Raw genomic sequence first — 72,089 nt, 5'->3', positions numbered from 1 at the left:
ACCGCAATTCTTGATAATAACAATAAGTTGTTCCCGAATCCAGAAGCAACAAAGTGGTTACGCCTTGATCAGTTGATTCTCTTAGATGCCCCCTCTCACAAGTCATTAATTGTGAGGCGTCGCATGATGCATGGAAAGTTCTTCAAATTTTGTAGGGTTAACATACAAGAGATCGTGTTTAACAGATGCATGGAGAGCTTCAAACTCTCACAAAAGGCTCTTCATCTATGAAAGATTATCTACACAAGGCCAAGTCGTTAGCCCTTTCTCTTTGTGGTGTTAGAAAGCCTATGGATGATAATGAATTCATCAATTGCATTCTTCATGGCCTGGGGTTAGAGTTTGATCCCATAGTGCCAGCTATTAATGCAAGAATTTAATTGGTAAGCTCAAAGACTTTGAGTTACATATTTCTTCTGTTGCTCACAACAATTCTTCTGATGTTGCTTTGTATACCAACTGTATCACTAGATCAAAATCAAATGGAAATAAATCCAACCGTGGGAGAGGCTCCAATTATCATGTAAAAGGTTATCGTGGAAGTCCACGGTCTCTGGATCGCACGTCTACTAGTCATGCTCATCAACCCTCTAACCGTGCAACAATGACAGAAACCCAACCCATAGTGGTTGAACCTCTCACATTACCTACTTTCGGTGTGGTGGTCCAAACCACAAAACTGATGCATGCATTGCCATGGATGAAGAGGTAGATCAGTGCCAAGCCTTCCTTACTATCCAAGTTGGTGACACCGTAGATGAACCATGGTTCCCAGATACCGGTGCAAATCATCACATCGTTCCAACTACAGAATCTCAAGATATAAATCCTACAATGCCACTAATATGGTAATGGTTGGCAATGGGTCTAATCTTTCCATTTTTGGCAATGCAACCTTTACAATTCCTAATACATCCATGAAGTTGAAAAATACTTTGATTGTGCCATCTTTACAAAAAAAGCTTCTTATAATTTCAAAGTTCACAACTGATTATAACTGTTGTCTCATATTTTATCCTTGGGGCTTTTTAATCAAGGACCTGCAGACAAGACAAGTGTTGTTTAAGGGGCTCGTGAATGATGGCTTATACCCTTTGTCCTCCTCTCACTCTATTGCATCTCCAATGGTTCTTGTGACTAATAAAGTGTCCAGTAACACATGGCATGCTCGACTCGACCACCTTAATATTAGAACTCTCCATACTTTGCTTCCTTGATTATCTATTTCAAATAAACAAGTGGATTTTTGTGAAAGTTGCGTCTTAGGGAAATCTTCCAAATTGCCCTTTCAAACTAGTAGTACCCATGTTCCAATATTTCTTCACACATTTCACACTGATGTGTAGGGCCATGCTCCCTTTACCTCATATGATGGGTATCGATTTTATCTTATCATTATTGATGAATTTTCATGATATATCTGGTTCTTTCCTTTGGCATGAAAATATGATGTTATTTCCATTGTTCCAGGTTTTCTCAAGATGGTAGAAACTCAATTTAATACTCTGTGTCAAAGTCATTCAAAGTGATAGTGGTGGAGAATTTTTCAATCATAAATTAAAGAATTATTTTGCATCTCACAGTATTGTCCATAAAATGTCTTGTCCTGGCACTCCCGAGCAAAATGATCTAGTTGAACAGTGTTATCGCCATATAGTTGAGATTGCTCTCGATCCCATGACCCATTCTTCTATTCCCACAAAATTTTAGACTTCAGTTTTTCTCATTAATCGATTGCCCATTCCTGTTCTCAAGGGTAACACTCCATATCAATTGGTCTTTTACTCTCCTCCAACTTACAAGTGTTTAGATGCACATGTTACCCGCTTCTCAATCTTTTTGGTCAGTCCAAACTTCAATTTAAATATACTCCATATATCTTTCTAGGTTACACATCACAATACAAGGGGTATAATTGCTTAGATTTGGTCACCGGCTATATTTATATCTTAAGACATGTGGTATTTAATGAAGTTCAATTTCATTTTTTTAAGAAGGTCCCTACCTCTGCCAAACCACAATGGTTTACAGTTCAACCACTACCCACAACTCTCATGAAAAGGGACGTCTTCCCCTTCAGGGCCTCTCCCCTTTAACAGGCATATTGTTAGAATATAATTTCTTAATATTATTATTATTTTGAGATTTGAAAAAGTTGAATTGTTTATTTTATTTTACGTGAGAGTTTAAAAAAATTGTAATAATGAGATGAGATGATTTGTGTAATCAAATGGTGTAAGAATTTTATTTAAATTCTATGTCTCTTACATCCATCTTAATAGAGTTTGGAATAGCTCAAAACTTATCAGTTAATAGATGAGTTATAATGGAATAAAAAAACTCTTAAGAGATAAGATTAAAATTCTATATTTCTAATTATAGTCAGACATAAGATCTGAGATTTCTTGATGGTCAGAAATCTATAAATAGGACTGAGAGGTTCAAGGGTTCTCCCCTACAACATCAGAATGCCTTTCGCCATCTGAGACACTTAAGAGGCAAAGTTGCTAGGATGATCTTTCCCTCATAACTAGATCTAATTCTTCATCAAACTGATAGAGAAATGTACGTGTTTATTTATTATTGTTTATTATTGTGGATCATATAAATCAAAAATCCAATTATTAAAGTTCATATTAAAATATTTAACATGTGGCATCAGAGCGTTAGGTTATAAATTTTATGATCTCGATAAAATATTGCACATGCCGTATATCACTTTGATATTTCTTTTCGGTCGTGAAAGATAAAAACATAGATTGCTTTGTACTGATATTATACATAAATTGCTATGCCATACATATACATAAAATTATAATTTTGATTCTGCACATGTAATATTATCGCATTGATATTCATGAACCGTATATAAAATATATGTATATATATGTGTGTGTGTGTGAAATTGCATATGTGAATTTATGTGTATTTATGCATTTGCTCCCAATTTTATGAACTCTAAACTGTATTTGAGATTGGAAATCGAATGGTGTTGCACGTAGTTTTCCTCAGGTTTCATTGGGATATATATTAAAAAAAAGGAAGGAGGTGTGTTTGGTGCTGGGAGGACGTCGAGAACCTCCTTCGCGACACCATTATGATGGCGGCATAGAGGGCTTCAAAGCCCAGTGGCCGCATCGTTTGATTTAGTAAATTACAAAAAAAGAAAAATGGAGAGGAGGTGGACCTCGGTGGTGGTAGAGGCTGGGGATGCCATGCCATCTTCTAGTCATCGGCGAGGACCACCGTTGAGATGCCATGGCAGGTTGAAGGTGTTGAGGACTTGAGGTATTGTTTTGTGTAATAAACATTGAGGGAAGAAGGAAAGAAACTCGGATAAGGAGTAGCGCTTTTGAGGAAGTAAAAGAAAAGCTTAGTTGTTTAGGGTTTTTTCTTTTTTTCCTTCTAATAAACTGAAGGTATGGATTGTGGGCTGTGGACTTCGACTCAGTCTATTATGTTAAACTGGTTTATGCTAAGGTTTCACTGTTTGACCTGTGGGTAGACTGGGCTTGGCCCAATAGAAGAAGAAAAAAAGGTCCCGCAGGGGGGGGGGAGAGAAGGGAACGGGCCTAAATAGTAGGCTCGACCCAAGTTAGTTGACCATTTATTTAAACTAGGTTTCATCCCGGTTTGCTGAACCAGTCCAGTTTAGACCTGAATTGGTCAAATTAAAATATTATTATTATTTATTTATTTATTAAAAAAATATGAATTTATTTTATTTTATATACATGTAATTATTGTTATTTATTTGTATGAAAATTTTATTATTGTTAAATTTATAAGCATGTTATTATTGTTAAATACATGTATTAAATTTTATTAAATGTTATATACATGTTATTATTGTTAAATGCATGTGTTAAATTTTATTAAATGTAATATGCATGCTATCATTACATACATAAATCTTTATATACATGTATGAATTGGTTCTTATTATCATGTTATATATAATTGTTTATCCAATATGGATAAGTGATTTATATCAAAATTAAAGAAAAACTTGGTTGCCAAAGGTATAAGATTTTCTTAAATTTTGGTGAAAAATCATTAAATTCCATAGTAATGTGGACAATTTTGTGTGTCAAAATCTACTCTCAAAGGACAATATTGATGACACTACTAGTTCATCTATCAAATTAAGGTTGGAGTGAACATTTTGTGTGTCAAGATCTACTCTCAAATGAGAGTTTTGATGACACTACTAGTTCATTCATAAAAAAAAAAAAGTTTGAGAGAACAATTTGTATGTCAGAATTTACTCTCAAAGGAGAATTTTGATGATACATCTAGTTCATCTACATAATTTAATATTGGTTAGAACACTTTATGTATTAAGATCTACTCTCAAAGGAGAGTCTTGATGACACTACCAGTTCATCCATAATTATTTAAATTTTGATTATGGTTCATAAGTGTATAACTCAAAGCAATATGTGACAAATATTTCTTGCAGTAAACGTATCGACATCATTACATTCACAAACTTCATCAACTTCTGTTTTGAATGGCTATAATTTTTTTGAGTGGGTTGAGCGAGTCAGATTCACCTTAGTGGTCTTTAACCTAGACTCATCCCTTACAAGTCCAAAACCACCACCCCTAACTGAGGATAGTAACAAAAATGAGAAATAGTCATTTAAACAGTAAGAGAGATCAAACAGGCTGAGTCTAATGTTCATAAAAATGACAATAGCTAAAAATATTAAAAATTCACTCCCTAGTGTTGAGGATGCCCAAAAGTCTTTTAAAAATGTTGAGGAGAGATTTAAGTCTGTAGATAAGTCTTTTAGCAGAAACACTAATGGCTAGACTTACCACCATGAAATATGATGGAGCCAAAAGAATGCAAGAGCATATATTTGAAATGACAAATGTAATTGCCAGATTACAAACCCTGGAAATGAAAGTAGATGAGTCATTCATTGTTCAGTTTACTCTGAACTCATTGCCACCTTAGTATGATCCATTCTAGATGCATTATAATTCTATTAAAGATAAATAGAATGTGAATGAGCTAGCAAGTATGGTAGTTCAAGAGGAAGAAGATTGAAACAACAAGGGCATTACTCTACTAATTTTGTGACCAAAGAAGTTGGAAAGAAAAAACATCATTATGGTAAAAAGAAACGAATTGGACCACCAAAAGGAAATGAGTCTGGAAAAGTTAATCAAGTTCAATATAGTAGTATCAAATGCTACTAGTGTGGGAAACATGGACACATGAAATCTGAGTGTCAAAAACGTAAGGCTTCGTTTGAAAAGAAGGGTAAGCCTCTTGCCTTTGTATGTTTTGAATCAAACCTTGTAGATGTTCCTACTAATTCTTGATGGCTAGAATCAAGTCCTAATGTTCATATTTCTAAAACCATATAGGGATACTTTACAAGCCAAACACCAAGCCCCAGTGAGCGATTCATTTTTATGTAAAATGAGAATAAGGCTGAAGTTTTGGCCATAGGAAATTTTTGTTTAGTTTTGAGTATTGATCATTGTTTAGACCTTCATAACATAGTTTTTGTGCCTTTTGTGAGGCGTAATTTAATTTTCCTTTCTAGATTGGACACTGATGGTTATTCTTTTTCATTTCATAATGGTAGTTTCAATTTATTCAGAAACTCTTTATCTATTGGTTCTGAGTTTCTTTCCGATGGTCTTTATCGACTTTGTCTCGATAATACATTTGTTCATAATACCAATACTCATAACTATGAAATGTGTATTGGAACTAAAAGAAACATGATGAATGAACATTCTTATGACTTATGACATAAAAGATTGAGGCACATCTCCAAAGAAAGGTTAGAGAGATTAGTAAAAGAAGAAATACTTCTGCATTTAAATTTTACTAATCTTGAAATATGTGTGGATTGTATTAAAAGAAAACAAACCAAACATACTAAGAAAGGTGCCACAAGAAGTAAAGAGCTTCTTGAAATAATTTACATAGATATATGTAGACCATTCTCCACTGAATGTTTTGGTGGAGAAAAGTATTTTATCACCTTTATAGATGATGCTTCATGGTTTGGATATATCTATATGCAATATGAGAAATCTCAAGCTGTTTCAGTACTTTAGGTATTTCTCATAGACGTGGAAAGGCAATTAGATAGAAATGTGAAAATTATCAGATCGGATCAAGGTGGAGAATATTATGAAAAGTATGACGAATCGGGTCATAACCCTGGCCCATTTGCCAAACTTCTTGAACATCGTGGTATTGTTGCATAGTACACGATGCCAAGGATGCCACAACATAATGATGTTGCTAAAAGATGTAATCGGACTATATTGGATATGGTCAGAAGTATGGTAAGCAATTCTACTTTACTCAAGTCATTGTGGGGTGAAGCTATTAAGACGACAACATATATCTTAAACTGAGTTCCTAGTAAGTCAGTTTTAAAAACTCATTTCGAGCTATGGACTGGTAGGACACCAAGTTTAAGACACATGTATGTTTGAGATTGCCTAGTAGAAGTGAGACTTTACAATCCACATGAAAGGAAATTGGATCCTAGAACAGTAAGTGAGTATTTTGTTGGCTACCCAGAGAGATCCAAAGGGTATAGGTTTTACTGTCCTAATCACAGTACGAGAATAAAGGAAACAGAAAGTGGGAAAATAGAACCTAGATATGTAATCATTGAGGAAGTACGAGTAGATGTCCCTATACCTACACCCTTAAAAAAGATAATGGTTCCTCTAATTGATCATCACAATGATACATTGGAACAAGGAAATGATCACCCATCTCAAAATGATAATACCACTGATGAACCAAGTTCGAAGTCACAAGAACAGATAGTCTTATGCAGATTTCAAAGAGATCGGAGACCTACTATTTCAGCGAACTATGTGGTATATCTCCAGGAATCTGAATTTGACATTGGGACAAGTGAAGATCTACTAACATTTTCACAAGCCATAGAGAGAAGTGATTCTAGTAAATAGATTGATGCCATGAAAGAAAAGTTGAAATCCATGAATCAAAATCAAATTTGGGATCTCTTTGAGTTGCCTGAAGGGTGTAAAAGAGTTGGGGTAAATGGGTCTTTAAGACCAAATGTGACTCAAAAGGTAACGTCAAACGACATAAGGATAGACTTGTTGCTAAGGGTTTCACTCAGAAAGAAGTCATTGATTACAAAGAGACTCCAGTATCTAAAAATGACTCTTTCAAGATCATTATGGCATTGGTGGCTCATTACGATTTAGAGTTACATCAAATGGATGTAAAAACGACATCTTTAAATGGAAGTTTGGATGAAGTGGTCTACATGGAGTAACCAGAGGGCTACTCAGAAAAGAGCAAAGATCACTTAGTATATAGGCTTAAGAAGTAAATATACGGGCTTAAACAAATTTCCCGACAATGGTACTTAAAGTTCAATGATACCATTACTGCCTTTGGATGTAAAGAAAACATTGTTGATAGATATATATACCTAAAGGTCAGTGGGAGTAAGTTCATATTTTTGATCTTGTATGTTGATGATATCTTGTTGACTAGTAGTGATCTTGGCTTACTTTATGAAACGAAGGGTTTTTTATCTAAGAACTTTGAAATGAAAGATATGGGCGAGACATCCTTTGTAATTGGAATTGAAATCATCCGAGATAGAAAACACTGACTATTGGGATTGTTTCAGAAAAGTTACATAGAGAGAGTTCTTGAGAGATTTGGCATGAAAAGTTACTCATCACTTGATACTCCGATATCAAAAGGTGATAAGGTTTGCCTATCACAATGTCCTAAAACTGAGTGGGAGCGTAAAGAGATGGCAAAAATTCCCTATGCTTCGGTTGTCGGGAGCTTGATATATGCACAGATTTGCACGAGACCAGATATTAGTTTTGTAGTTGGCATGCTTAGGCGTTACTAGAGTAACCCAGGGATGTCTCACTGGAAAGCAGTAAAGAGGGTATTGTGATATCTACAAGGAATTAAGGATTACCAGTTTACCTTTAGGAGAACTGACAACTTAGATGTAACTGGATACTCAGACTCTGATTTTGCCGGTTGCTCTGATAGTAGGAAATCTACTTCAGGTTATGTTTTCCTGTTGGTCGGTGGAGTGATTTCATGGAAAAGTCTGAAGCAAACTATCATTGCTTCATCAACAATAGAGGCTGAGTTTGTGGCGTGCTTTAAAGCCGTAGTGCATGGTTTATGTTTAAGGAACTTTATTTTAGGGATTGGAGTTGTCAACTCTATAGCTAGGCCATTGAGAATTTATTATAATAATTTATCTGCAGTATTTTTCTCCAAAAATGATAAGTATTCTAAGGGTACTAAACACATGGAACTCAAATACCTAAGTGTCAAGGAGGAAGTACAGAAACAAACAGTGTCCATAGAACATATCAGTAATACGCTTATGATAACAGACCCATTAACGAAGGGTCTAGTAGCAAAGCAGTTTAAAGAGCATGTTGAAAGAATGAGTCTTATGATGTAAACAGTTATTGAGCTCGTAGATATTTTTATTTTATTTTGGACACTTAATGATATCTATTATGATTATTTTGTTTTTGTTTTCTTGTCTTTTCACTTATTTGTACATTGAATAGTTTGGAATAATGATTACAAGATAATGTCTGCAACAGACATGAATTGGAACCAAGGCATTACAGTATTAGTTTTAATTATCCCAATTAAAGATCATGTTAAATTAGCTACTGGTATTGTGATACATAAAAGAGAATTTATTGGTTATAAAACAGAGGACTGTTATGACTTGCATTGATAGGTGATTTAACATTGATATTACGAAACTCATGTAATATATTTTGAATTATGAAAGTTTCAGAAAATGAATTTATACAGTATGGTTAATTTTCTGTAATAAACCCATGAATGGAAAATATTATTTTATAGGCGGATGAGCCAAGTGGAAGAATATAAGAATTTTATTTAAATTCTAAATCCCACACACCCATCTTAATAGAGTTTGGAATAGTTCAAAACTTATCAGTTAATAGAAAAGTTATAATGGGATAAGAAAACTCCTAAGAGATAAGATTAAAACTCTATATCTCTAATTATAATCAGATACAAAATCTAAGATTTCTTGATGGTCAGAAATCTATAAATAGGATTAAGGGATTCAAGAATTCTCACCTACAACATCAGAGTGCCTTTTGCCATCATGAGACATTTAAGAGGCAAAATTGCTATGGTAATCCTTCCCTCATAGCCGATCTAATTCTTTATCAAAATGATGGAGAAATGTACATATTTATTTATTATTGTTTATTATTGTGAATCATAAAAATCAAAGATCCAATTATTAAAATTCATGTTAAAATATTTAACAAATGATGCCTAAATGGATATTCTCCACTATTTCATCGAAGTATATGCTAAGTTTTTTTCCTCATTATGTTTGGACCATTGATAATAGAGAGATGATAATTGTAGTTTCAGAATGTATAAATTTCGCATATTCTATTTAAAAAAAATGAGCAAATCTAGAACTCACATTAAAATTTTATTTTTTAATTGTGAATCTTGTTCTTTTTCAAATAAAGTACGTAAAACTTACACGCTTTAAAACTACATCTAGTATTACCCTTAATAATATCATTATCTTTTATACTAAGCTACAAAATGGGGTCAGTTCTCTTATTTTCAATTTTACTCTAATTTATAGGAAAAAAAAAATTACATTTGACACTAAAGTTATCACTTCCAAACTACCATTTCTTTAAGATCTTTGCACGCTATCTATTTCTCATGGGAGATGCTACGTCTCACATCGAGATGTGCAATTCTTTTCTTTTTTTGTATTTTTTCATATATTTTCTAATCCTCTTAAATATTTTTTTAAAAAAATTATAAAATTATTAAAAAATACTTCTTTAATCATTATATATATATATAAACAACTGAGACCCTCTCTCAAGATCCATTCTCGATAAGAATAGCTTTTTCATTTTTCATTTATCTTATCCATAGAAACTATAACTTATGTTTTAAATTTGGAGAGCTAAATAAAAACAGTTTAATAATTAGATTAATTAGCCCCATATTCCCATCAACTATTTGTTTGAAAGTTGTGAGTTTGTGGCTTTGCAGCTTTTGCTTAGGGCTGAGCACCGATTCAACTGGAGTCGGATTTGACCTCCTCCGACTCCGACTCTGACTTTGTCGGAGGCCGAATCCGACCTCCGACTCCGACTCCGCTTACACCCCACTCCGCTCCAACTCCGACTCCGACATGTCAGAGCGGAGTCGGAGTTGGGCTTTTTGTTGGACTTTTTTATTGGGCTTTTTTTTTTTACCTAATTAACATTCAATTTTACAGTTTGCAACTCAAATCGGATTTGGGCTTCTATATCAATTTTTTTTAAAAATATAATTTGAGATTTCTAATTTATCTAACCAAAATTATTACATTAGAAAATAAAACTAAATTCAAATGTGCAACCAAAATTAAAAACTAAATTAAAACTAAATACACACATTAAAATTACATAACCAAAATTACAACCTAAAATTAAAAATACATAACCAAAATTAAAAATACATAACCAAAATTAAAACCTAAAATTAAAAATAAATAACCAAAGGTCCAAAATTACAACCTAAAATTAAAAATACATAACCAAAATTAAAACTTAAAATTACAAATACATAACCAAAGGTCCAAAATTAAAACATAAAATTAAAAATACATAACCAAAATTAAAACCTAAAATTAAAAATACATAACCAAAGGTCCAAAAACTGTCATTTTTCAACTTGTGCCTGAAAAAAAAGAGCAAAATTAGTAAAGAAATAAGATACCATATAAATTTATAAAAATAAAGAAAGCAAAATTGAAATAAGATACCAGAAACAAGATTGTCCATCCTCTTCACGAAGTATGCTGGCCATAGAATTGGCTAATTCTGCATTAAGATGCTAAAGTATAGGAAATTAATATTACAAAATGTTAAAATCAACTCATATAACAACTTAAAAAATTTTTCTAATACATTACCTGAGTCTAGCTTATAGCTCTCTGCATCATCAATGGCTTCAGAATAATTTTGACTCAAGCATATGGGAGTAGACTTCAACCAATTTTGCGAGCACACGAGAGCTTCTACAGTTTTAGAAGCCAAAGAGCTCCTAAACGGATCCAGGACACGGCCTCCTGTACTAAATGCTGACTCAGATGCAACGGTGGTGATAGGAATGGCCAAGATATCTCTTGCCATTAGAGCAAGAACTGGATACTTGGTGGAGTTGACTTTCCACCAAATTAAAATATCGAAACTCCCCGTAGGAATCTCAATGTTCTCCAACAAATACCGCTCTAACTCGGACTTACAATCCATCAAGGATGCTGTATGCTCTTTATGGAACTCCCTCAAAAAATCCAAGGGATCATAATCTGTAACAATACTACTACTCCCCATTGATGCACTAGCTTCACCGCTTTGAGTTTTGTTAGCACAAGTTACGCACCCACCACTAAACTCTACATATGCCTCATACAAATATTCCATATCCCTCTTGAGGAGTGCAACAAATTCCTCACCCTTCTCCTCACCCAATGTTTTCTTGAACCAATATGCTTAAGTAACCAATTTGAACCGTGGATCAAGAATAGCAGCAATAAACAACAACCGATTTATTTTTTCAAGATCACCCCAATACTTATTATACTTTGTCTTCATTCTGAAAGCCATTGAACTCAAACATCGATTACTATTGTCACAAAAATTATTCAAGTGTTTATGAATGGCAATAAGCTCTTGGACATAATTATTTGATGTGACATATAGTGTACCAGAAATGCGCAATGTAACACCATAAAATATTTGAAGAAACTTCGAAAAGTTTCTTATAGTCTCCCAATCATCCGGCCCAGGAGCTCCTAGACCCTTTCTCCCAAGTCCATCCTCAGACAAATAAACTCATGAGTATGGATCTTCATCAAGCAAAAGTTGGAAGGCTTTTTGATATTTCTCAGCCACGTCCAATATAAGAAAAGTCAAATTCCATCTAGTAGGTACGTCAAGAGTCAAAAAACTAGAGCATTGAACTTTTGATCTATCAACACAAGACTTGAAAGTGGCAAGTCTTTGGGGAGAAGACTTCACATACTTGATCAAATTTCGGACCCTTACAATTGATTCATCAACATCTTTCAAACCTTCACTCACAATAAGGTTTAAAATGTGTGTCGTACACCTCATGTGAATAAACTCGTGAGTTGCAATACAATCCGCACTTCCTATTTCCCTTGTTCTCAACCAATCAATAGCGGAGTCGTTAGAGGTAGCATTATCCACTGTAATTGTGAGGATTTTGTCAATGCCCCAATCAAGCATACACTCCTCCAACTCCCTCCCAATCGTTGCCCCCTTATGGTCACTAATCCGAACAAATGAAATGATCCGCTTATGCAACTTCCAATTATTATCAATAAAGTGAGCGGTCATACACATGTAATTAATATTTTGGATAGAAGTCTAAGTGTCGGTAGTCAGGCATACTCTAAGTTTGGTGGTCAAAAACATTTTTTTCAAACTATCATTCTCTCTCAAGAATACCCTCATGCAGTCACGCATTACGGTAAATCGAGAAGGAATAGGAAACCTTAGATCAAGGGCTTTAACAAATTCCCGAAACCCTTCTCCCTCAACACACCTAAATGTTAGCTCATCCACTATCACCATCCTAGCAAGGGTAGCTCGGATTTTTTTCTCATTATATTTGGCCATCCCTAAGGTCTTCTCCCCTTCCTCTCCTTCACTTCTTGCTTCCGGGACCAAGAAAGTTTGACTCTTGTCCAATTTACTCTTACGGTTTTTGGGGCAAAGTTGGATGTGTGTTTTCATGGCCGAAGTGCCTTGCCTTTTGGGATGGCATTTCCATTGCCTATGACAATGGTTACAAGTAGCTATAGGCTCTTCGGGATCACAATCGGGCACTCTTGTGAAGTGGGACCATACCTCAGACTTATTCTTAGGATTTCTACTACCAGGTGGAGGGCGAGGGGTAGAATGAAAGGCACTAGGAGTGCCTACCGAAGAGCCTATTGGTCCGCTAGACTCATCAACTATTGGAATGGGAATATCAATCGGTTGTTATGGGGGTGGAATGCTAGGACAAGATGCACCTGTGGATGTAGGAGTGTTTGTGCCTTCCATATCCATGATTTAATAACTAGAACTGTAGAACACAACAAAATAAGATAAACATAAACAAAATAAATTCATGAACTAATGTAAAGATTACTCAAGTAAATCAACCAAAATATGCCACCAACGAAAATATGCTTTATTTAGTGGACATAGACTATAGTAGCTAGCCGGATTCACCTATGGCTTTAAAATACAAAAATATTCAGAAAAAAATGAACCTTGAAAGCCCTTAATGTTAAATTCTAGAGCTTATATCTGGAGGAGTGTTGGTCCGTTGGATAAGTAATTATAAGGTGCTAATAAATATTGTGATTTCACTGCGATGTGTGAAAGGTAATGATTTACAATTTGAGATTTAAGTTTCTTCTAATGAATATTAGCAATGCCGATGTAATTTGGTTAAAAAGCTTAAGAAATTGAGCTTTAATCCCTTAATATTATTCTATATATTCATGTAATTATTACTGTCATCTAACAAACTAATTATTAATTAATCCTTTATCTTGATTTTTTTAGCCGAAAGGAATCCAAAGCATGTATTAGCCGGCCTCACGATAGGAAATAAAAGAGAGAGTGAAATCAAAAATCAACAACCAAGCAACAAATCAACAATCAACAACCAAACCCATAGCATTTAAAAGAGAAATAAAAAATAAATCAACCAATATCCATGAATAAAACCCATATCCATGAATAAAATACTAGAGAGAGAGAGAGAGAGAAGAGATACCGGAGAAGCCGTCGGAGTCTGGAGCTGCACGGTTTCGTGGTGGTTGAGGGCGTCGAAGGCTGGGGCTGAGGGAGTCTGCAGCTGCTGGGGTTGTTGAAGGCTGGGAGCCTGGGCACCGTTTCTAACTTTCTGGACTTGGAGTATAAACCCTAAGTAACTAAGTTACTTTATTTCCGTATCGGGGGGGGGGGGGGGGGTTTTGGTTTTTTTTTTTTTTTTAAACTCTAAAAACCGGTCTTAACTTCTTAATACTTCAGCCCTTTTGGTATTTTCGGCCCCTTTTAGTTTTTTTTTAACTCTAAAAACCGGTCTTAATAGTTAATACTTTATACTTCATCCCCTTTTGGTATTTTCGGCCCCTTTTGTTGTTTTTTTTTTTTTAAACTCTAAATCAAATAATAATTTTGTTTTAATACTATATATATTAACTAATATAACTATACTATTATATATAATATAACTATATATATATATTATATAAGTATAGTTAATTAGTAAGTTAATATATAACTATATATATTATAGTATATATATGATATATAGTATATATAGTAACTTATATAGTAACTTATATATAATTAGTAATGTAAATTAACTATATAATAAGTTAATATATAACTATATATATTATAGTATATAAGTATAACTATATATATTATAGTATATATATTATATATAGTATATATAGTAACTTATATTAAATTAGTAATATAAAATATAAAATAAGCTATAGTAACTTATATAGTAACTGATATATAATTAGTAATGTAAATTAACTATATAAGGTATAGTTATATATTATATGTAAATATATATGATTAATGTATAAAAAATAAATAGTATAGTAACTATATATTATATAAGCCCTTAATATATATAGTAATAGTATATATATAATCTATAATTATATATAATATAACTATATATTATATATTAACTTATAGTAAACTACTAATGTAAATTGTAAAATATAAAATAAGCTATAGTAACTTATATAGTAACTATATAGTCTACATTAACTTATATTAAATTAGTAATATAAAATATAAAATAAGCTATAGTAACTTATATAGTAACTTATATATAATTAGTAATGTAAATTAACTATATAAGGTATAGTTATATATTATATGTAAATATATATGATTAATGTATAAAAAATAAATAGTATAGTAACTATATATTATATAAGCCCTTAATATATATAGTAATAGTATATATATAATCTATAATTATATATAATATAACTATATATATTATATATTAACTTATAGTAAACTAGTAATGTAAATTGTAAAATATAAAATAAGCTATAGTAACTTATATAGTAACTATATAGTCTACATTAACTTATATTAAATTAGTAATATAAAATATAAAATAAGCTATAGTAACTTATATAGTAACTTATAGTAAATTAGTAATGTCAATTAACTATATAAGGTATAGTTATATAAAACATATAAATATATATGAGTAATGCATAAAAAATACATAGTATAGTAACTATATACTATATAAGCCCTTAATATAAATAGTATATATATAACTATATATTATATATAATATAACTATATATTATATATTGACTTATAGTAAACTAGTAATGTAAAATATAAAATAAGCTATAGTAACTTATATAGTAACTTATAGTAACTTATATAGTAACTTATATAGTAACTTATAGTAACTTATAGTTAACTTATACCAAAATTAAAAATACATAACCAATAACTTATAGAGTTATAGTAAATTAGTAATGTAAATTAACTATATAAGGTATAGTAATTAGTAACTTATAGTGTAACTAATAACTATATTAACTTATAGTAACTTATAGTAAATTAGTAATGTAAATTAACTTATACTAACTATATTAACTTATATTATTCATTATAATGTTTATACATTATTATTTATTATATGTTAATATATTGATAACACATATTTTTATAAAATATGCACAATATCGGAGTTAGAGTCGGAGTAGCAGTCGGATTGGAATTCCGAGTCGGAGTCGGAGTAGAAGTCGGAGTCGGAGTCGGATTAGAAGTCGGAGTCGGAGTCGGAGTCGGAGTCGGATGATTTATCGGAGTCGGAGTCGGTGTGTCGGAGTCAGATCGGAGCGGAGTCAGGACAGCTCCACCTCCGACTCCGACTCCGACTCCGACTTCCAGGGGGGAAAAAACTCCGACTCCGACTCCGACTTGTCGGAGTCAGAGCGGAGTTGGAGCCGGAGTCGGATTTTCGGATTTCTGCTCAGCCTTACTTTTGCTTATTATTATTATTATTATTATTATTATTATTATTATTTTCTCCTATTTAAGATAGCTCGCTCGATTTCGTGTATTTGTGGTTTTCTATGTGCTTACCTAGAAAATAAATGGTTCAAGTTTTATTGTTTCACCCACATAGGTTAGGAATATGAGTAGAAGACAATATTGCAAACATTAAAATTGATAAGTTATTTACATAAAGTATATATATATACACATTAGGTCAGATCAACGTGCAAATCACATTGACCGAGTTGGGTGAGACAAAATTTTTAATAAAAAAATACGATTTTTTACAAAAAAAAAATTAATTAATGCATAATTTAATGCAAAAAAAGAGTAAATTTTATGAAATATTTTTAGATATTAATAAGTTAGTAAAGTATAATATCTTTCAATAGGTACATTCTGGTTGGATGTCACAATAGTTAATTTATGCCTATAGTTAAATTATATCTTAGTTTAAAATCAAATATGTAATATTATATATATACCTTCAGGTACTATATACGTTCGGATTATTTTTTTCCTCTCGTCTTCTTTTTCTGGTCTGTTTGTTTATTTTTTTCTTTTTCTTTTTACAAATGTAAATGGATATTATATAGAGATAAAATGTTATAAAGTAGGAAAATTGTTTACTAACGTGTAAGTAACCTTTTTTTTTCCTTTTTTTCTTTTTTTAATTTTCTTTTGGGATATGAGAACTATTTTAGTAATATCATTAGCTAGCAAAGCTTTTTATTGAGTTCAAAAGTTGTCGCACTCTTGCATAGCACAAGTCTTTGCCTAGCTCGATAAGAAAATCGTGCAACCCGATGACCCAAAAGAAATAGAGAGAAGGTTACTCGCTGATGGAGAGAGAAAGAGAAATTAGAGAAATGACAGAGAGCAGAGTTTTTTATTGGTTTAAAAATAAAAGCAATTCAATGGCAAAAACGTAACTACATAACAAAAATAAGAAAATTACTACTCATGTGGGATATATACTTATTATAATAGAATAAATTTGTTCTTTTATCATATACTAATATGGATATGTATTATTATTTTTTCCAGTGTATTTAAGCGGGGGCAGATTTTGGAACTTCCGTGCGGTCTTGCTTCTCTTAAGCCACAAGCTATGTTTGATAAAAAAAGACCCCTTTACAAAAATCTCAAGGCATTCCTAGACCCTATCCTTGACCCATCAATTCCCGTACTCGACTGTTGTGTAACTTCATATCCTCTTTTTATTTAGAGTAATGCTAGCTAGGAACATACTCTAAATATCTAAGTACCGCACAAACTTTTTATAAAAAGATAGGTCTTACAAAGGAAAAAAGAAAAGAAAAGAGTTTTTTTAATTATTTATATTTTTTTAAAGACATATTATTATTATTATTATTTTAATCTGTCTGAGCAATACAATTCATGATAAAAGCATCGATATGATATTAATTAATTGGTTAAAAATTTTCATTCTTTGCAATTACATTTTTGTACTCATCTTCTGCACTTATAGACTCGTGGATTTATATTTTTGTGTTTTTTTTTTCTTTTTGGGCCAAAGACTTATGGATATTTGCTTTCTGGTTATTGGGCTAACGATGATGGTGCTTGCAAAAAGAGGGAATGGCTTTTGCTCCAGGGAGGCTCCTGCGATAACCAACTCTCTTGTTCGTGAGATGAGTTCATACTCTATTTACTTCCTTTTACTTACCATACTATTTTAACTCACCATTCTCATCCCTTTATTTCACAACTACTTTCTCAATGGATATGGACAATCTGATCAATCAAACTGAAGCTCTACCTTGGGAGGATCTTTGTTTTTCGCCTGAGCAAGAATCTGTAAGTGAAAACAAAAATTTAGCTCTTATTGGAAGAATCGTCGCTACTAGACCTCTAAACAAGATTGCTCTTCATGCTTCTTTTAAGACAGCTTGGAAATTTGTGGGTAAGTTCCATATTGAAGATTTAGATGCAAATTTCTTCCTTTTCACATTCCAAAAGACTAGTGATATTCAAAAGATTATGAACCAGATCCCGTGGAATTTTAAAGGACACCTTCTTATTCTTAAGAGTTGTCTTGAAGGTTCGTCTTGGCAAGATATTAGCCTTTGTACTTCACCTTTTTTTGTCCAAATTCACGATCTTATTAGACAACATATGACAAAAAATTTGGCCTAAAAAATTGGTAGGGCCCTTGGGAATTATATTGGAGTTGATGTGAACCCTCTTTTTGGTTTGGCTAGTAAGAAATTTCTACGTATTAAAGTCAAGATAGATATCAACAAACCCCTGAAACAAGGCATATGGGAACCTCGAGATTCTAGTGCAAATTGGGTTTCTTTTAAATATGAGCGTCATTTAGACTTCTATTATGCATGTGGAAGAATCGGTCACTCTCATATCTTCTGCACTTTTCTCAACATCATCCCAGAACCCCTGCCATATGGGCCCTAGTTACGTGCAGATTCTAATATGGTCAAACCGGTTCAAGCTCAGGGCAGTTATTCAAATGTTTCTAGACTAGCATTAGTCAACTCTACAGAAAAGGAAGATCTTGAAAATTCTCAACCAAATTTAGAGCATGAAGGAAGTAATGTTTATGGTGCTTCTTTTTCACTGGATAAAGGGAAACAGGCTGCAATCCATTTTTCAGAAAAATCCTCAGCCGTTGAAAGTTTATTCTCAGGGAATTTATGTGAAAATCCATGGCTTCTCAATCAAGCCGATCACTCAAAAAATTCGGATGCAAGGTTTGCAAAGAAACACCCAACTAAAGTTTGGTCTCCCCAATAACTTATCTCTTTTGACCCACTTGGAAAAAGTCAAAACTTTCATCTAGATGGCAAAACTGGAAACGAGAAGCTTGAAGCTCTAATTCCTACTCATGCATGCACCGAATCAGAAGTCCTAACATGCACTGATGCAGAGCAGCTGAACCTGAATTTCCAGCTAGCACCGGCGAGCTCACGGGCTTTCTTTCATGCAGCAGCAGACCATAGTAGGCCACCTTTCCATCCGATGGCTGAGCTTTCTCCAGGTACTGTAGCATACAGTGAAAATGTTGCTTTAAATTTCTCACCTACTTTCGACTGCAGCAATATTAATAAGGACATTAAATTCCCAACTGCCTTTCAACAAGTCAATAGTCAAATCTCAAAGAAGAAAAATCATGATCTTTACGGCAACCAAAGGGATACAACTCAGCAGTAGCCGCATGAAATATCCTCTTACTCAGTTTTAAACTCGGACTCGTGGCCTTATCGGCGGACCCAACTACAAGAAGTGGGTTCGGGTTTAAGCCCTTCTTGGACATTACAAAAAGAAGCTTCTCTTCAAAGCCCAAGGACTGAATCTAGTCAGACCTCATTATCTCAGAAGCGGGAAAGCAAATGGAAAACAGGACCACCTTTCAATGCCCTGAATCCCACGCTGCAAAAACCAAAACCAAAACCAAAACCAATCACTTTCACTCCATCTATTAGTCATCAGCCAGTTCAACTCATTCCAAAAAGTCAAACCTTAAATCCTCCACCAGGTTTTCCTCCAAAGAAGCAAATGGGACCAACCATCAGAAGCAAGGCCATTTTCATAGAAGGGCAACCAGTACGTGAAAAAGATTCTCATCCATCAAAGAGCACAATCACTATAGTTCCTCTTCCAGAAACTGAATCCCAGGCTAAAAGAATGATCCTAGAGACTGAAAATATACAAACCCCAAAACAAAAATTTCAAAAAATTTCTTATGGCACAGGAGTAGCAAGAAGCAGTGCTGCAAGTTGCAATGAAGAGAAAGAAGCAGGTTTTATGCTCTTATCCATCAATAAATCAGAAATGGGGAGAGCTAAAAAATCAAAAGGAACAAGGGCAACTCCGTATAATAGATCCACTCAGAACACATTTTCAACTGGGATATCACCAAAAGCTGACGAGGTGGGCTCAACCATGCCTCCAACACCTCCATGAAGACACTGATCTGGAATTGCAGGGGTTTAGCCCGCCCTAAAGCAATCAAAAATATAAGGGCGTATATATCTAAATATAATCCTAATATAATATTTTTGTCGGAAACAATGGTATCTAGTGAAAACACCATTACTATTATAAATAGGCTAGTTTTCAACTTTTTGTTAATGTCTCTGCCTCAGGAAAAAATGGAGGCCTTTTGTTACTATGGCGACCTGGGTTGGATATAGAATCGGTGCATGTGAATACAAATGATATCTATATTTTGGTCTACTCTGATCCTCCTAATCATCCTTGGCTGTCTACTTTTGTTTATGCTCCAGCTCAATAGCAAAACAAGACAAAATTCTGGATTCATCTGGAATCTACACATCAATCTTTCCTTGGCCCTTGGCTCTGTATTGGTGATTTCAATGATTTACTTAGTCAAACAGATAAAGTAGAGGGACGACCGGTTACATCTACTTCTAATGGAGGACTAAAAAGCCTTATGAATTCTCATGGCTTAATTGACATAGGTTTTTCGGGACCAACTTTCACATAGACCAATAATCATCAAGGACAAGCAATGATTAGAGAAAGGTTAGATCGTGGAATAGCAAATACACGTTGGAGGATGTTATTCCCAGATGCCACCATTCAGCATCTAGTATCTTCAACCTCAGATCACAAGCCTCTATTGCTTAACACAATGAAGATAAGGAAAAATGCTTCTCAGTTTAAATTTGAAGAATTTTGGACTCGAGAACCCCTCAGCAATATAATCATTCAAGAGGCATGGAGCCAAAAATTTAGTGGAAACCCCCTTTCATATTATGTAGCAAGCTCAAGGAAACAAAAAAAGCACTCAAACTCTGGAATAAAAATCATTTTAAATGGGAGAATTCAGTTGAATATCCAACAAATTAAGATGGAGATCAGTCAACTACAAAGCAACACGCTAGACCAGATGACTTTACAGAGAGAAAATTATCTACTCCATCAACTTCAAGATCAACAAAAGAATGAAGAAATTCTTTGGAGGCAAAAGTCGAGAATCAACTGGCTCACAACAACAGACTTAAATACAAAATTCTATCATCTGTCAACAACAATACGCGGAAGAAGGAATGGGATCGACTCTGTCAAGTTAAATCCAGGTATTTGGACTATGGACCAAAATGTGATAGAATCTACTTTTATTGATTATTTCAAAACCATATACACGTCCATGGAACCAACTTTCCCAGAAAATCTTGAGAATATATTCGAAAACCATATTTCTAGGGAGGAAAAAGATCTTTTAACTGCAGTGCCCCAGGAAACAGAGATTTATGGAGCTCTCAAACAAATCCCAAACCACAAAGTTCTAGGTCCGGATAGAATGACTGGCCTTTCTTATAAACATTACTGGCATATTATTAAGAGAGATGTAATTGCCACAGTGCAAAATTTTTTTAGGAGTGGAAAACTCTTAAAACGAATAAACCATACCCACATTGCTCTCATACCAAAAAATACCAATCCAAGTTCCCCATAGCATTATCGTCCTATCAGCTTGACAAATGTCATCTACAAAATCATCACTAAGATTCTGGCAAATCGCTTAAAGAAAACTCTTCCGAGCATCATCTCTCCCTTCAAACAGCTTTTGTGTCAGGAAGAAACATAACAGAAAACTCCATCATTGCCCATGAAATGTTCCACCATCTAAAGAATCATAAGGGGAAGAAGGGTCAGATGGCCATAAAGATAGACATGGAAAAAGCTTTTGACTTCATATAATGGAACTTCCTTTTTACAGTTATGAAAGTATTGGGTTTCAACTCTACATGGATCAACCTCATCAAGGAATGTATTACAACAAACTCGTTCTCTATTCTCATAAATGGGTCTCCAAGAGGTTTTTTCAAAGCCCAACGGGGTCTGAGACAAGGTGACCCCATCTCACCTTTCCTATTCATTCTATGCACAGAGGTTCTTTCAAGGCTATTGGCAAAATCGAAAAATACTAAAAATTTGAAAGGGATAAAAATCAGTAGGGAAAGCCCTCCTATCTCTCATATTCTTTTTGTAGATGATCTAATAATCTTTGGGCAACCAAAAGAAAAATCAACAAAGGCTATCAAAAATGCCTTAGCCAAATATCAAGACTGGTCAGGCCAACGAATCAACTAGAGCAAATCCTCACTCTACATAACTCAAAATACTAGTACTGCAGCAAGGAGGAAAATATTGGAGAATTTGCCATACAAAGAATCTACCTCAAAGATGACATACTTGGGCATTCATACAACGTTCAACCGATCCAAAAAAGCAGACTACAAAGAGATATTGGAGAAAATAAATAAAAGATTAGAGGGTTGGAAATCAAAGCTACTATATCAAGCAGGTAGATCTATGCTCATCAGAACAGTAGCTAGCACCATACCTACTTATCAAATGTCAACTCACATGCTTCCGAAGTCTATCTGTAAGTCCTTGAATACAAGATTCAAAAAGTTTTTGTGGGAAACTACAAAAGATCAAACGCACAAGCTATGTTTAAAATCTTACAAATCAATCTGTCAACCAAAAAAAGAAGGAGGACTGAGACTACAAAAGATGGAAAACATGAATGTTGCATTATTAGCAAAGACAGGCTGGGAAATGAGTCAACCAAATGTTAGTATATGGCACAAGCTCTTTACAAAGAAATATCTGAAATCCACCACCTTCACAAATGTTGCTTCAAAGAATACTAATTCGAGTATATGGAAAGGAATACTGAAAACAAGACCACTGCTGAAAAAGGGTATGTGTTTTAATATCACAAATGGTTTAACAGTGAAAGTTTGGTTTGACCCCTGGATCCCATCTATGGAAAATTTCAAACCTCTTCCTTTTAACCCCCAAATTGATCTTTCCCAAGGCTTACATGTTTCCGATCTGATCAATCAGATAAATAGATCATGGGATCTTCAAAAACTACAATTCTTTTTCCAACCCACCAGTGTCTTAGAAATTTAGAAAATCCCTTTATCCAGAACAACACAAGGACTAGATCGCTTCATTTGGACAAAAACTCAAAATGGTAGATTCTCTGTCAAATCAGCCCATCATATAGTTTCCAACATGACAGGCCCCATCAATATAGACATCCTGAACATCTGATGGAAAATATATGGAAGTTCAAAATCCTTGGTCACCATAAATTTCTATTGTGGAAAATCCTATGGAATATTCTACCAACCAGAGAAAGATTAAAACGGTTTATCTCCAATATCCCCTCAACAAATTGTCCTATTTGTGAGGGTAGCTAAGAAACTCTTCTTCACCTCTTCATAAAGTGTCCCCTCTCTAGAATTTTGTGGAGTCAGAGTAATTGGCCTTTAAACCTTTGCTCATTGCCTATCAATTCTATGTATGATTGGTTCCTTTCCATCTTAAACCCAAAGGAAAAACTGGGCCTCAATTCCTAAGATGAACAACCATTCCGCTTATTTGCAATCTTGATTATGGATTTCATATGGAGACTCCGGAATGACTTAGTTCACAACAACAAAAGCCTCTCTTCACATATAGCCTCGCAACAACTAAACCACTCATATCAAGAAAATCTACATGCTTGGAAAGACAAACATATTTCTTCAGCTCAGAAGTCATGGCAGAAACCTCTCCAAAACCAAATTTGTATATCCTTCAATGCAGCTATTAGAAATAACTTCTCTGTAGTTTCAGCAGTAAGCAAAAATGCACAAGGAGAGCCTATAGAAATATGGACAGATGAGATTCTCACCATGATTCCAATAATAGCAGAAGCTTTGGCAGCAAGACTAGCACTCCAAATGGCGAAACACATCAACCACCAACAAATTCTTATGATAGGAGACTCTCAGTTAGTCATTTCCTCTAACTATAAGGAAGTAGCCATCTGGCAAATAGAGCAAATCTCAGAAGACATAGCAAAATGTCTGAAAACTCATAAAGATTGGAGTTTTAAAAAAATCGATAGATCTCAAAATCGATTTGTGCATTCAGTGGCACAGTGGGCAGCTACAAACTTGAAATTTGGTAGCATTCCTATAGTTTGTATTCCAACTTATATTTTGTATATTGACAGTGTGATGGACCCTCCTTATGGTTTGTAATTTCTTTTCCTATATATATGAATACAAGCTTGCTTAGAAAAAAAAAAAAAAAAACGATGATGGTGTCTGCAAAGCAATCATTATACGCGAGGTACGAGAATTTGATTACTCTCAACAAGTGAGCACCCAGAAAACAAAAGTTAGGGGCAAAAACATATTTACATAACAAAAAAGGAAAATTTACTGTTTAATATTGTTTATATAGATAGATATTTATTGTAATAGATATATATTATGAATTGTCGTCTGCCATATTATCCCTCATTTGTAATAAATAAATATAATTGTCTTCAATTTAAAACAAATATACAAGAGAAAGGAAATTGGCGGCCATGGGCATCATTAAAGCCTCTCATGGTTGACCAATACATAGGGCTGTAATCGAACCGAAGCGAGCTGGTTTTTTGCTTGCAGCTCGAGCCTGAGCTCAGAATTTTTTTTTTTTTAATTTGTTGTTCGAACTTAATTTGATAAGTTAAAATCTCAACTCGAGCTCGTTCCACAAAAGAGTTCGAGTCTGGCCGAGCTCTTGCTCGAACTCGAGTTTGATTGGTTTTTTTTTGGAATAAGATTTAATAATTAATAAATTAAATAAAAAAAGAACTAATATTGAATTTATACAACTAACAAGTAGAACCTCTATTAAATTATAAAATTTTTAAAAATTTATAAATAATTAATATCTAACTAGTTGGTATTTATCCAAACTAACAATATATTATATGCTTACATATATTATTAATACATATACTTAATATAATATCATATATCTATTTCATATATAATTCTCACCTACTAATATATGAAATTATTAAATTTTATCAACTAATTATTATAAAAATTATAAAATATACCTATAAAGTATATTTACTATATAAACATAAGTAATTAGAATACATATTATATATTTAATTATAAAAGTGGTATGCTTATATTATTAGCTAATACATATATACATGCATAAGTGTATGTATATATTTATCAATATATGAATGAGTTTTAATTGAGTCGAGCTAACGAGTCAACTCAAGCATAAACAAGTGAGCCTAAACGAGCCTTAGTTAAGTCGAGTCGAGTTTTGTCGGGTCTGTGTCATTTACAAATCGAACATGTATCTATTTTAATGAACGATTTTTTTTTTTTTTTTTTCACGAGTCGAGTTCGATTCAAGTTTAATTGAATGAATACCGAACGGGCTATCGAACAGACTGGTTTATTTACAACCCTACCAATAAACAAGTAATTGCAGTGAATAGCTTGTTAGGTAACCATACACATGCCAATTCATATAAAACTAGAGAAATACTTTGAGTTTCGGGATTTAAAAAGTATCCCCGATTTTCTTTTTTTGTTGGTTTTTTTTTACTCAATGATTTAAGTAGATAATTTTGAGCGAAGTTGTGAAATTTTTTAAAAAAAATATTTAAGAATATAAAAAAATAAATGAAAAAGATAAAAAAAAATATATATATATATATATATATATATATATATATATATATATATATATATATATTTTGCCTTGCTCGGTGGCAAATTGGGCTGTAGCAGGACTCACACAAGTATTTTACAATTCACTCTAAGTCAACTAGTCTCATCGTACCACTTTATTAAAAATAGTTACAAATTAAAGAACCATAATCTATTTAAAATAAAGTTATATAATAACTATAAGTTTATTATTTTTCTAATTTTTATTAGTTTGATATGTGACTCTCAATTTCAAACTTGTTTAAGTGTAAATTTGATTCTTGTTCTTGTATGGGTTTTTCCCGATCAATTACTAGTAGGGTTGTAAACCAATCGATCTGGATCGGAAAAACTGATCGGACCAATCCATTCGGGTCAGATTGGACTGAACTGAATTCTAAACCGATCAGTTTCAATCCTAAAAAATGTGGACCGAATGATATTCGGTCCAGTCTCGGGGTTTATAAATTTTAGACTGGACCGGACTGAACTTCTATATATATTTTAAAAATATTTGTATTAATTTAATATATTATTTTTATTAATAATTATATAAGTTAATGATGTAATTTTCATTTAATTTATAATCATTGACCATAGAAAATAATTTTTTAATGAGTTAATTACACTATCTATATTAATAACTCACTTATTTTTAATTTAACAATTTAAATAAATTTTATTATTAATTTATTTAAAAAAATAAAAAAAAATAATTACACTGGACCAATAGGGACCGGACCGGTCCTATGGATGTTTGGTCGTTAAGAGCTATACGACGGACCGTTTTATGTTTGCTAGGAACAGAAGCAGCTGTAGAACAAAACGAGCAAGAGAAGTAGGAAACACCCGAAGCTACGTAAATTCCCTTGCGTTCCCAACTCATTTCCTCTTCCTCTGGAACTGCGTATCTCTGAAGCTCGGCATTTTTCTGTGTCAATGAAAATGGTTGGCGAGTCCAACAAGCGCAAAAGAGGCCGCAAGCCCAAGAACCCCTCCTCCACCGAAACCCTAGATCTCCCTTCTACCACCACCACCACCGCCGCAGACGCCGCCGCATTGGACGACGTCTTCTCCGTCACCAACGTCGAGCTCATCGACCCTCCCACCACATCATCCAACGCCAACGCTGGAGCCCACCGCCGCGGCCGTCCCAAGAAGCGCCCCATGCCCGAGAAGCCTCAGCCCCTCCTCTCCCCATCCGCGCGGAGGGCCACACTTCGCCCTTTCGAGAACGGGGACTTCTTCGACGTCGCGGTGGGTCCCATGGCAGTGGAGGGCACGCCGGCGAGGGTGGTCCCGGCGATGGACGCGGTGGTGAAGGTGTTCTGCGTGCACACGGAGCCGAATTTCTCCCTGCCGTGGCAGCGGAAGAGGCAATACAGCTCTAGCAGCAGCGGTTTCGTCATCGGAGGGAGGAGGGTGCTCACCAACGCCCATTCCGTCGAGCATTACACCCAGGTCAAGCTCAAGAAGCGCGGGTCCGACACCAAGTACCTCGCCACTGTGCTGGCTATCGGGACTGAATGCGATATTGGTAACTAACTTTCCTTCTCTGGTTTCGCATATTCGTGCTGGAATGCTTTGCTTAGCTTAGCACTACGATTCATTGCTAACACCGAAACCTTGAATAGATATGTGCCTAGTTGAAGAATCGTGTGGTTGTGAATGGATTATAATGTTGGCAAACTGTAACGTTCTTGATAACAAGAACACCCCAACGCCACTACCACGTACACAGGATTCCAAGAAACCCAAGAACAGATGAAGGAATGCTCAGAACACAATACAAGATGAATGAATGCAAGTACACACAGGAATGATCAAATGCAAGATTCCATTAATGAACATTGACAGGGAGAACTTTCGAGGAGTTCTCAACCCCCAACACTCAAGCTTCCGAATGATCAAAGTTGCTTTTACAGGAAATGGCTTCTGCTTCTATACTTGCAGAACCACGAAGGACTCAAACACAACAATCAAAACTCACTGTTTAACTAAAGACTTAAATGCAAGAAATAAAACTCAAAACGAACTCCATATCACCTACAATTTGCTTAGACAACTTACAACACTCTTCTTTAAACTAAAATCGTTTCATAAAAAGGACCGTTAACCAAAACTGCACATCATATTGCTTTGAATCCTTATGCCTTCAGAAACCGTTAAAGTCGTTACTCCCCTTCCAGACTCACTACTTCACAGCATCTGTTACCCACATCTACTCACTGTCCAACTTTAATCAACCTTCTTCCTCTTCAAGACCTTGCCCCCAAGCACCCGTGATACAAACATTACCAAGTCTGATATTTTTCATGACAGTAGTTATTTAAGTATGTTAGTACCTAATTTGTGTCGGACCTCGTAAGAATTGAGGTGTGGCTACTAATGTCAACTGATAACATTACATAGAGGGATTTTGATCATTCTACATTTGTTAGGACTGAGACCAGAGTTTTGCCCCTCTTGTTCTGAACTGGGGAAAATATCCATGGGCAAAATGCATTAGCTATTCTAAATAAAACAAATGAAACCATCAAGTCAACTAATGTACGGGGTATCCAAAATTGAAGCAAAATAAATTTAACGATTAAGAGGAGCCAATTATGAACTTTTAGAAAAGGTGAAGAAACAAGGGTTACAAGTAACTCAAGGGTCTCATGAGAAGAAAGTCGAAGGGTTGAATTATCATTGCCCATTAAACTTCAATTTTGATGCTGATGGAGACAGAAAAGTTGTGCAGTAAGGTGCATGTGTTATAGTCATCTAAGTTGTATTAACTATTGCACGAAGTAAATATTGGTAGCCTTTTTGACTTGTACTTGATTGACTTAAGTTATACTGATCGTAAGTTTTGTTTTATGTGATGTTGCAGCAATGCTCACTGTCGATGATAATGAATTTTGGCAAGGAGTGTCACCAGTAGAATTTGGGGATTTACCTGCACTTCAAGATGCTGTGACTGTTGTGGGTTATCCAATTGGGGGAGACACAATTTCTGTTACAAGTGGTGTTGTTTCACGATTAGAGATCCTATCTTATGTCCATGGTTCCACTGAACTTCTTGGTTTGCAGGTTATGATGTTGCAGTAACATTTTGTTGTGTACGTAGTTTGCCGATTGACTATTTGTCGTGATAACTTTTTCATGATTGTTTTTGCAGATAGATGCTGCTATAAACTCTGGAAATTCTGGTGGGCCTGCTTTTAATGATAAAGGAAATTGTGTGGGCATTGCATTTCAATCCCTTAAACATGAAGATGCAGAGAATATAGGTTACGTGATACCCACACCAGTCATCATGCACTTCATCCAGGATTATGAGAAGAATGGAGCGTATACAGGTAGTTATTTACATCTTTGAGTTGTTAAGTTGTTGTACTAACTTCTACAAATGTAATCCACCTTGTGATTTTTGTGCATGGATACGTGCATTTCTAAGAATTTTTGAGTCACAGCTACTTTTTTTCCCCTCCCCCTGTTGCTTTGATTCATATTTCTTTCTTTACATGCCAGGATTTCCAATTCTTGGAGTTGAGTGGCAGAAGATGGAGAATCCTGATTTGCGGACAGCAATGGGTATGAAACCTGATCAGAAGGGTGTTCGTATTAGAAGAATTGATCCAACTGCCCCAGAATCTAAGGTTTTAGCACCATCGGATATTATTCTCAGCTTTGATGGGGTTGATATTGCCAATGATGGAACAGGCAAGCAGGACTTCTTGATTACAGCTTTTTCTTGACTACATATGCAAATTTTGCATTAGGGTTTTAAATGTAAAAGTGAAAAGTCCTACTAATCTAGTCTTTGTAATTGTATTTTTCCTGAATTTTGATGTGGCACTTCACTCTATTCTTTTGGAATGTTTCAGTTCCTTTTCGTCATGGCGAGCGCATAGGCTTTAGTTACCTTGTCTCCCAGAAGTACACTGGGGATGATGCAGCCATTAAAGTACTTCGCAATTATGAGATTCTTGACTTTGACATCCAACTTGCAACTCACAAAAGGCTCATTCCAGCACACATCAAAGGGAGACCACCCTCATATTATATTATTGCTGGATTTGTTTTTACGACTGTATCTGTTCCATACCTTCGTTCTGAGGTTTGTTGTTCAACTTTGGAATCCCCCTGGCTTGTCCACTTTCATGTGTTTTCCGGGTCTGAAATAGACAATAATAATTGTTGCTTCTAGTTTTTGTTTCTCTGTTGTTTTGATGCTGTGGCTAATCTTTTGTACTTGCAAAGAACTTTAGCATAGTGGAGGCTGGACAACTTGTGTAACTAGTAAAGTCTGATTATAGTGGGAGACTCCTCGTTTGTTTTCACAACGCTTCTCAACTCATCTAATTTCATTTAATCTAATCATTTCAACTTTTCCAAATTTCCACACAAAAGAAAATAAACAATTCAACATTTTCAAATCCCAAAACAAAAAAATATTCAAAATATATATTCTAACAATATTTTATTCAATTTTCAACTTTAATCTCAACTTATCTCATCTGCGAAAACAAACCAGGTAAAGGGATGCTTGAAGAATGAGATGAGATAAGAAGAGAAATATGTGGATAGTAGTAAAATGGTTTGTGAATAGTAATGAAATGATTTGAGGTATGATGTTTTATGGGGTTTTGGAAAAGGAGAGAGAAAAAGTTAAATAACAATATTATAAAATTAAAATATTGCTAGAATATAACTTTTTAATATTATTTTTGTTTTGCTTTTTGTGTTTTGTTTGGAAGTTTAGAAAAGTTGTAATGACTAGGTAATGATTAGATGAAAAAGTTGAAGATTTGAAATTGAAAAGTGTATGTGTTTGCGTGATGTTTGAGAAGTAAATGCGATGAGATGAGAGGAGATGAGAGGATGGGATGAAACCATCCCATCTTCCAAACAACCCCTAACTCTTTGCATTTGCATGAAACTGGGTAGAGAATTTCTTATCTTTAATGAAATTTTGGACTGATTAACAACTCTTGTCCATTGTTGATTTTTTATTTGTAATAGGCATCTTGGTCTTTTGTGCTATATTAGAGTATGCTTGCTGGAAAACAATGTTCAAGCAGTCTTTTTTATCTAAGGGCTTCTACAATACATTAGAGCATGCTACTGATCAGTGAAACGAAGAGAAGATATCCCTTTGTCTTTGGGATCACTTTTACTTCCTTTGAATGTGAGGACGAGCTCCAATGACAGTTGAGTTGCCATTAAATGAGGCACTGTTTGGTGGGGCTTTTCATGGCTTCTCTAGGGGTGTTTTGGAACAACCTAATGAGAGCCCAAGCCACATCTGGGCCTATAATCTAAAGGGATTAGTAAATGCTATGATTGGAGCCCCTAGAACTATTATAAAGGGCCACAAATTCTTCCTCTTAAGTAATGTGGGATCCCATTCAACACCTTGCTATATTCAATTTGAAGTATTACAATCTCCCCCACCTAAATTCTGGATATTCTTGTCATGCCATTTTGTTGTAGGTGACATGGCTCAAATCGCACACTTTTGGTTGTAATTGCCTTTGATATAATTTGTAATGTCCCAAGACAAGTCCATCATATTTGAGCTTATACTCCAAAAGAATAGCCGATATTATAATTAGATTTCCTTAGATTTGTTATAAAGGGTAAAATTTCTTCCTCCCAAGCAATGTCAAATCTCATTCACTGCCTTTCTTTTCTCAGTCTAGGGTATTACATCGTTGGCCTTTAAAAAGCAGAGAAACTAGCCTACAATTGTTTGGTAGCTTCTTAGAGTTTCTTAAAGCTGTATAGCTTATTTATTTTAATATATCATTTTGGAAGCATGGAGCTTTGCTCCTATGAATCCACATAATCCTCTCTCAACTCACTAGTTTTAGAAGTTTAAATGATTACATACTTGTTTTAGTAGTTGTCAACTATGAGAAAAATTTATTTAAGTGGCTGGCTTAAATTCATGTGGGGATTGTGAGAATCATAAACTGGCCGTTATCTTTTGCTTATAAACATGGAATGTTCTTCTAGCTAATTAGAGCTTTCTTTCTTCAGTATAATTTTGATAGTTTCTTTCTTCAGTATAATTATTTGCATCCCACAATGTATTCATCAAAAAAAAAATTATTTGCATCCCACAATTTTTTTTTTTTTTAATTTTTTTTAAATTTTGTATTTAATTACAAAATAGATATAGAAGATTGTACAAAAATTAGTTTATATGGATATTTTGATCTAGTCAATCTTGAATCTGAAGTAACAAATTTTTGTTTTTGAAGGTCTAAGCTCAATGTTTCTTTCTATTTTCTTAAATCTCGTTTGGATGTTGATATGAGATAAGATGAGAAATCCATCAATAATAATGAAATAGTTTGTGAATAGTAGTGAAATGTTTTGAGTTAAGATGTTTTATGGGATATTGGGAAATGAGAGAAAAAGTTGATTAAAAAACTATAAAAAAGTATTGTTAGAATATAATTTTTTAATATTATTTTTGTTTTGGGATTTGAAAAGTTGAAATGTTTTTGTGTTTGAAAGTTTCGAGAAGTTATAATGATTAGGAAATGATTAGATAAAAAAGTTGAAAATTAAAACATTTGAAACTGTGAAGTGTTTGTATTTGAGTGGTGTTTGGATGATGAAATGAGATGAGATGAGATGGGTTGAGACCATCTCAACATCCAAATGGGGCCTTAGTATCATCGTATTTGGATAATCAAAAGAGGTAGCTTCTGATTTTTGCAAGTCTAAGGAATGTGTGGAGGGTTGCCTCAACACCATTTCTCCTTCTCTCTTCATATTTTGGAATTACATACATGTTATGTAATGCCCTAATAGAAGGTCCAAACCACATGACCTACTCCAAAAGGATTAGTTAATGATACAATTGGAGCCCCATTAAAACCTTATAAAGAGCAAGAACTTCTCCTTCCCAAGCAATGTGGGATCTCATACACCACCTACCTTTATTCTTATCATATGGGGGTATTACAATATTCATATAAAAAAAAAAAAAAAAAATCTACTTTGATGCCTGGGTCTACAACTAGCATGTTTAAAAGCTACAACCTATCACAATGGCCTTCAGCAATATCCAAAGGATGTGGTTTTTGTCTGGCAGTCTCGTGAACTTTTATCCAACAAAGGTTCAACTGTTTGCTCCTACTCTTTCGTGGTACACATGTGCTGGTCTTCTATGTATCCTCTATATCTTGGTGGTTTCTTATGCAAAGAAAATTGTTTTTAGTTCCAAACATGAAATGCAAATTGGTTGCTTCAATTCATCATCAACTTTTTGTGTTTAGTAATGTCCTGTTGGCAGCCTACTCTTATTTGATCTCCAACATCTTATTAACAAATTTATCAGTGTCATGTTTGACTTTGCAAAGATTTTGCATGGTATCCCATAATCCTGTCCTCTTTCTGCAGTATGGAAAGGATTATGAATATGAAGCTCCAGTGAAGCTTTTGGATAAACTGTTGCATTCAATGCCACAATCACCAGATGAGCAGCTTGTTGTTGTTTCTCAGGTACACTCTCTCTCTCTCTCTCTCTCTCTCTCTCTCTCTCTCTCTCTCTCTCTCTCTCTCTCTCTCTCTCTCTCTCTATATATATATATATATATATTTCCATTCTTTTACTTTACCTTTTAATAAGATGTTTTGTTGAAGGTGCTTGTTGCTGATATCAATATTGGCTATGAGGACATTGTTAACACCCAGGTCTGGAATTAGTAGCTTTTTGCAGTGCCTTTGATTTTAGCTGTGGATACTTTAATTACCGAGCTGTTTCATTGTATAATGTGTAGGTGCATGCTTTCAATGGTAAGCCTGTGAAGAATCTGAAGAGCTTGGCCACCATGGTAGAGAGCTGTGAAGATGAATTTTTGAAGTTTGATTTAGAGTATCAACAGGTTCTTCCTCTCTCTCTGGTGGAGTGCGATACACATTGAACACACACCTTGCCTGGTTGCCCCTCTTATTTATTCATAAAAAATGATTGAGCCAAGGGATTTTTATATGGAAAGGAAGCATGAACAGTGTAGAAAATTTTCTCCTCGTGTTTCCTTTCCATGCAAAATTCCCATATGAGTATCACGCTTCTTTATTGATAAGTTTTACATCTGTACAGATAGTGGTCCTCCGGACAAAGACGGCCAAAGCAGCTACTTTAGATATTCTTGCAACACACTGCATACCATCAGCCATATCGGATGATCTAAAGTTGTGAGGTTTGATCATAGATTTCTTAGCCTGCACTGCCTCTGTTTTTCTTTTCTAAAACATCTGAAGAAGAATATGTCACATTCTGGAGACTGGACTTGCTAGCCATATATTTATAGTTTGTTAGACATTGTTTCCCCATGGGGGACTGTCTCTGGAGAGCAGTGAGGTGCAGGTACTTCAGCGGTGATTGATAGTTTTCTGCTCTTTGCAAGTAAATGAGGAGACCATACAGGCTGTAGAATTGAGGGTGGTCTTGAGATTATTCTTGCTTTTTTCTTCTATAAATTTTGGAGCGATATGTGAGGCATATATTTTATGTAATAACTCCCGTAGAATATCTAGATGTGAATGGGATCTTAATTGTCAGAAATTCCTATCTAGAGGAAAAGAAATAGTAAAATACCAAGTTACTAACCTTTTTATACCATGAGACATCTTCTCTAGCAGTGGCATGTTTGAAGGGCTTGAGACGGGTTGTGCACCAAACAACTACATAAGGGGGAAATTTGAAGTAAATTCAGCATGTAGATAGTGCCATGTGGAACATATCACCCTTACCTTTTTGTTTACAGGAGTCTGTATGCACAAGCACAAGCCCCATGCATAAGCCGCCAAATGTCCGTCCGATGATCACTTTACTGGGGAAGCACGAACCACCCTTGCTGCACAAAATGCTGCTGTCCTTGGTTTGGAGATGGCTCTCTGGATGTAGTCACCGCAATCACAAATTGCTCTCCTTCCTAAAAGGCCTTTGGTCCCTCTAAGTAAATCCCCCTATCTATCTAGTACGAAGAGCAAGTGATTCTTGACCACCATACTCAGAACCTACAAGCCATCCCACGATATATTTGCTTCATTCTAGGACATGGGAACCCAAATCATAGAGAGGCCTATGTTTTGCATGCCATAATCCACCTACATTAACATATTCCAAAAGGGAGATAAAGAACAAACATAAACTAGATCAGCTTGTAAGGCTAGATTGCCTTGAATATGTTCTAAAGATGATGAGCAAGTGATGATTCAACCGCTTTCTATACGTCTTTCTATACGTCTGCCTCTCCAATAGGGCACTCTTTTGCGTGGGTGGTAGTAAAACTTTCATCTTCAAGGATTTACCCTTTTCCTCTTCTTGGGGTAGTCCATTCTACAGCGGGAAAACCTTAAACCATAACAGTTGCTTCAATCACACTACAAAAGACAAAAGCTCAAATAATCCCAGTGAGTCTATCACTACATCTGGGTAGGTGTATAAGGGCCGGTTTGGTCTGGTTTTAGACATATTTTAGAATTGAATTGGTATATACTAGTTCTGAGATTTGAAGAACTAATATCGCAATAGTTGTATCCCAAAATTAGTACATCCGATTTTTCCAATTTCGGTCGGTTTAGTTTGATTTTTTTGGTATATAATATAGTATATAATAATATAATGGTAATATATTGTAGTATATTACAATTATATTATAGACTATAGAGATATATTATAGTATATTATAATATATAGTGATATAGTATTAGTAATGACTATTAATACAATAGACTATAGTGATATATGATTTTAAAATTTAATATTATATTAATCAGTAATTTATTATATAATATAAAATTATTTATATATAATATAAAAAATATTTTATACAATATAAAAAATTAAAAAATATAAATGAACCAATCAAGTCTGATTCGATCTGGTGTTCGAAAAAGGAAAACTGAATCAAACCAATTTTGACTGGTTTTGAAAAAAATAAAATCGGTACTAAACCTAACCAAATCTAGTACCAGATCAAACCCACTTATTCGGTCCAGTTTATCGATTCCCTGGTTTATTTTCCACCCTTATATATGGGTACACACGAGGGAGTTTCAAATTTTTTACACTGTAACGTCTATGCATTTAGCATAATGTAATATAATCATTATAGTTGATGTAAAGTAAGTTCTGCAACATTTGTTATTGTATGTGAATCTCAAAATATTAAATGTTTAACAAAAATGATGTGGTCCACTTTGTGGAACTTTCTCTCCCAAACTCTAAAACATTCCACATGGTAGAATTTGAAAAGATAGTTTGAATCTATGTGAAAAATGATTAGAATATTAATGAAATTACTTCACCTTGAATGTACTCACTATCTCCTAAAAGAAAAACGAAAAGCATATATGTTTTCTCTACTGGACTTGTAATAGAGTGAAGGGCCGAATCCTAACCCGGAAAGGCCCAATCTGAGTTAGGACTATCCAACCTGACCGATCCAAAGTTGCAATGCCTCCCAAATGGCAGGTAGAGTTTTTATTTTTTTAAATATTTTTTTAAAAAGACATAAATTTACTAAAAAATTTTTTAACTATTGAAAAAAACTCTCATTAGATATTATATAAAATTTATTAAGTAAATTTATAAATTGATGTAATTTTATAGAATTTGTTAAATCTATTTTATAATAAAATAAATTTTATAATTTAACATATAATATCAAACCAAATCAATTTTTCATTTAGATTTATAAAGTATTTTATCTCATCTTATCTAATATCATTATTATAATTTTATCAATTTTTCACATAAAATATAATAAATAATTCAACTTTTTAAAATCTCAATTAAATTTTTTAAAATTTTAAAATAATAATAATATTAAAAAATAATATTTTATTCATCTCATTTTATATCTAAATCTAAATCAACTCTTAAGGTAGCGTTTGTTTATCAAATTCATCTCAATTTATTTTATCTAATCATTACAACTTTTTCACCTTCTAACACAAAATATAATAAATAATTCAATTTTTTCATATTTTTAAATAATAATAATATTAAAAAATAATATTTTATTAAATTTGTAACTTCTATTTTAACTCATCTCATTTCAATTCAAATCAATTCAATTAATTATCCAAACCGATTAAAAACTTCAGTACTAAGTTTTCTTCAAAAAATTAAAATTAAAATGGGCATGGACACCCGGACGCATACAAGAATTTTCCTACAAAATATCCTATCGCTCCGGTGCTCAGAAACTTAAAAAGCCAACGCTCGCAAGGCCTATATAACAATTGGGCGTTTTGCTTCCCTGCTCTTCGACGATCTCTCTGCTTGTTTTTCTGGGTCTAATACTTTCTTGTAAAATAATTTGATAGATATTAAATATACTACGTAGGAGATGGGTACTACGGAGCCCAACTTGGAAAAGTTTTTTGAGGAGAAGAAGCGCGTCAGGAACCCTCTTGTTCCTATTGGTAAACCCCCCATTCTCAGCTTCCATTAGTCATTTTTTAAAATTTAATTTTCGTATTTATACCTCCATTTGGTTTTTTTAATTTTTCTTTAATGTCAGATTTATGTTCGTTTCTGTCAATTTGGGACTTTTCTTATATTGGGTTAGGTTATGTACGTTTACATTTTTATTAATCAAGAGGAAAAAGAAGAGCTTTGTGTGAGATATTTGCCTCAGCTAAATATTAACTATTTAGCATCATATTTTGGTGGGATTTGAGTTTGTAGTTCTAGTAGAAAGTGGCCCAGGTTGATGAAATTTCATCTGGGTATGGGATTGTTTGTCTTGTTTTGGCTGTATTAATGAGATTCGTATCAATGTTAGAAATAGTCATGATCATTTTTTTATAAAAAAGTTATTGGTAGTTTTTATGTATTATTGATGGTGTTCTATATAATCTGGCTATGTTTTTCATTTGTGTTACCAAGTTCCCTGTTTTTTTTTTTTTTTTTCTAATTTGGATATATTTGTTGAGAGACAATCGGTTTTTATTTCTTTTTCGGGGAATTTCTGGGTCTCATGTTTAGAATGCAAGAAAGTTTATTCTTCGATGTTGTCACCGGCGTTCAGTGTTGGTAATAGCATTGCATATAGCCAAGGTGAAGCGCTTTGCTTACCAAAAGCGAAGCACAATTAAGAAAACACATGAAGTGCGCTCTTTTTGGAGCTTTATCAAGTGAGCTTAAAGAGCATGGGGCTTTGTATTTTTTTGAAAAAAAAAATTAGTTCTCACTATTATTGTTTGAGAACTCCCGGTCTATTGGCTCAGGGATGATTATATACTTTAGGCTTACGTTCTTTGCTTTTTAATAGCATAGAAGTCAATGCCTGCAATTCTTGTGCTTTTATGGTCATTGTCTTTTTGGGTATATTATGATTCAACAATGTACTTTATTTTTGGTTGTGGCTATTAAATATCACAGTTGTATGTATTTTGTATAGCACAAGAGAATATATAAAATTTTATCCTCTTAACAAATTGAGTCAATAGGCTAAATAAGTTACTATCTTGCTTTTTTAGGCTTTTTTTAATTCTATTTTTATTCTAGTTTGTTATTATACATTATTGGTTTGAAAATGTGTGCTTTGACAACACTATTGTCAACCTTTTTTTTTTTTTTTAATTATTATTATTTTTTATGATGGGGGAACCACCCATGGCAAAGCCCTTAGGACTATGGAACCTAAACCCCTGGGGATACTAGCATAGCAATCCACCCCCATGGCCTCCCACTTAAATCAGAGTTTGATCCCAGGGGGAATCAAACTTGTGACATGGGGCACATGCACACAAGTCTGCCCTTACCACTTGGTCTACCCATGGGTGGGTAACACTCTCGGCAAGGTTCTCTTTGCATTAAGATTTCATTTCTTTGCCTAAGAAGAGTGGCAAACGTCTGTAAGACTGGTTCTCTGTGACTCCAGTTCTTTCAATGAAATGCCTTGTAGATTGGTTAATGATATTGTGATGATAGTTATTTGGAGAGAAATTCTGTCGTAAGGAGCTTCGAGGAAGCTGTGGGGCTTGTCTTTTGAAAGCAACAGCAAAAGGCTTTAATCTGTTTCATTAATGCTAGAATTTCAAAGTGGTCTGAAAGGTGAATTATAGAAAGATATTTGGTATGGTAATGGTACCTTAATGAAAGACTTTGGAACTTTTCAGGACTACCAATGTTGCTTTAAAGCTGGATCAGTGTGGTATGCAAAATGGATTCTTTGTTCTACACACTCAATATCCTAGGTGGGGACATTACGTTTTATTTTTATGCAGTTTTAGTTAGTCATGAAAACGTAACAATGTAACTGTTGCTTTCATCTATGCTTTAAGTTCCTCTTGGTATCTCTAGGATGGAAAGGCACTAAACTATTCCATCCCCAACTAGACGAGCCACCCATCCCCAGTGGGCAGGCAGCCGGCCACCCTGCCCCCTGCACTCACATGGACAGGGGGCTGAGTTTGGTCCCCGGCCCCATTCCACATGGGCAAGTGACCCCACCTAGATGCCGGGCGGACGGATTGGCCTATAGGCCGTCCGCCGTTTAGGACAACTCCACCGAGGATTCGAGTTACTCACTTGGAGTGGAAAGTGGGAGACAGCGATGACAACTACCACGGCAACATCGATGTGAGAGACCGACAGAGACGACGCAGCGTCTGAAGAGAGCATGAGGGTGATTCAGGAGATGTGGGAGAGGGGAGGAAATCAGCCACAGATAGAGAAAGGGGGGGGGGGGGGGGGGGGGGGGGGGGGGTTAGGTTATACTTTGCCTAAATGGCGTCGTTTAGGAAGTTTTTTAACTCCCTAAATGACCTCGATATATATAATTTTTTTTAAATGAAGTGTAACATATATTATATGATATTTATATATATGCAGGGGGCAGGCAGGGATCTGCACCCCTGTGTGCCCACTTGATGCTGGGGCTGGGCGGGCCAGTGCATGCAGGTGCCAGCCCAGCATCCTTACCCTTAACCTGTGAACCCCATAATATGTTGGCATGAAACTGAAAGAATTTGCAGGAAACCTCATATATGGGTCCATTGTCACAGCCTTGTTCAATGATCAATCCACTATAAATGGGAGGATGTTGTCTGTGAGAATGTGAAAGATAATCTTTCAGCTGCTAGTAGTGTGACCGAGTTTTTTTCTCTTCAAAATGGGTCTCAAGGGGACAGTATTACACCCTTGTGTTGATTGGACCAGCTGAAATTGCTTGATCTTTGAAGCAATCATCTCAATATTGGTTAATTGCCCTCTGACCTTTCAGACTCGAAGTAGCTGGAAGTTCTTGATTTGAGCTATAACTTTCTTTCAGGACCAGTTTCAATGGTGCTTGGGCAACCAATTTTTTTTGCTAGATTTTGAATTAGGAAGAAAAACCGAGTTATCCTAGATTAAAAAATTAATTATTTGCTGTCGTATCAGTTGATTCGGCCTGCCATGTCAGATGGTCGGAAAATGGTTGTATGCCTATCATTACTCTTTTGCGAGGTTGATCGTTAACTTTCTGAACATCAAGATTTATCGTCGCCACCTTCAATATTTTTAGCTGTTTATTTCTATCTAATGGATACTTGGTATATTTGTTTGGTTGATGGATATGCAAATACTGCAGGTGCCCTTCTGACAGCCGGGGTGCTCACGGCTGGCTTGATCAGTTTCAAACAAGGGAATTCTCATTTGGGTCAGATGCTAATGAGAGCTCGTGTGGTTGCCCAAGGTGCTACGGTAGCACTAATGGTTGGTACTGCTTACTACTATGGGGATAATCCCTGGCGATCAACATAAATTATGTACACACTGCTTTGGATCTTTTCTTATAACATGTTATGTTATTGATTTTATCGACTGGAGGACGATTGTCCTTTTCAGCTCATGCACCTTTGCAATTTTGCTTATACAATCATACATATATGCCAATCATTACGGCTATTCTGAATAAATTAAGTTTCCTAACGATCAAGAAAGAGTGTTATCAGTCACACTATTTGATATTATTTGATATGATGAGTTAGATTTTTATTTTAGTTTGTTTAGAGACCTAACTAATTAATTAATTAAACGAATCATTTATGGTCATGTTTTTCTGATCTAAATTGCTCTTTTTTGGTTCGGTTCCTAGAAGAAATTAATTTGGTGGGCAGATTAGCAACATGTGGGAGGACAAGAAAGATTCCCCAGTACAAAACTTAATAAACATGTGTCTGAATCTTCTGGGCCATGAAAAACGAAGAAATTAAAAAGAAAAACAAGATTCTTGAAGTTTATATATGAAAAACTCGAGAGAAATATCCTATATATCTAGCCAAGCATGCATTGATCATCTAAACCTCATAAACAGTCAAAAATCGACAGACAGCTTTGTCCAATGTGTGTTGCATGAAAGCTTTAACAGCAGCTGCAGAACTGCATATCTGCACAGGCATGGAAAAACCACAGAGTTTACCACATAAAAAAATAATAATAAACTAAAAAAAATTATTATTAAAGTTATCACTGGGAGACAATTCCCAGCACGTGATCAGGGTAGGGCAGCTCTTAGGATCCGAGGATTACAATGACAGATATTGTCCTGATCCCCCCCAAGAAAACTAGTGGCTATGAACATTTGTATGACGTTCTAATCCAATGAAATCGATTCACAAGTAGCTCGGCCCCGGCCCCCTTCCATGCACATGGGTACAGAAAACTGGGCTGTCTTGCTTGCATGTCTTATTTCTCTCCCAAAAAACAAACCCTACTGCCAGATAGATTTCACATGGCCACTCTCACGTCTCAATCTCACTCCTTGTATGTATAAAAACTCTATACACATGTACATTTCTACGTACGCCTCAATATAATAATCCCTCTCCACCTCTTATCTCTCTGCCATTGTTGAGCTACTTGAGAGTTGATGCCTGAGCATCATCATGGCTTTAGGTCCATCATGCAGACATTTATGTAACCAGCTTAAGGTTAAGGATGGTGAAATGTTTGGAGTGAAGCTGAGGAGAAGAGGAAGAAGAAGAAGAAGAAGAAGAAGAAGAAGGCAAGGGGAGGTTGGAAAGAAGGTCCAAAAGCTGCAGAGGATTGTGCCTGGTGGGCATGTTCTGCAAGCGGACAACCTTTTGCTTCAGACAGCTAATTACATTCTGAATTTGAGGCTGCAAGTTCATGTTTTAAAATCTGTTCTCAGCTTGCACGAACAATGACTTCTCAGCTTTCTGTATATTATCTCGTTGACCACTTGTGTTTACAGTTTACCATCCAATGCCGCTTGAATATTTTATTGTATGTATCGATCAAGATCGAATATCTGCAATATTTTTTTATTGGTACATTACTCTTTTATTGTCTCTTGTTTTTAATAGGAGTCGGTTCGCTCTCTCTGCTGTATGATCAGCTTGTTGATTATTGTGTTGATATAACCAGTACAGTCACGTGTAATTAATCATCAAAATTGTAATAATATTTCGATTGTGAAAATTTTCTGTATTTCCTAGCTTGGGATTATCTTAATTTCTGTCTTAGCTAATTATAATGCATGCGAGCAATCCTTTATCACCAAGACCATTATTGGATCAATGTAACGCTTTAATGGAGGGTCCAAATTACGTAACTTATATTCTAAAAGAATTAATCGATGATATAATTAGAATCTCATTAAAAAACTTATAATATCATCCTTGGCTTGGCCAAATCATGAGGATGCTGGCCAAAATTTGAATTATTTGTGTAAAAGAATCATGTTGGATTGGTCAAATCTAAAATATTTTATATTTTTACTATAGTAGTTAGCTAAATATGGAAGAATACATTTATTCACCAAAGATTAAAATACTACTTTCTCATCATTATAATATAATTTATTAATTTAATTATAATATAATTATTAATAATATTAAATTGGTAGAATTATAAATTCTTTTAAAAATATTAATTTAATAAATTTTTTTATTATATAGAGAATGATTGGTTAATTTAATATGGGGATTGAATTTATTGTGGGGTTAAATAAGTGTGATATTGGCTAAATTTTGAAGATGAATTTGATCAAGCAAATGAGGATGGCTCTAAAAAGCAATAACTTTTTATTCTCCAGTAATGTGAGATCTCATTTATCACCTACATCTATCATTATCATATAGGGTATTACAATATACCCTCTCTTAAATTCTCGATGTCCTCATCGGGTCTGTTTGTTATAGGTAGCATGACTCAAGCCCTAATTTGATACCATTTGTAACATTTCAATGGAAGATCTAAATCACTATGACCTATACTCTAAAATAACTAGTCAATGGAGCTTCATTGAAACCTTATAAAGAGCAAGAACTTCTTATTTTCAAATAATATGGGATCTCATTTACCACCTACTTATATCTTTATTATATAGGGTATCACAATTTCACTTTTTTAAATTCCCGACATCTTCATCAAACCTGTTCATTATAAGTTGCACGGCTCAAACCCAAATTTGATACCATTTGTAATTACGATTTAGTCAATGATATAATTAGAATCTCATTGAAATTTAATAAAGAGTAAGAACTTCTCATTTTTAAATAATGTGAGATCTCATTCAATACCTATTTTTATTTTTATCGTATAGGTATCACATAATTGCCTTTTATATGCATAAGTGACATTAATTACACAATTCATGAATTGATTAAAAAAAAACTTAGAACATCAAAATAAAGCTAAATTAGAAAGAAGACGAAAACAAAAATCTATATACACATTAGTAGGCCATAACATAAATAAAAATAAAATTGATAGTGATTTGATGTACAAAAGGTCAAAAGAAAAAAGAAAAAAAAATCACAAATCATTATCTTTTATAATCCAGTTTTATCACAAAAATTTCTTTTCTAATTGACTCGTTATATTATGTTATATATATACAAACTTACTCTCTTTCACTCAGTTAGCGTATAATTTATCATCCACAAATTTCACTTCTTCCTATTTTTCTTTCTGTTGGTTTCTCGGGGCGTTTTCCTCTTCGGTCACAAACACAAGCTCAACCCGTAGAAGGGTCATTGAGATTTTCTCTCGGAAAATTGAGTGGAAACTGTAAGACACCAAGGTTTCATTTGTGTTTTCTCACATTTTCTAAGAAATCAGTCAGACGGAGCGCAATTTATGTATTATTTACTCTCTGTTTACCGGTACTGCATAGATCTTGTTTGTGCAGTGTGAACTTCGTCCAGCTTTTGGCTTTGAAAATTGAATATACCTCCGCCACTTTTTTTTATTCCTTTTTGCTTAAGTTAGCGTATAACTCATTTTCCGCTATTTGTTTCTGGAAGAAAGTGATGGAGCGTGAGAATTTTATGTGAATATGGGGTTGAACTGGTTTTTATAAAAGGATTCAATATCTTGCTGTTTGTCCATCATATTCCTATCGGTGACAAAAAGAGTTCGTAAATTAAGTGGTTGCATTGTTGATCTGCCTCTCTATGCATTGCCTTTTCTGATCATTTCTCCGTGGCCCATGAGATTTTTTAATTGGGAACTCGAGCAAGTTAAGGCAATTTCAACTTGTTCTAACCACCAGTGTTCTTTCTAATTTCATTGGGAATTCGAGCAAGTTACGCCAATTTCAACTTATTGGATTGAAAATGATCGTATATGCTCATAAAATTATTGGAATATCTTTTAATATTTCTCATGATCGCCCTATGGGAGTGATCTTAACCTTTGATATTTTTTAATATTATAAAGGAGTAATACATTTGATCCATGAAGTTTGTTGTAGGGATCCGTGAAGATAATGCATGCTAATGCATCAGTTTGCTGCTTAGGTAGTAAATTTCTGTTTGTTGAAATGGACAACGAAATAGGCTAAGAGATATTGTGTTATGACCAGAGCATACTATCGGTGTGTGCTTTTATAAAGGAAGGTACCTTGTTTGAGCTTGATAGGGAGGCATTTGAATGAAAAAAGGGTTTTTTTTTCTTTTAGCAATAGTAATACTTGTTTTATTAGAAATAAAATGACATAATGTTTAGCTTTTATATTTTACATATATTTGTCTTTTAGACACATTGTGCAAATGCTTTCAACTTTATGATCAGGCTCATAGAAGGTGAGGAGTCATAGGATCAGGAGTGATTTTTTTTTTTTTTTATAAAATTGCAACCTAAAAACACTCATAAAGTTGAAATCAGTCATTAAAATCCACAGATCTTATTCATTAAAGAGCTTGTGGTGGAGAAGGTGATAGTAATAGGATTAGGAGTTTTTAGGCTGCAAGCTAACGGTTTGAAGAAATCTGAGTTCTACTTGGTTTGCTATGTTGGTTAGATAGTTTTAGACACTTTCTAATTGACCCAGAATTTTTCGTTTAACTTATGCAAAAGATCCATTTTTGGAAACAAACTCCAGGTAGAGTTGGCTAATGTTGCTTTTCAGTCTTATTGTGAGATTTCTTGGCCTCTTTTTCTTCCTTTTCTTCACCTTCCTCATGTTATCTCTTCTAAAGGGTCAAAGATATTGCTTGGCATTGCATGCCTATGCTTTATGTGTCCATCACTGATACAGTAACGGTTTTATTCCCATCATCTTGTATTATCTTTCAGTTTAAGTGTTGGGGTATGTTATTTTTTATGTTCCATCTTAGACATCATTTACCTTTGTTGCGGTGCTTTAGTGGTGTTTTTCTTTAAGATTTCCTTTAATTTACTTTCTGAGTGTGGCCTGTCCTACCCTGAAAGTTTAACAAAGTGAAGATGTTAATGGAGGAAGTTTAAATATTGATAAGTGGGTCCTGTTTTGTGATATCATGGTCTGTTGAATCAAATTTCTGTTTTTAGCAGATTTAAGTGATATTGTTATAAGATGTCTTCATTTACTGTTTTTTTTCCTTGGGTCAACAGATATGTGTCTCCCTTATTCTTAGTTCAATTGCTAAGGAAACTCTGGGGTTTCTTATTCTTTTGCTTCCATCTTCTCTATCTCATATAACATCTTGCGAGGCTCTGCAAAAGACAGTAGGCACCTATTCTTGTACGTCAAACTATTTATCTTTAACCATGTTGTGTCCCTAAATATTCCTGAACAGAAGTGTATGTGTTATTCTGTTGAAGTTAATTCAATTTCTTTGATGGATTATAACAGGCTGTGGAGTTTTAGTTTATAATAATTAAGATGTCTTCTCCAAGCAAGAGGAGAGAGATGGATGTGATGAAGTTGTAAGTTGCTTGCCATTGTTAAATCTGTGTGTGTGTATGCACTTCAGTTTGACAAAGTTGGCCTTCTATCATGAGTTCTACTTAAGGCTTGCAGTTCCAGTTTCACATGCTAAAGTTATGAGTGATAATCTTCTTTCTGGCACCTCTTACATGTGTTAATGTTGTCCAGGATGATGAGTGATTACACAGTGGAGACAATAAACGATGGACTCAATGATTTCAATGTAGAATTCCATGGTCCAAAAGAAAGTATTTTCCTTATGCCCTTATTTAAAACCCCTTGGGTTGTTTAGAATCTCCTTTAATGATGTATTCTTTATGTGATATGACCTTTCGTTTCAGGCCTTTATGATGGCGGGGTTTGGAAAATCCATGTTGAGCTTCCTGATGCTTATCCATACAAGTCTCCTTCTATTGGGTTTGTGAACAAGATATACCACCCAAATGTTGATGAACTGTGAGAACTTGTACCTCAAAGCAATCTTGTCACTTATTTTTCCAACAGAACACTTCGGCTCTAGGAATATATAGCTGCAATGAACAAAGCATTTGGGAGACTTGGTCATATAAAAGGTTTAGTTTCATTAGAATTTAAAAACACTTGGGCTACCTACTGCTTCTTTAAGAAGCATAAATCAATGGAAATATGATTTCTTTTCTGACTACTTCGTCATCAGCAGTTGCAAAATTGACTGCAGGTAATATCCTTCTGAGTTTATTGTCAAGGAAGCTGACTTTGGTTTTTTATTTCACTAATTGCAGATCTGGTTCTGTGTGCTTGGATGTTATTAATCAATCTTGGAGTCCAATGTTTGGTAATTATTAATTAACAGTTCTTGTTTCTTTTAATAAAAGCTTCAACTATTGTGTAGTTTATACACGTCTCTATTCATGTTTTCAAATGTTAATACCAATTCATCCCTCCCTGATCCAAACCTCTCTCTCTCTCTCTCTCTCTCTCTCTCCTGAATCGTGTGGATTCACTTCTATTCCTCTCATAATATACCCATGTTTTCTGTTGCCGCAGATCTGTTAAATGTGTTTGAAGTGTTCCTTCCACAGCTCTTGCTTTATCCAAATCCGTCTGACCCACTTAATGGTGATGCTGCATCATTGATGATGAAGGACCGAAAGCAGTATGATCAGAAAGTAAAAGGTGAAGCTTTATTACAATGTGAATTCCCTTTCTTTTTGCAATATTGGCAAGTGTTCTATCAAATCGACATCAAGGAAGAATCAGAACTGAATGAAATTTTGCAATTTGGGAACTCACATTGGCAGTGACATGGTTTGTTTTGAGCACACGGTTGGCATTTATTTCTGAAATGAAATTTAGGTAGATAAGATGATTTATGACCATCTAATATATATTGTTCGTTTAAATGGTGTAGGAGGAAGAACCTATAAAATAAAACAAACATAAAAATTCTGATGATTTGGCCACAAATCTCTTCAGAAATACCTGCAAAATTCAAGAAGCGTGTCTTCAGCTTCTTAGTGGGGCTCGGTTACTAGATTTATTCTTTTATGTAGTCTTTCCCATCTTCTTTTAACATTCTAACACTTAAAATATCGAATTTATTTCCCAATATAAGTCAGTACCACTTACTTCAAGAGTATGGTACTGGGAAGTACTTTAGTCATTTGAGTCTAATTATAATATATTCTTCATCGATATTGTTTTTTGGCTTATCAGAAAAAGGACATTGTTTCTTGACACATCCACTAAAAATGATCTAAAAATCAGTTGTTTCTCTTGTTGCTAAAGGGATAGAATTGAATGTCATATCTGGAATTAGAAATATAAGTTTTTCCACTTTTATCTGTGGACACAGAGTACTGTGAACGATATGCAAAGAAGGAGAATATCACCAATTCCATAGCTGAAGTGGACAGTGGCAATGAGGACATAAGTGATGAAGAAAGTGGTGGTTTTAGTGATGATGATGTTGCAGGACATGCAGACCCGTGATGGACTGCTGCATCTTTGTTCTTGATCTTAACCCACCCCTAAAGCTCAAATAGCCGCAGCAATGAAACGCTATAGTGTGTTTACATGTTCGATTGTTACTAGTTGTATGATGATGTTTTTATTGCTTGTAGAATCATAATGGCACCAGATACTTCGATTGTAACACCCCTGGACTGATATTTAAAGGTACGGGGGATGAAATGGAAAACAAACAAACAGAAGAAATTGACAAGTCAAGTCAATGTTTTTAACTTACGTTCCATTTCAAGTTTTATTATTTCAGTTTAATTTTTTTTCATTGGCCAGCTTATCTTATTACTATTCTTGACTCGATGCAGGCGATATTAAGGATAGTTGATGCAGTATCCTTCTTATTTATGAATGGGATTGGCAGAATTATCTTTTATGCCTTTTTTAAGGTCATATTGGTTTTATGTCTTGGGGCTTGGACCTATTTTTCCATGGTTTTCTGATCAAGACTGACTTGTATATATCATACCTCTATGAATATATATCATAAAGGGTATGCACTATTCTAATGTCATAGGGATTTGATATTAACATTGAACTCCAAAGGGTTGGCCCAAGTGTGGAAGGCCTTGGTCCTTGGTCTTGGGGTATCACTCCTTTTAAGTTCTAAGGTTCAACACCTCATAGGTGCAAACAATCATTGGGGATCACACACACGATAAAAAGCTAGCGATTTAACCAGTTCCATACATGGGTAGGTCTGAAAGGCCCTGCCTTGGAGAGGTTCATCGATGTAAAAAAAATAAAATAAAATATTAACATTGGGTAATTGCCTAAATTCTAATTTCATATAATTTTATATTTATGTCAGGGTGAAACTATCAAACTTAATTTTGTCTTTCATTGGTTCATAGGTCTTTTTTATTTTTTGGGTAGTAGTTCTTAGGTCTTTTCCTTGGCTCTTAAAATATGAAAAAATAAAAAAATAAAATTGTTATGGTCTAAATTGTAGTTTGAGCTGTTATTGTGCTTGTGGGTACACTGTTGTGACATTTATGACAATTTTTGAAGTCATTGAAATGTACACATTAGTAATGAATATACTGCATGTCAATATGCTCGTGGTTAAGAGTTCAGACACACAGAATTTGCAATTTTGAGGAGTGCATATCTTCAATTATTTGTATTAACCTTGGTTAAGTGAATCACGCTTGTCTGTAGTATTTACCTTTTATAATCTTTTCCAAAACAAGCTGCTCTGTTTACCAACCATTTAGATAGATAAACAAGTTACATAATCGTTGGCAGATCTCCATAAATGAAAACTCTTCTTGCACCCGTGTTTTGCATCGAAAAGCTTTTAACTTTTATGACATTATTGTGGGATTTTTGTCATGAGTGTTGTATTCTTCAATCAATAAATGCAAAAATTAGATATACAGAGGAAAGAATACGAGACTTTCAAAATTTTCATATTTTCAACTATTTTAAACTTGAACAGTTAAATTTTTAATCATTTAATGAAAGATTGGATGATGTGGTTCAATGAGAGCAAAGCTTGAGTCTCGTAAGTAATGTGTACTAATAAAACCGAAATAAACAATGAATGTGAGAGCACAGTATGTGCTTGTAATAATGCCTCAGAGAAAGGAAGAACTTTTTATATTTCCCTCGTATATAGAAAGCTCACTGTACATGACATATTTATAGAGGAATACCAAAGAATACAACCAGATCTCATCCTAATCCTACGGCTCATATTTACACATTCGGTTATATGGAATATTCTAGAGCTAGGACAACTGTAGCTCTTTTATTGGTTGCTCTGCTGCTGTCCGCTGCTTCTCTGTTATGGCCTTGGTGCGTGACTCTGTTTCTGGTGCAGCACTGTCCTTATGTGCAAGGACTGTCAGCTGCTGCTTTTCTGTTGAGGCCTTTGTGCATGGCTATGAGGAATCTGGTGCAGCCTTGTTGCTCTGTGCAGTGACTGTCTCAATAGGCCCCCGCGAATCAAGCGGCACCATGGAGATGGTGAGACTTGATCGAAGGAGATTAAAACGAGCAGTTGAGAGAGGTTTAGTAAAAATATCAGCAATTTGATCCTTAGACGAAATAAATGAAACCTTAAGTGTTTTTGCAGCCACACGTTCTCTTACAAAGTGATAATCTAAAGCCACATGCTTGGTGCGAGAGTGCAAAACAGGATTGACTGATAAGTATGTGGCACCTAGATTGTCACACCACAACGTAGGACAAGCAGATAAAAAAATGTTAAGTTCACCAAGTAAGGATTGTAACCAGAGTATTTCACAAGTGGTGTTTGCAACAGCCTTGTATTCAGCTTCAGTTGAGGAACGAGCAACGGTAGGTTGCTTCTTGGATCCCCAAGATACAAGATGTGAACCAAAATACACACAAAATCCACCGGTGGATTTGCGATCATCTGGGCATCCGGCCCAGTCAGCATCAGAAAAGGCAGATAAGGTAAATGAAGAGGAAGTAGAAAAATGTAGACCATGACTGGGAGTGAGACGTAGGTAACGAAGAATGCGTTTAACCGCTTGCCAATGGGAAATCTTAGGACAATGCATATATTGGCAAACTTTGTTAACCGCGAATGAAATATCAGGCCGTGTAAAGGATAGGTACTGAAGGCTCCCTACTATGCTACGATAAAGTTGTGGATCTTCAAATGAAGATCCATCTAAGGCCGTGAGTTTCACTGATGTAGACATAGGAGTTGATACCGGTTTCGAGTTATGCATATTGGCCTTTTTAAGGAGATCGGTTGTGTATTTATTTTGTGACAAAAACAAGCCCCGAGAATTTCTAACAACCTCAAGGCCTAGGAAATAATGCAAGCAGCCTAGGTCTTTAACTGGAAATGAAATGCGCAGAGAGGAAATAAAATCAGAGATCAATGACTTGCTAGAACCAGTGACAATAATGTCATCCACATATATAAGAACATAAATGGAATCAGAGGCAGTGCAAAAAATAAACAATGAAGAATCAGATTTAGATGCATGAAAACCAAGAGTTAAGAGCTTGTTGCTTAATTTCGAAAACCAAGCTCTAGGAGCTTGTTTGAGACCGTAGATAGACTTACGCAGCCTGCAGATGTGCGTGGGATGATCTGGATTTGCAAACCCCGGCGGTTGTTGCATGTAAACCGCTTCCTCTAAATCACCATGTCGGAACGCGTTTTGAATGTGCAACTGGTGTAAGGGCCAAGAAGAGGTGACAGCAATGGAGAGAAGAACACGGATGGTCACAGGTTTAACGACTGGGCTGTAAGTTTCGGTGAAGTCAACCCCGGCTTGCTGATGAAACCCCTTAGCAACAAGACAAGCTTTTCGTCGTTCTAAGGTACCATCTGCAAGTCGTTTGGTTTTGAGCACCCACTTGCAGCCAAGGACATTGAGGGAAGGTGAGTATGGAATGAGGTCCCAGGTATGGTTAAGAAGGAGAGCTTCAAACTCAGAGGACATTGCCGCACGCCACTCGGAATATTTGGAAGCCTCTGTGAAAGAGGTGGGTTCTTCCGGAACGAAGGGGGTTTGAGAAGTAGTGAGGTGCAGAGATGGGTTTTTGGTAGGCCAAGGGATAGTACCATCAGTTCGTTGGAGGGGTCGGTGGATGTGATTGCGGGATCGGGTTAGCATTGGGTGTATGGAGGGAGCGGCAAGTAGAGGGGCCTGTAGCGCAAAGGGTGAGGAAGGGGGTTGCGGCGCAGAGCTTAAGGAAGGGGATGACCTAACTAAAGGTGAGGAAGGGGGGGTATCGGGCTGGGTTAGATGTGTTGCTGAGGTGGGCTGAGTGTTAAGTGGTGAGGGTATGGGGGCTGGCCGAGTGTTATTTGGTGAATGCCCTGATGGGTTTGTGTTGGGAAATGTAGGTGCGAAAATGGGCTGAGAAGTTAGAGATGGGCTAGGGAGAGGCAATGGGAAGTGAACATTAGGGATGGGCTGAGAAATGTCTTTATTGGAATCAAACGGAAAGACATGTTCATGAAACTGAACATCACGTGAGGTATAGACTCGTCCTGTAGGAATGTGAAGACATGTGTATCCTTTATGGTCAGGAGTATAACCTAAAAAGACACATGGTTGAGAACGAAAATCCAATTTATGACGATTAAAGGGCCGTAGATTGGGCCAACAAAGACACCCAAAGGTTCGTAAAAAGGTGTAATCGGGTTTGATACGAAAAATTATTTGAAAAGGAGATTTGTTTTGAAGAGTTGGGGTAGGCATTCGATTAATGAGAAAAACTGCAGTTGAAAAAGCTTCAGCCCAATATTTTTGAGGAACAAAGGCATGAGCTAATAGTGAGAGGCCGGTTTCAACAATGTGACGGTGTCGCCTTTCAACGGTGCCATTTTGAGCATGTGAATAGGGACACGTCACACGATGATGAATCCCATAAGTTTGACAAATTTTGTGCAAGGGCCTAAACTCACCACCCCAATCGGTTTGAATGGAAATGATTTTAGACGAGAAATAATTGAGAACAAATGTGTGAAAGGCTAGAAAAATAGAGGCAACATCCGATTTAGCTGAAATTGGAAAAATCCAAATATATTTTGAAAAATCATCAACTATTGAAAGATAAAAACGACAACCGTTAGAGGATGGCACAGGCGCCGGTCCCCAAACATCTAAAAACAAAAGATCAAAGGGTCTAAGGGATGGAGATGTCATAGGAGGATGAGGAAGTGTGTGTGATTTTGCTTGAGGACAGGCAAAACAAGGAGACATCCGGTTGCTGGAAGAAACAGGTAGATGAAATTTGTTGATGGTAAGGGTAGTTGTTCGTGGACTGGGATGTCCAAGACGGGAGTGCCAAGTTTGAGCAGATGTTCGTTCACCAATCATTGCTTGTGGAGAAGGCTGTGAACGGTTTACTTGCGCCGAGACACTAGTTGGTAATTCATATAACCCGTTCCTAACGTGGCCCTGAAGAAGTGTTGCCTGGGTGTGCAAATCCTTCACAAAGAAAGAGTTGGAGTGAAATTCAAAATACACAGAGTTATCAATGCAAAACTGACGAATAGAAATTAAATTGCGAGTAATGGCTGGAACATGAAGAAGCTGATTAAGAAAAAAATGGCCAGATGGAGAGTATAAGTGAGCTGAACCCATATTGTGAATGGGAAGGGTTGATCCATCCCCGATGCTAACTTGGTCAGAGCCTTGATAGGAAGCAGCATCCAGATTTAAGTTGGCGAAATCATTGGTGAAGTGGTTCGTGGCCGCTGTATCTGGGAACCATGCATTGGAGTTCGAGACTTGAGATGGTACTGAAGTGAAATGAGCAGCAAATGGTGCAGGGGCAGAGGCTTGATATGTGTGATTGAGCCTCTGATAACAGGTCACCGCCGTGTGACCTTGCTTGTGACAAATTTGGCAAGTGATCCTCTGATTAGAGTTGAACTGATTGAAGTTGCCACGTTGTCCCCCACGACCACGTCGTCCCCTTGAGAAGTTGCCCCTGCCTCGGTTTGATGTAGTAGTGGGGAAGGATTGCCTCGACGTGGTGTTTGCTGCAATAGAAGTGCCTGAAATTAAAGAGGTAGTTTGATGAGCAAGTCTTGACTCATGATTCAAAAGATAGCTGAACACTTGAGGAGTGGTGAGAGGGTCAGGTCGTGTGGTTAAGGATGTAACAAGTGATTCATAATCACTGCCGAGCCCAGCTAACAAATAAATGACAAACTCTGAGGATGAGAGTGGATGGCCAGCAGCTCCAAGTGTGGCGGCTAAAGTGGTAGCTTTGTGAAAATAGGTATGGATTGAATCAGAGCCTTTCTTTAGAGTGGCAAGCTGGAATTTAGTTTGCATAATGTGAGCACAAGACTGAGCCGAAAACATGGTTTGAAGCGTAGACCAGACCTCGGAAGAGGTAGAGCAGTTGAGGACTTGGGCTAAGATAGTATCGGACAAGAAAGCATTAAGAGTAGAGATAATGAGTTGGTCTTGCAGAACCCAATCTGTATAAGCTGGATTAGCCGCTCCGTTGATGGTGGAAGGTGGTGGAGGGATAGAGCCATCCACATAACCAAAGAGACGATGACCAGTCAAGTAAGGGACGATCTGCGCCTTCCATAATAGGTAATTTTCTAGAGTGAGTTTTATGGTGATGAAGTGAGAGGAAGAGTTTGTGAGAATGGGATTTACGGACGGTGGGGGGGGAGAAGTGACAGAGGAATTTGGTTCAGGCATGGAGGTGTGGAGAAGAAAAAAAAGGTGAACGAAAGAAAAGAGGAAGATAAAGGAAGGAGACAGAGAGAGAAAAGGAAAGAAAAAAAAAAAGGAAATGAGAGTGAGGATAAGTCACGGGACGTTAGTCCTGAAGGTTCTCTGATACCATAATAAAACCGAAATAAACAATGAATGTGAGAGCACAGTATGTGCTTGTAATAATGCCTCAGAGAAAGGAAGAACTTTTTATATTTCCCTCGTATATAGAAAGCTCACTGTACATGACATATTTATAGAGGAATACCAAAGAATACAACCAGATCTCATCCTAATCCTACGGCTCATATTTACACATTCGGTTATATGGAATATTCTAGAGCTAGGACAACTGTAGCTCTTTTATTGGTTGCTCTGCTGCTGTCCGCTGCTTCTCTGTTATGGCCTTGGTGCGTGACTCTGTTTCTGGTGCAGGACTGTCCTTATGTGCAAGGACTGTCAGCTGCTGCTTTTCTGTTGAGGCCTTTGTGCGTGGCTGTGAGGAATCTGGTGCAGCCTTGTTGCTCTGTGCAGTGACTGTCTCAATATGTACTATTCGTAAAAGTGTAAGTATATGTAGTACTACTCATATCCATAATGTATACCCACCGTTTACATCATGGTTGGCAAGTCTGCATCATAGATAAAAAATACGATAATTAATAAGTAAATCTTAGTGGTTTCAACAAATATATAATAGCTTAATGGGAAGCCGACTGAGAAGGTCAAGCATGGCATTCAAAAAGTACTGACTGTTCAAAAGGCCGACTCCTCCTGATTTATTTGAAGTGTCAATTTATGCCTTCTGGCTCATTTTTAACAAGTCCTTGTTGGCAGTCACATTACATAGATGCTACTTCAAGCTGCCTTGGTAATATCAGCCAATTGGCAATCATAAGTGGTTTAAGCAAAATTAGGCTTGTTACTTTCAACTTGTTTCTCAATTCCAATTAGCCATACCAGCTTACATAAACAAGGAAAGCAAAGTATTAGAGCAATTTGCATAAAAAACCTTACTGGTTTATCAAAAAATGAATCGGATTCCCATCTGGGTACTTCCCATTTTGATCTTTCTCATCAGTCCAATCGCAATTTCTGAAGAAGGGGAAGTGAAGCAGGCACTAGTTCAATTCATGGAGAATCTCTTTCCAGAAAATGCACAAAAAGGTGGCAACTGGGGCTGGAACTTGACCTCCGATCCTTGTAATGACAAATGGGTCGGAGTGACCTGTCTTCAAAACTGTGTGTGGAGAATAGTTCTTGAAGGTCTCAATCTCACTGGATTTTTGAGAATCCTGGTACAAAATTAGCACAAAACTCTACACCATGCCTTGTCAGTGGAATCGTGGTATTTTGCATCCATCCCCTTTTCTGGTAGCAAATTTTTTTTTTCGTGTATTCTCTCCATAATTTCATACGATAAAATGCAAAACTAAATATTTTTTTGAGTATTTTTTTTCTTTCATTTTCAGGGTCACATGATGACCATACATTTGACTAGGGAAGCAGGCTATGTGTTGCAGCCAGCATTGCTGACGGTTTGGCATACATGCACAAGGAGATGCATCAGTATGGGATTGCTCATGGGAACCTAAAATCCACAAACATTTTGTTTGACAGAAATAAACATATGCGCATCAGTGAATATGGTCAAATGATTGTTGACAATCAAAAGTGTAGAGGCAAAAATTTGCTAGGATTAGATGACTGAATGATAAGGTTTATCTTATCATTATTTGATTATATTTGGATGAATGTAAAATAAGAGATAACTTTATCTTTAACAATATTGAGTTTTTCTAGAAGTTTATAAGTTTGTTTAGATAAGTCAGTTACATGATTTTTGAATCCATAAGAGTCTGCAATTATCAAGACTCGAAGCTGAATACAGATAAGAAATTACAGTAAAGAGTTATCGCGAAATGTCAGCAACCAGTCAAGAAATGTTCTCGCGACTGTCAGCAGAGTCCTACTGTGACTAGAACTCTTTCCAGACTTCCTATTTAAAGGGATTTGGTTTTGTATCTCAGCAAGGAATTTGAGCCACGAATTTTAGAGAGTATATTCTAAGTATTTATGAGAGAAAATTCACTTGAGAATTTTCTTTGAATTTTCATATCTTCTTGAGTGTGATCATACTTTGAGTGTGAATGAACATCGATTGGATTTCAGCCTCTGGAGTTCCAAAATAGAAGTCAACATTTGAAGATCGCCAAAGGTTCTAACTGCTACTGCGGTAGAAAACAAACGGGTCATTTATCTAGGCAAGTAAGAGAGTCGAATTGTAAAAGTTTTGTAATTGATGATTGCTTGTAATTATTCTTCAAACAATAAGATTGACTTTCCTGGGTTTGACTGCCCGTATGGTTTTACCTTTAAAGAGTTCTTTAAAGGATTTCCCTTCGTAACCAATGGTTGTGTCTTACAAAGTTTATTATTTATTTTAAAGTATTTGATATTTTATAATCTTGATAATTGAGATCTAATCTATTTGTTCAAAGAAATTGGTAGACAATTTCATGGTCTACAGGGATACGTTAGAAATTTCAATTGGTATCAGAGCGTGATTCACTCATCCGAGTGTGATCCGTACCCCTGCAATATATTATCATTGACTGCCCCACCACACTTCAATGGTGAAAATTATGCATATTGAAAATTACGTATGCGAGCTTTCCTCAAATTGTTAGATGAACGAGTGTGGTATTTTGTTGAACGAGAATGGACTAAACCTGCAACAAGCATTGATGCTTGGACAAAAGAAGAGATCAATAACAGTAATTGGAATAGCAATGGACTGAATGATATCTTTATGGCTGTATCTCCTGAAAAATTTAAAATAATCTTCATGTGTGAGGTTGCTAAAGTAGCATGGAAAATTCTGGAGGTTACACATGAAGGAACAAAAACTATGAAAAACTCAAAATTACAACTGTTAACCTCTAAGTTTGAAGATATTAAGATGCTGGAAGATGAAAGTTTTAATAAGTTTTATGCTAAACTTAATGATATTGTTAATTCCAGGTTTAATCTCGAAAAAAAATTTGATGATTCAAGAATTGTGAGGAAGATCCTAAGGTCTCTACCTGAAAGATTCAGACCTAAAGTTATTGCTATAGAAGAAAGTAAAGATTTGGATACAATAAAAGTTGAAGAACTGGTTGGATCTTTACAAACATATGAGTTTTCACTTCCTCAAGCAAGAAAAGGTAAGTCTATTTCTTTGAAAACTGTAAAAGAAAATCATAAGGACTCCTCTGATGAAGAAAGTTTAAATAATGAGGAAATAGCTCTCATTGGAAGAAAATTTAGAAAATCCATGTTTAATAAAAAGGGTAGTGGAAAATCAAAAAGAAGAAAAGAATTTTCTGGTAAGAAAAATGAATATGAAAATTGAAATAGAGATAAAAGTGAACAGAAAGACAAAGTAAAATGTCATGAATGTTTTGGGTATGGTCATATAAGAATTGAATGTCCAAATTTCAGAAAAAGTAAAGGAAAAGCTTTGAATGTGTCACTTAGTGACAGTTCTGACTCTAAAAATTCATCTTCTGATAATGAAAAATCTTTTATGGCTTTTTCTTTTGTCGTGAATGATCTTACTGAAGTTGAACTAACAAAAGCTGAAAGTAAATGTGCCTTTAGTGATTCGGATGTAACACTTGTTGAAGCTGATAAGGATTTTAGCATACATGAAGCATATAATGATGTATGTGAAGAAGTAGTCAAATTAAAGAAATTCAACAAGAATCTATACAATAGACTCACTGCTGTGGAAGGTGAGAAAAATAATATCTCAAAGGCACTAAAAAATTCTGATGTTGAAATATCAAGATTAAAGGATTAAAAGATTGCACTAGAAAAGAAATTAGAAGAACTTTAAGAGTGCAAAGGAAAAATAGAAACACAGAAATTAGAAAAAATGTTGAGTTGTTAGAAAGTGAGTAATGATAGAACTGGACTAGGATATATAACTTCAAAAGGGAAAGAAAAACTAGCATTCTCATCCGCTGCTACATCATCTAAATGTATAGTTTTTGTAAAAGGAAGTCAAGTTAAGAATGTTCAAAATCATCTATCATCCAAACTAGTTCATTCAAAAATTCTGCATGATAAATTCATTCCTACTTGTCATAATTGTAGAATTGTTGGTCATATAAGACCACTTTGTTTTAACTTTTACCAAGTGCAGAAAATGAATGGTGAAAGAAATACACAAAAGAGAGGGAAGAGTCTAAAAAATCAAGTTGAGAATATGAATCAACAGATAAACTTTTTAAGTCTCAAACTTAATGAACTAGTAGATTTTTACTTTCAAAATAAAGAAAGATCATACAAAATAGTGTTGATGAAAAGAATAGGCTAAAATTTAAAACAAAGTGGGTGGTCAAAGAAGATGCCATGTCACATTAATTAATAGGACTACTTACATGTTCTTGCATTCTTTATATTATTGTATTAGTCTAGAACATGCATTTTATTTTTCTGTTTTGCTTTTATGTTTCTGTTTTTCAGTTTTAAATAAGAAGAATATAATATAAAAAGAAATTATAGTTTGGTTCAATACTTTTCTTTAAGGAAAGTACATGCTTGATATGTTAAAGTTTGAGCACTTGTGTTATCACTTAATAAATTTTTGAACCTATACATCTCTCTATTTTGTGCGATTCATCTTGTGCATACTAACTCTATAGATTATCTTGGCAAAGTTCATTTTCAATGCACAGTGAGGAACTTATATGTATGCATTTTATAATTAAAGTTCACATCATTTAATGAGATGCTCATCAAAGAGGGAGTTCATGCCTTAAATTGACTAATACTAGTTGAAAGTACATCAATAAAGAGCTCTCCTCTTGCCAAACACAAAGAGTTGATCCATATAGAAAAAATCGGTATTAATTTATTGCGAAAAAAGACAAACAATCTACACGAATCTATCCCATTAAGTTCTTACAGAAAAAATCATTACTCTAATCATTATGGAAAAAGATGAGCAATAAACATAAACACAAAAGGGGTGTACAAACTAGTGTTTGGAGAAGATGCTCATGTATCTAGACCCTAGCATAAAGTTTGACTTTTAAGGTCAAGCAATAAACTCTTGTGAGCATCTATAAGAAGCAATCATTCATGAATAAATGTATCATAAATATATTGAAAAAAGGAGTTCATAAAAATGTTATGGTATAAGTATACTCACTCACACACTCACATGAACTTTGACATTGATGATCTTATGAGGAGTGAACATCCATAGTGATTGTTGCAAATAAGAGGGTGTACTCTATTGAATTTGTTTTGTGAGTTACACTATGTTTGAACTAAGATACATTTAAGCATGTTACTTGCCCTATTGCTTATTTTATATATTTATATATAAAAAAAGTTCAAATTTTTTGTTATTTTTATTTTTTCTAATCTCTATTTATTTTGATTTATATAAAATAAATACAAAAATAAAAATATAAAGTTTTTGTTTTGGGTCAAAATGGTGTACTGTGTTTGTTTGTTTGTTTGTTTTTTTTTTTTTTTTCTTCTTTTGAAACAAAGTGTATAAGTCCCAGTGGGACTTTTTGGTCTAGCACGTGCAACGGGAGGGTCAAGCCTTAAAGACTTAAAACTCATCTCCTACCTCTTTTATTTACTCCCAGCCCCCGATACTAAGCCTTCTCTATATCCATTTTCACGGCCTCTTGGCCCTTTCACGCAAACCTCATTTCATGGTGCCACTTTCATTTTCCTCTCTTCATTTCCATCATCAAGGTAAGTATACTCAAATCCACTATTTTTTTGTTTCTTTTTTCAGTTTTATGTTTCGGCATATGGATAGATGAAGTATGTGTGAAGGGTTTTTGATTTTAAGAAGCATTGGACTGTTTTGTTGAGCTAAGTTGCCTGTAAATGAGTTACTTTTTTTATTTTTATATCTACTTTATACATGTATTGAGGACAAGTTTGTGTAGCTCACGAGATTATGGCCTTTGTTTTCTCACGGCTGCACACCAAGTGTTTGTGAAAATTCCTAACTCATCTCAGATCCTTTATTTTTGGCTATTTATAGTGGTTCTCTTATATATATAGCAAGCCCATAAGTGTGAGTAGAACATATATGTGTTTTGAAAAAAAAAAAAAATCAAGGGATTCTAATATCAACCGATTCTCACACCTTGATTTTGGCTATTTCTTTTCTGACTTGATTGAAGTGTTGATCCAGATGATATTCAAAGAAAGGGAAAAGCAAAATAAGTTCTCTCCTCTCGTGCCATTTGAGAACTCTTCAAGTGAGGATGAACTGATACTAGAACCTATGCAGTTAGGAGAAACTTCAGGTGCATTTAATCCATGAAAAATTGAGACACATGGAAATTTTTTTTATCATGGCACACATAAGTGGTATTTATTCTCTTATGGTTATTGTCATATTAGTGACAAAAAGGGGGAGTGTTGAAACTGCAAATTAAAATATGTTGAAATATTTATGTATTGTGAAACTGAGGGGGAATTTAATGAATTTGCTAAAATGAATTTGTTGAGGGGGAGTTGAATGATATTGAGGGGGAGAATGTTTTTATTCTTGATTATCTGCTTGGAATTTCTACTCGGTTTCTTCATTTGTTGTTTGTGCTTTTGACAGGTTTTATACTATATTCATCAAGTTGGTTTTCAATCCGCTAAAGGAAGAGATTGTAAAGGCAAAAATTGGCTAGGATTAGATGACTAAATGATAAGGTTTATCTTATTATTATTTGATTATATTTGGATGAATGTAAAATAAGAGATGACTTTATCTTTAACAATATTAAGTTTATCTAGAAATTTATAAGGTTATTTAGATAAGTCAATTACATGATTTTCGAATCCATAAGAGTCTGCAATTATCAAGACCTGAAACTGAACACAAATGAGAAACTATAGTGAAGAGTTATCGCGAAATGTCAGCAACCCGTTAGGAAACGTTCTCACTACTGTCTCTACCCGTCAATAGAGTCCTACTGTGACTAGAATTTTTTCCAGAATTTCTATTTAAAAGTATTCGGTTTTATATCTCAGCAAGAAATTTGAGCCACGAATTTTAGAGAATATATTCTCAGCATTTATGAGAGAAAATTCACTTAAGAATTTTCATTGGATTTCAGCTTCTGGAGTTCTAGAAGGAAAGTCAACATTTGAAAATCGTCAGAAGTTCTGACTGCTACTGCCGTAGAAGACAAACGGATCGTTTGTCTAGGCAAATAAGAGAGTCAAATTGCAAAGGTTTTGTAATTGATGATTGCTTGTAATTGTTCTTTAAATAATAAGATTGACTTTCCTGAATTTGGCTGTCCCGAGGGTTTTACCTTTAAAGAGTTATAATAAGATTGATTTTCCTAAATTTGTCATACAAAGTTAATTATTTATTTTAAAGTATTTGATTCGTTTTATAATTTTGATAATTGAGATCTAACCTATTTGTTCAAGGAAATTAGTAGATAATTTCGTGGTCGACAGAAATATGTTGGGAATTTTAAAAAGGAATAATTTCTTCCCCTAACCAAAGGTTTTAAAAACAACAATTCGAGTGGAAACCGTCCATATAGCACCTTCAAGATTAATGTTTTTGCCTTTGGTGTGATTCTCTTGGAGCTGCTTGCTGGGAAGCTGGTCCAGAACAATGGGTTTGATTTAGCTACTTGGGTGCATTCAGTAGTTAGAGAGGAATGGACTGTAGAAGTCTTTGACAGGGCACTGCAATCAGAAGGTGCTAGTGAAGAGAGGATGGTGAACTTGTTGCAGATAGCTCTGCAATGCATAAATCCTTCTCCAAATGAAAGGCCTAGCATGGCTCAAGTTGCTGCAATGATTATGACAATAAAAGAGGAAGAAGAAGAGGGATCAATATCTTTTGATGCAGGTTCTTCAATATTTTTGTGAGCAAAGAGTCGACTCTGAAATTAAGCATTAAGCACTTGATGCAAGAGATTTGTCTATTTGTCCCTATACCAAAGTACCCAAGTTGTTTTAAGCAGATCAGTACCATCCATTTACATGGAGAAAATTTCTATCACATAGATGATGGTATAAATGTACTTTGTTACACATTGTGCTAGGATTAGTGCCTTAAAACTTATTAAGAACCGGATATCAGTTGAATAAAAGTTGTTTTTATTTTGAGATCAATGATGTTTGGGCATTATTAATTCATAACTTGCTTCCACTATTAGTAGTCGATCTGGTTGCATATCAAACTAGATTCTTCCATACTAGAACAATTTTCAATTCCCAATACAGAAACCAAAACAAAAAAATCCAATGGTTTTTAAAACCTCCTCCCTTTTACATACGTCTTCCTAGATCGACATCCACACAGGATCAGTGCTGATCACACAAAATTCTTCAGCTTCTAGACCTCAACTTAGCCAATCTGTCTGGCTCGCATTTTATAACGGTGTAATGCTACTTACTATCCATATATTTATTATTCTCTCATTGTCAAGATGTAGTATCAAATGATTGAAAAACTCTTTGTTATGTTTTAATTGTCAAACAATCAATTAATGTCTGTGACAAGATGCTGAGAAATTATGAATAGCATTTTCTTTCTATCAATCACTTTTAACATAGCAATAGTATGAGATCCAACTTTTCATGCAGGAAGACTCTTAACGCTGGCTTTAGAGATTGGGCCTTGTGTTTAGAAACGACAATGCTTCGAACCATACAAAACTTCCTCCCTTCCAGCAATGGCACTAAAGAAGAAGATAAAGTCGCACAAAACACTACACCTTTTATCCGCTTCTGCCATATTTTTTTTAGTGGGATCTATTTTTTTACAAAGGGCCTATGCGAGATTTATTTATTTGAAACTTATACTTAGCATTACTCATCCTTACGATCATGATCTATTTTGAGTGGATGCTCAATCATGGATGAGATAAAATGGCATGAGTGCAAGAAAAAGCACCATGGGTTCCCTTCTCCTCCCACCTAATTCTGTCCCCCTTTGAGATTTATGTTCATGCTCATGCCTATGATCATACATTTATATATATGTATATATATATATATATATATATATCCACGCGTTATATGTTTATTTTAATAGATTTTTAATTCTTTCTAAACCCCGCAACATCTTCTTTAAGATGTCTAAAAATTCGTTCTAAAAAGACCATAAATTTATACTCAAAAGCAATCATTTTAAGGAGGTTGTTTGCATTATATTGTAGAGCATGCCAATCAATACATATGTAGGACTACTACGAATATAATTTGCATGTAATGTATCAATTCGTGTGCCGTATAGCTTATAAATTGGTATTGTCCTTCTCTTTGCAGAGACAAGAAGACAGAGAGATCGTGGACCTAAAGTTACAGGTGTCTCATGTGCTCGAATTTCCTTTAAATTTTCACCATAAAAGGTTGGCTTCTTTTCTGTCTTGAATTTCTTTTATCGTTCTGATCTCCATTGAAAGTTTGAGTCTCAAACAGAAGATATATAATTTCTTGAAAAACAAACACAAACACAAAAAACAGAAAAGAAAAGAAAACCCAACTATGTACACATGATCTCTCTCATCTTTTCAAGAATAATAATTATAATTTTGCACTTTGTTAAACCATAAACAAAACCTGCATATATGCAACAACTACTTTGTACCCATTATTTAACATGTGATCTTGTGCCTTAACAGATCCTCCACCATCATCATCACTCATTATTAGTGTAGTACTGGTCTTTGTATGAGAGAGAGAGAGAGAGAGAGAGAGAGAGAGAGAGAGAGAGAGAGAGAGAGAGAATTAATCAAACCTCACGGATGGTCAAATAGAAATGCCTTTTTCTTTGGTGGAGTCAAAATATAATGCCTTTCTCTTTCCCCGTTTGAAGATTTATTTGACTCCACAAATGGCTAATTCACTGCAGTCAAGCCAAGATTGAAGGGAAACTGCTTGGATAATTGGCAAGAAATGACACAGGAAATCATCATCATCATTGCACGCAGGCAGGCCAATTATTTAGGTCATAATTTCTGATTAATAAAGAAGACACAAAGACTACTGTGGACAATCGAATTGTGTGTAATGGTGGACCTTTTAATCATTCCTCATGTTCATTAATTAATGTCATGACGTGGTTAACCTTATTTTACTTTTTAGTTAGTGCGTATTCATCTTCTTGTTTTTATTTTAATTTTTGTAAAAAATGAGTAATGCTACATAAAATTGTAAAATTCATAAGTATTGTAAAATTATTTAAAAAAAATAATATTTATTATTAAAAAATTAATTTTTTTTATAAATTTCGTATTTATTTATTTTTTTTAAAGTAATTATATAACTCGTACGCACTCACGCAATTATCATTTTTCGGAAATAAGACAAAACCTTCCTCTCCTATCCTAATCCTTGAAGCATATGCAGTAGTCAGTGAATAGTTAGGCAGCTTCCTGGATATGTGCCTCGTGAACAACCGGTAGCGGTGGTGGGCCTGCAGATTTGGGTTAAAGGGTGGACCATTTATTTTTATCCAATTGAAACAACAAAATGGACTATATATATATATATATATATTAAATTAAGATAAGACGAGATAAATTTAAAATATTTTAAAGATCTTTCGAACATTTAAAAATAAAAAATGTTATATAATTATATATATTTTTTTTAAATTTAATTTAAACTATTCCTTTTCCCAAAGTATTTTCATCCGCATCTTTATATCTAATCCTTAGCTAAATTATAGGAAAAAAACATGAAGAGTGAAGAAAACTCATCTATATCCAGTTTCCTAAATTAAGTTTTGATTTTTTTACCCTAGACTTATATTTTAATAGAATAAAAAGAAAGAATATAAAGGGAAGTACGAGAAAAAAATAATAAAGAAAAAATAAAAAAAATATTATTTTAATAGAATAAAAAAATAATATGAAATGAGATGTAGAAGATTTTTTAAAAATAAGTAAAATTCATAAAAGAAGTGTGATTTCTAGCCAAATTTTAGGAAATATTATAAATAATCGGATGAGAACGCTCTGATTATTTATAACTTTGATTTCAAACAGTCTATGAATATGCCAATATCTTTCTGTTCAACAAACAAAAAAAGTGTGTCCAAGTCTTCGGCATCCTTATCAAGTAAAAGAAAGTGTTTTGATTTGAACATAAAATATGAGGGGGAAAAGAGAGCAGAAAATAAGGAAAAATCTAGTTTCGGGCATGCCTTTTTTTTTTTAATTATTATATATATATATATATATATATCCAAAGCTAGTTTAGGGCATGCTTGTTATCATCACCATGACCTCTTAGCTCTGTTCCCCACTCTCCATTGTCACTCTCTCCCTCACCCACCTTGTCCCGTCCATCGTTATAGAATATAATCATATAAAGCAAACTTCAAAAAAAAATTCTTTGCTCTTGGGATTTCTGTGACGCATACAGAATTCAAAACAAAGAAAATCCCATCTTCACCAACCAGAGAGACTGCAATTCTATTAATGGTTTCATAAGTAGTATGCAACCTTTATGAACACCTCCTCGCTGCTCCGAAAACCCATCTTCTTCTTCTTCTGTTTAATATTGAAAATTTATTCACTGAGCTTTCATTTAACAGCAGGAGAAGCCCCATCGAAAAGCATTCATTTCCCTTGATGCCCATGGTTGTCGACAGCATAGCATAATTCTAGCCAGATAATATTTTCTAGCTTGCACACCCATTTTTCTTCTGTGACCCAATGCAAGAAAGAACGTCTCTTGCAGAGTTTTTCAAAGATTCAGGTGCCTAAGCTCGAGAAACTTACTAGAAAGAAGTCTGGTTGTGGGCATTCCCATCTGTCAAAATGTTATTTCCATACGAAACCAAGGAAAAAGATGGTATTTTGGTATACTCACCTCCGCAATCATCTCTCCCTTCATCATTCTCTGCTTCTTATCAAAGCGGTAACTATGAGGAAGAAGCGACCCCCACCTCATCTCTTAGCAGAATCAGTCCAGTACTCCTTTTGCTTATAGTAATTCTGGCAGTAATTTTCTTTATTTACGGCCTTCTCCATTTACTTGTAAGATTTTTCACGAAAAGGCCCTCTTCTTCAGCTATTTATCTATCAAATAGATTCCCAGACACCTCCGGTTCGTTTGCTTTCCAAAGGCAGCTTCAACAGCTCTTCCGCTTACACGAGTCAGGTCTAGACCAAGCTTTCATAGATGCTCTACCTGTGTTCTACTACAAAGATATAATGGGTTTGAAGGAGCTATTTGATTGTGCCGTTTGTCTGTGTGAGTTTTCTGAACAGGACAAGCTTAGGTTGCTCCCTACGTGTAGTCATGCTTTCCACATTGAATGTATAGACACATGGCTTCTGTCAAACTCAACATGTCCTCTCTGTAGAAGGACACTTTTGGGGCCGGGTAATCATATAGAGATTCCAGTATCTCACTTTGATGTTTCCAGGGAGCTATCAAATAGGTTTCTTGGTGATGGAGAGAGTGGGTTTTCTACTAGTCAGAAGCCAATTATTGAGGAAACTGTTGGTGAAAGGAGGGTCTTTTCTGTGAGACTTGGGAAGTTCAGAAGCTTTAATGATGGAGTAGAGAGAGGAGAGACAAGCAGTTGTAATTTGGATGCTAGAAGGTGCTATTCAATGGGAACATCACAGTATGTGGTTGATGATTCAAATCTGCAAGTGGCATTTTCTGATGAGGATGGTGGTGGTGATGGAGATGGTAATGTGAGGTTTGTCAAAGAGAAAGGGTACCTTTCAAATTTTTCAGTTAATGGGGATGTGGAGGGGAAGAAAATCAGTGGCCGGACTAGGGGCGAGAGCTTCTCCATATCTAAGATCTGGCTCTGGTCAAAACAGAGCAGATTCCCAAGTTCTTCAAACAATCCTATGGATATGTCGCCTTCTCTCAATGTAAGTGTCCCAAATAATAATGAAATCCAAGCTTTAGAAAAGGTTTAAGGCCCCAATTTTCGTGTTGTTTCTTGATAAATCAATCTATACACATAACAGCTGGTTATCGTGTTCTGCTTTTTCTTATATCTAGTTGTTGCCGATGCATTCACCTCTAGTTTCAAAATTTTCTCATCTATTGCTTGATGTTTCAAGCACAATTTCCACAAGGTTTACATGCCTCATGTGCAGCAAAACTTCAAGATTGTTGGAGAAGCTGTCTATTGTAATTTTTGTTGAGGGGGGACAGGTGGGGAAGAGAGAGAGAGAGAGAGAGAGAGAGAGAGCTTTAATTGTAAATTTCATAAAGAGATTGAGCCTCCTTGTTTAAAATTTCAGAACTAACATCTCATCTTTTGAAAACTAGAGTCTCTTTGCGTTGGCTCACAAAACTATGATCTCTTTCCTCCACCCTGCTGTAGTCTGTTCTTATTAGGCATAGCTCGGTGATAGAAAATCCCAAGAATCAGATTAATTTAGCTTATATCAACTGTAAATGGTTCCTATATTAAGCTAATATTTTTCCTTCCAGGAAGTCAACAGTTAAGGAAGTCTGTGGAAAACACTAAACAGGCTTGATTACTGTCCATCACCCAACACTTGATATGCATTGCCCATAAAATTTTTCAAAGAATTGCTAGCTATATAGAAGCCGGATGCGTAAACACTTCACTTATTGTGAAAAAAAAAAATCAAAATATCGATACTAGTTTTTCTATGCTAGTTAATGTAGAATGTCTTTCACATCATCAGCAGCGTGTTGAGTTGTCAATAAGCAGACTTGCAAATAGATTTTTTCAATCTTTAGTATCTTGAAATATAATGTACCATGAAATATAATGTACCAAGAATCAGTGCGTTTAAAGTGGTTGTTTCAAATGAAATGAATCAAATAATGCATGATTTACGGAGCTTTTCGATCTTGGTTTTGAGGCTTGGAGTTCACACTCTATTTTTTATTTTATTTTTATTTTTTCGGTCATAAAAGTTCTTTGCTTTCACCTAAAGTAGTTGTTTTAGTAAGTATTTGATATGGAAGTGGGAGATCGTGAAAGTGGTAAGGAGGGTTTTGGTCATGATAGCTTTCGTTTCAATGTTGGCGTAATGGGTCTCTCCCTCTCTGTTATATTGTACCTCGTGGCTTTAATTCATATAGAATATACGGAGAGAGAGAGAGAGAGAGAGAGAGAGAGAGAGAGAGAGAGAGAGAGAATTTCAATTCATGAAAGAAAGAAGAGAAATGATGGCCCAAGAAGTTGAAGGAATGCATTATTATCATTATCATCATGATTGTGAGAATAATCAGTGTGAGGACAGTGTTAGAAACTAGAATGTCAGTATTTCAATGCTTTACAGAGAAGTTTGATCTCTTTTTTGTAATGAAAATGGCTGTCATAAGATAATTGAGTTGACTACGAAATCTCAAAGGTTATTCCTGGAAGATCCTTGGCATTTGACTTCCTTTTACAACTTTTTGGAGCATATTCTTTAGATGAAGTCAAAGTTTTTTATGTCGGCTGAATTAGAATTCTAACGGAGAGTATCTCAAAATATCCCAAAACAGAAACAATAACTTCAAATAAAGATTCATGAAAGACTTCGGTCATTTGGGGGGAAACCACTTACAACAATCAGCGTTCACATGATTCTATCTCCCTTGGACCCCCATTTTGACCCCCATTTTGAAGCCAACGTCTTCTTTCTTGGATGGAGCATATTTGCAGCTTGCATCTCTTCCTTTCCTCTTGTTTTGTGCATGTTCTCATTTTCTTTCCTAGGTATTTGAATGTGTTGTCTACTATGGGTCCCGACACATACAGGTCATGTTCCTTCACCACCATAAGAAGACCATGAGGAAACTGAATTGCCTCCTTCATTGATAGTCGTCATATAAATAGAAAACACACAAGTACTAAGTAAAACAAAAACTGATGGACTCAACACGTTAAGACCCACTAACATTCAACTAACCTACCAAAATAAACTAACATAACTTATTAACTGACCCACTAAGCAAACCACTCAACTGACTCAATCGTGGCTTGTGAGATACAATCTGGAACCAACGAAAATGTGACTCAATGGAAACAATTTTTGCCAATTGAGCATGGCGTGTACCCTCAACCATGTCGCAAGAATGCGACCTTCAGTTTCGCTCCCAACCCTTCTCCTGAAGCAGCACATTCAACCAAATCCCATCCTCCAATCATCACAAACCAAACAATCCAACATCAAAGCTATAAGCTTTTTATAAACACAATGGGTAGAGGAGTTGAAGAAAGCTTACCACTAAATTCCCAGTTATAGGAGCTATTAAGCAACTGCCATAAGGGAATCTTGGACCAGTCCCAATACCAAACTCGAGATGGCCTGCTCTTTTACAAAGGTAGGTTACACCTTGAAAATTTGGTGGCCTTTCAGAATGAGATCCTGCAACAATTCTATAGTAGTCCATTAGGAGGCCACACGGGGATGTATAAAACATATAAAAAAATCAAAAAAGATTTTTTCTGGCTTAGGTTGAGAAGGGATGTCATGGTTTTCATTCGCGAGTAATGTATGCTAAAGAAACAAAGTGGAAAACATTCATCCAACAGGCTTGCTCCAGCCACTACCAATCCCTACAAGGAATTGGAATTATATAAATATGGATTTCATCGAGGGCTTGCCACCCTCAAGAGGGCGTACAGTAATAATAATGGTAGTAGACAGACTGAGCAAATACACCTATATCATGTCCCTATCACACCCACACACAGCAACCACGGTGGCTAGGGTATTCCTTGATAATATTTTTAAATTATATGGTTTTTCACTAACAATTGTGAGTGATAGGGATCTTGTATTTACCAGCTAGTTTTGGAGAGAATTATTCAAAATCAGTCGCACAGAGCTTCTGCTAAGCTTGGCTTCCAAACAGACGGCCAAATAGAAATAGTAAACAAGGGATTGGAAAGCTACCTAAGGAGTTTCACAGAAAACAAACCCCGCGACTGGGCATGGTGGTTGTCCTTAGCAGAGTACGCATACAATACCTCGGAACATACTTCCACAAAGATGTCTCCATATGAGGTAGTATATAAACAACCACCCTCGAGAATGATGCCTTAGGAACTAGGGTCAACAAAAGTTTAAGCAGTAGATGAAGAACTCAAAAATTGAGAACCCATCAACAGGTTAGTCTGAGAAAACTTAAAGGAACTGAAAAAAAAAAATGAAGCTTTATGCAGATCGAAAGAGGACAGATCGAGAGTTTTAGGTTGGAGACAAAGTTTAGCTTCAACTACGCTCATACCGTCAAATGTCAGTTGCAATAAGACAAAATCTCAACCTCTCACCATGATACTATGGGTTGTAAACAGTGGTGAAAAGAATAGGCAAGGTGGCACGGTTAGACCTATCACGAGGGTCACAGATCTATCTCATATTTCACGTTTTGTGTCTCAAAAAGACACTCAGTGAATAGTACAATCATTAACAAAGCTTCCAAGAGTAACATCAGAAGGTGCCTAAGAAACAGAACTAGAAATCGTTCTCAATCAGTGTTTAATCAAAAAAGGAAGACGAGTAGGGTTGAAATGCTTGTACAATGGAAAGGCATGGCAGGAGAGGATGCAACGTGGGCAGATCGAGAGGAGTTGCAACGGCACTACCTTGACCTTGAGGGCAAGGTTTTCTGAAGGAGGGAAATATGTTATGAGCCGTCGAAGAGGGAACCCTAATCTTTAGGGGTGTTGTCTGAGAATACATGGGTTGGGTCAAGCTGCTTCATATGGGCCTACGTAAGTAAGCATTAGGGCCAAAGTCCAATTCATTTCCATTTCCATTGAGTCAAGTTTTTGTTGGTTCGAAATTGTATCTCATGTGCCACGATTTAGTCAATTGAGTGGTTTGCTTAGTAGGTCAATTAGTAAGTTATGTTAGTTTATTTTAGTGGGTCATTTTAATGTTAGTAGGTCTTAATGTGTTCAGTCAGTCAGTCATTATTTAATCAACTACTTGTGTGTTTTCTATTTATTTGTTGAATATCAATGAAGGAGGTAATTCAGTTTCCAAAATATTGAGAGTACATTGTGGAGGCCAGGCCCCTCAAAGTGCCTACATAATTTTCATTTTATTATTACAGAATTGTTTACAATCGAAAGGCATGGCTGGGAAAAAAACAAACCAACTAAAGAGAAGAAGAAGTGAAATGTGATAGAATTTGAATGTTTGCAAAATCTTGCAAATTGTATTTTATTTAAAGGAGAATCAACTGTACAACTCAACCCACACTGTCATTGTTTCGCCCAGAGTATTTATGTACAGCCTATACAAATCTATTTTAGGAAATTATAGCAAGAAAAGATAAGAGTTACATAAATGAATTTTTGTGATTTGATGATTGTTACAAGCTTGATTTATGGCTAATTCTCTGGTATGTGATCTTTGGCTTGATTGATGGAGTCATCTATTATACGCCCTCGCAAGATGGAGCTATCATCAACAAGGACAATCTTGTTTCGGAGGAGTTCCGTACGCTGCCTTGACAAGGATTTTGTGAGAAGATCAGCAAGTTGATCTTGAGAGTTGACATGATGAACTTGAAGTGTGCATTTTTGAACCATATCTCGAACAAAGTGAAGATCAATCTAAATATGCTTCATGTGAGAGTGCTGGACAGGATTGAGACTTAGTTGTGTGGCTCCCAAATTGTCACAAAGAAGCTTTGGAGAAGAGGAAATGGTGAAACCAAGTTATGTAAAAAGTGCCATAAGCCAAATAGTTTCAGAGGCAGCATTAACAAGGTCTCTATATTCAGCCTCGTTGGATGATCTCGCAATGGCTCTTTGTTTTTTTTAGCTCCAAGATATTGAATTTGGTCCAATAAAACTGATGTATGCCAAAGTAGAAGATCTATCATCAAAATTGCCAGCCCAATCTGCATCAGTGTATGTTATTAGCTGTGAACTAGAGATTTTTCAAATGTGAATGCCATGGAAGATGGTGTGTTTCAAGTAGAGTAGAAGTCGCTTCACAGCAGTCCAGTGAGTGGCAGTGGGTTTATGCATAAATTGGGAGAGTTTATTCAATGCAAAGGATATATTTGGACGTGTAAGTAAGAGGTACTGAAGAGCACCT

The 72,089-nt window shown here is 35.1% G+C and overlaps 4 protein-coding genes across 8 annotated transcripts; all 4 read left to right on the top strand.

The window, feature by feature from the left end:
- Window positions 1-26,507: 26,507 nt before the first annotated feature.
- Window positions 26,508-34,320, top strand: LOC122282050 (protease Do-like 9). Its single transcript, XM_043093969.1, has 9 exons — window positions 26,508-27,228; window positions 28,567-28,766; window positions 28,855-29,035; window positions 29,208-29,399; window positions 29,564-29,796; window positions 33,096-33,197; window positions 33,339-33,389; window positions 33,476-33,580; window positions 33,799-34,320. Exons 1-9 carry the CDS (start codon window positions 26,631-26,633, stop codon window positions 33,895-33,897), a joined length of 1,761 nt encoding a protein of 586 aa, XP_042949903.1. The 5' UTR covers window positions 26,508-26,630; the 3' UTR covers window positions 33,898-34,320.
- A 2,540-nt stretch (window positions 34,321-36,860) lies between these two features.
- On the top strand, window positions 36,861-40,636 carry LOC122281141 (RING-H2 finger protein ATL48-like). The gene is made up of 2 exons (XM_043092426.1): window positions 36,861-37,133; window positions 40,289-40,636. Exons 1-2 carry the CDS (start codon window positions 37,058-37,060, stop codon window positions 40,459-40,461), a joined length of 249 nt encoding a protein of 82 aa, XP_042948360.1. The 5' UTR covers window positions 36,861-37,057; the 3' UTR covers window positions 40,462-40,636.
- A 2,939-nt stretch (window positions 40,637-43,575) lies between these two features.
- Window positions 43,576-48,082, top strand: LOC122281139 (ubiquitin-conjugating enzyme E2-23 kDa-like). Of its 5 annotated transcripts, none has more exons than XM_043092423.1 (8): window positions 43,576-43,734; window positions 45,541-45,654; window positions 45,782-45,855; window positions 46,025-46,104; window positions 46,198-46,312; window positions 46,618-46,670; window positions 46,883-47,011; window positions 47,691-48,082. In XM_043092423.1, the coding sequence occupies exons 3-8, from the start codon at window positions 45,812-45,814 to the stop codon at window positions 47,825-47,827; spliced, it is 558 nt and encodes a 185-aa protein (XP_042948357.1). In that variant the 5' UTR covers window positions 43,576-43,734; window positions 45,541-45,654; window positions 45,782-45,811; the 3' UTR covers window positions 47,828-48,082. The 5 variants fall into 5 exon arrangements, with proteins under 5 accessions (XP_042948357.1, XP_042948355.1, XP_042948356.1 ...); XM_043092421.1 differs by having other exon boundaries at window positions 45,541-45,670; XM_043092422.1 differs by lacking the exon at window positions 45,541-45,654 and having other exon boundaries at window positions 43,578-43,734.
- A 17,228-nt stretch (window positions 48,083-65,310) lies between these two features.
- LOC122281138 (RING-H2 finger protein ATL46-like) lies at window positions 65,311-67,076 on the top strand. Its single transcript, XM_043092420.1, has one exon. The coding sequence runs from the start codon at window positions 65,856-65,858 to the stop codon at window positions 66,975-66,977; it is 1,122 nt and encodes a 373-aa protein (XP_042948354.1). The 5' UTR covers window positions 65,311-65,855; the 3' UTR covers window positions 66,978-67,076.
- Window positions 67,077-72,089: the final 5,013 nt, after the last annotated feature.

The sequence above is a fragment of the Carya illinoinensis genome, chromosome 11, assembly GCF_018687715.1.
Source record: "Carya illinoinensis cultivar Pawnee chromosome 11, C.illinoinensisPawnee_v1, whole genome shotgun sequence".
Taxonomy (NCBI): Eukaryota; Viridiplantae; Streptophyta; class Magnoliopsida; order Fagales; family Juglandaceae; genus Carya; species Carya illinoinensis.
This window is presented reverse-complemented; position numbering and strand designations above follow the sequence as displayed.

Bases quoted from the DNA above. Each gene is read 5' to 3' on its own strand.
- LOC122282050 (XM_043093969.1), top strand. From the start codon at position 26,631: ATGAAAATGGTTGGCGAGTCCAACAAGCGCAAAAGAGGCCGCAAGCCC. The intron at 27,229-28,566 runs GTAACTAACTTT...GTGATGTTGCAG, and splicing joins CGGGACTGAATGCGATATTG to CAATGCTCACTGTCGATGAT. The intron at 28,767-28,854 runs GTTATGATGTTG...TTGTTTTTGCAG, and splicing joins CTGAACTTCTTGGTTTGCAG to ATAGATGCTGCTATAAACTC.
- LOC122281141 (XM_043092426.1), top strand. From the start codon at position 37,058: ATGGGTACTACGGAGCCCAACTTGGAAAAGTTTTTTGAGGAGAAGAAG. The intron at 37,134-40,288 runs GTAAACCCCCCA...CAAATACTGCAG, and splicing joins GAACCCTCTTGTTCCTATTG to GTGCCCTTCTGACAGCCGGG.
- LOC122281139 (XM_043092423.1), top strand. From the start codon at position 45,812: ATGTCTTCTCCAAGCAAGAGGAGAGAGATGGATGTGATGAAGTT. The intron at 46,671-46,882 runs GTAATTATTAAT...CTGTTGCCGCAG, and splicing joins ATCTTGGAGTCCAATGTTTG to ATCTGTTAAATGTGTTTGAA. The intron at 47,012-47,690 runs GTGAAGCTTTAT...CTGTGGACACAG, and splicing joins GTATGATCAGAAAGTAAAAG to AGTACTGTGAACGATATGCA.
- LOC122281138 (XM_043092420.1), top strand. From the start codon at position 65,856: ATGTTATTTCCATACGAAACCAAGGAAAAAGATGGTATTTTGGTATAC.